Genomic DNA, 72,089 nt, shown 5'->3' with positions numbered 1-72,089 from the left:
GAACTATGGATGGAGGTTCATAACATTTTACAGGAGGTGGGGACCAAAACCATCCCCCCAAAAAAGAAATGCAAGGCAAACTGGTTGTCTGAGAGACTTTACAAATAGCTGAGGAAAGAAGAGAAGTGAAAGGCAAGGGAGAAAGGGAAAGACATACCCAACTGAATGCAGAGTTCCAGAGAAGAGAAAGAGAAGAAGAAGGTCTTCTTCCATGAACAATTCAAAGAAGTAGAGGAAAAGAACAGAACAGGAAAGACTAGAGCTCTCTTCAAGAAAACTAGAGATATCAAGGGAACATTTCATGTAAAGGACAGAAACAGTAAGGACCTAACAGAAGCAGAAGAGATTAAGATGAGGTGGCAAGAACACACTGAAGAACTATACAAAAAGGTCTTAATGACCTGGATAACCACGATGGTGTGATTACTAACCTAGAGCCAGACATCTGGAGTGTGAAGTCAAGCAGATCTTAGAAAGCATTACTACAAACAAAGCTAGTGGAGATGATGGAATTCTAGCTGAGCTATTTAAAATCCTAAAAGATGATGCTGTTTAAAGTGCTACTCTCAATATTTCAGCAAATTTAGAAAACTCAGCAGTGGCCACAGGACTGGAAAAGGTCAATTTTCATTCCAATCCCAAAGAAAGTCAGTGCCAAGGAATGTTCAGACTACAGGACAATTGTGCTCATTTCGCATGCTAGTAAGGCTATGCTCAAAATCCTTCCAGCTAGGCTTCAACAGTACATGAACCAAGAACTTCCAGATGTGCAAGCTGGATTTAGAAAAGGCAGAGGAACCAGAGATCAAATTGCCAACATTCATTGGATCACAGAGAAAGCAAGGAAATTCCAATAAAACATCTACTTCTGCTTCATTGACTATGCTAAAGCCTTTGACTGTGTGGATCACAACAAACTGTGGAAAATTCTTAAAGAGATGGGAACACCAGACTACCTTACGTGTCTCATAAGAAACCTGTATGTGGGTCCAGAAGCAACAGTCAGGACCTTACATGGAACAACTGACTGGTTCAAAATTGGGCAAGGAGTACGACAAGGCTGTATATTGTCACCCTGCTTATTTAACTTGTATGCAGAGTATATCATGTGAAATGCAGGCTGGATGACTCACAAGCTGGAATCAAGATTTCCAGGAGAAATATCAACAACTTGTGGCTTAGATGGTAAAGAATCTGCCAGCAATGCAGGGGACCCAGGTTCAATCCCTGAGTCAGGAAGATCCCCTGGAGAAGAGAAAGGCAACCCACTCTAGTATTCTTGCCTGGAGAAGTCAATGGACAGAGGAGCCTGGTGAACTACAGTCCATGGGGTTGCAAACACTCGGACATGGCTGGGTGACTAGCACTTTTACTTTCACTTTTAGATACGCAGACAATACCAGTTTAGTTGCAAAAAATGAAGAGGAACTAAAGAGCCTCCTGATGAGGGTGAAAGAGGAGAGTGAAAAAGCTGGCTTAAAACTCAACATTCTAAGAACTAAGATCATGGCATCTAGTCTCATCACTTCAAGGCAAATAGAAGGGGAAAAAGTGGAAACAGTGACAGACTTTACTTTCTTGGTCTCTGAAATCACTGTGGATGGTAACTGCAGCCATGAAATTAAAAGATGCCTGCTCCTTGGAAGAAAAGCTATGACAAACCTAGACAGCGTATTAAAAAGCAAAGACATCACTTTGCCGGCAAAGGTCCATATAGTCAAAGCTATGGTTTTTCCAGTAGTCATGTACAGATGTGAGAGTTGGACCATAAAGAAGGCTGAGCACTGAAGAATTGATGCTTTCGAACTGTGGTGCTGGAGAAGACTCTTGAGAGTCCCTTGGACAGCAAGGAGATCAAACCAGTCAATCCTAAAGGAAATCAACCCTGAATATTCGTTGGAAGGACTGTTGCTGAAGCTGAAGCTCCAATACTTTGGCCATCTGATGGGAAGAGCCAACTCACTGGAAAAGTCCCTGATGCTAGGAAAGATTGAAGGCAAAAGCAGAAGGGGGTGGCAGAAGATGAGATGGTTAAATAGCATCACTGACTCAATGGACATGAATCTTGGCACATATCACTGGTTGTGCTTCAAAGAAACTCTTAAAAAAGGGAGCCTGTCATCAGGCTTATTCTCTTCACATTTTTCTCTTTGTCTTTTCCCATTTTTCTTGTCAGAAGAGTAGGTACAATGCCTAGGGCTGGAGGAGCCATTTATAGCCATAAGGATTATCTCCATTTGCTCAGGCAGTGTAACAAAATACCATTAACTGAGTGGCTTACAAAAACCAGATATTTATTTCTCACAGTTTTGGAAGCTACAAGTCTGAGATCAGGATGCCAGTACATTGGATTTTAGTGAGGGCCCTCTTCTGGGTTGCATACTGTTAACCTCTAGCTGTATCCCCACATGGCTAAGAGTAAAGCAGAAGAAGCAAACTCTCTTGTGATATTTATAAGGCCACTAATCCTATTCATGAGTGCTCCACCCTATGACTTCATCTAATCCCAATTACTTCCCAAAGGCCCCACTTCCAAATACCATCACATTGGGAGGTAGAGTTTCAATATATGACTTTTGGGAGGACATAAACATTAGGTCCATAACAAGGGTTAAAACTATAGACCAAAGATGGAGTTACAAAAAACACATTATCTTGGCTCCACAATGCTATCTCTGAGTGGCTACATCAATCCCAGACTGCCTATTTCTGGACTTTTTCTGACATGATATAAATAAACTTGCTTTTGGTTTAGATCACCATTTCCTGTGTAGGATTGTGTTTATCACAGCTGAATGAAAGCCCAGAGCAGGATTTTTTAAATAAAAAATATGCATACTTGATAGAAAATGTATATTATATAATTTTAGTACAAATTTTCATAAATATGTCTGTTTGTGCTTGTTAAATGTGTTTTCAAGTATAATGTGTACCACTGAATTTTTATTTCAACCTGTCACTTACTGCTAGACATATGTTGAAATCTTCTCTTTTGATTATGGATTGTTAAATTCCCCTTGTAATCTTGGCATGTTTTTCTTGTTCCCTGAGGCAGTTTTACTGAGTACAAAAAAAATTTAGACATTTAATTTCTTTCTGGTTAATTGTTCCTTTTATGCTTATGTAGCAAATCTTTTTGAACTAACAATGAATTTTTATTCATTCATCTCCCCCTCATGGTGCTTACATTATAGTTGGCAGGGTTAGGGTGGGGTGGGAGAAGGTGGATGATAAATCAGTAAGTGCAGGGAAAGAGCATGCAGAAGGAGATAAAGAGTGGGGAGGTTGAGGTTTATATTCTGTAGAGGATGGGCAAGAAAAACCTCCCAGGTAAGGGGTTTAAAGAGATCAAAGTGAATTGAGAGAGAAAAGTTTCTGAAGCTGCATGTGGAGTGTTACAGCAATTGCAAAGAGGACAGTGAGCCTGAAGTTGAGCAAATAAAGGCAAGGGTGGAAAGAGGTAAAATCAGAGATGTAGCACATCCTGATTATATAAGTCCTCATAAGCCACTATAAGAACTTTGCCTTTTACTTTCAATGAGGTGGGGATCCATTAGAGGGTTCTGAGCAGAGATATCGATAATATCACTTATGTTTTAAAAGGAATCATTATGGCTATTATGGTTAGAATTGACTGTAGAGAGATGAGGGCAGAAGCAGGAAGGCCCGTTGGGAGGCTGTTATGAAATCCAGGTGAGAAATAATAGTGATTTGCACTAGGGTGGCAGCAGTTGTTAGATTCTGGATATATTTTCAAGATAGAACTCTTGACAATATTTTCTGACGGGTTGGATGTAGTATGTGAGAGAAAAAGTAAGTAAAAAGTGACACAATTAGAGGCTAAGTACTTCTGACATGAGCAAATCAGAATATCAAAGTTTCTAGTTCCTTAGTGGGAAAGGCTGTGGAAATATCAGGCATGGATGGCAGCAGTAACGAGAAAGGAGTTTGGTTGTTAACATGTTAAATCAAACATGCCTATATGGCATCTAAAGTGGAGAATGTCTGTGTACAGTTTTCCATGAGTCTGGATGTAGAGATAAAGCTATAGGTATAAATTTGAGGGTCTTGAGCCTATAAATGGTACTTAAAGCCATGAGACTAGCTGTTAATCACCTAGAGAATGAGTATAGATAGGAAAGAAAAGAGGTCTGGGGACTAAGCCCTGGGGTACTGCAACTTTTACAGCTTGAGGAGTAGCATGCAAAGGAGATTGAGAGTGGAGAAATAAGAAAATCATATCTAGGAAAGCAGTGATAATATGTTTCAATAAGAAGAATCAACTTTAACAAACGATGCTAGGTCAGGTAAGATGAGGAATTAGCATTGGATTGAACATTGTGAAGGTCATTGGTGACTTTGTCAAAGGCAGATTCAGTAGTGATAGGGACAAAATCTTGATTGGAGTGGGTTAGAAAGTGGAAGTACAGAAATTGGAGACAGTCAGGAAAGAGAGCATTTCTTTTTGCCCTTAATGTCTATTTTGTCTAGTATCCATATAGCCATATCAACTTTTTTGTTATTATTTATGTGGCATATCTCCCTTCTTTTCTATTGTGGTAAAATATACATAATATAAAACCTGCCATTTTAACCATACTTACTTTTCCCATTCTTTTAACTTTCTTTTTTTAATATAAATTTATTTATTTTAATTGGAGGTTAGTTACTTTCCAATATTGTATTGGTTTTGCCATACATCAACATGAATCCGCCACAGGTATACACGTGTTCCCCATCCTGAACCCCACTTCCTCCTCCGGGAATTTATGTTTTTATTGTGCCCTTTGTAAACAGGTGAAAAATCATGCTTGGATTTAAAATGTTCTAGTCTTTTGTACTATTTTGATATAGATAAAATATTCACAGATATTTACGTGGTTATGGATGTTTAAAAGCTCAAACAACAACAACAACAAAAAGCTCAAACAGCCCTTAGAAGAAGAGACATAAATAACTTACAAGTCAGAATACGGAAAATAGAATGATAGAAAATTGGGAACAAAAAACTTTGTTCTTAAAAAAAGAGCTAGAAAGCAAGAAAAAGAAACAAAAATAGAAAAAGTAGGACAAATAGAAAGCATGCAATAAGATAGTAGAAATAAATCCCATAATGTTAATAATCATAATAAATGTAATAAATAAATTCACCAGCTAAAATATTAAACATTGTCACTGGAATAAAAAAGTGCAAGTTATCATCTGTTTATAAAGACATCTAAAACATAAGGACAGAAAAGGTGGAAAGTCAAAGGGGTGAGGTTATATTAATATCAGACAATACAGAGTTTAAGGCCAAAAATACTAAAAATAAAGAGAATAACTGCATAGTGATAAAGAGTTCAGTTCACTAAGAAGTTTTAATTCTAAAATCATACGAATTAATATGTAATATCTCATGTTTGCCAAGGGGAAGGGGGGTGGGATAGGATAGTATTGAGAGTTTGGGATTAGCAGATACAAACAATTATACATGGGATGGATAAACAACAAGGTCCTACTGTATAGCACAGGGAACTATATTCAATATCCTGTGATAAACCATAATGGAAGAGAATATGAAAAAGAATATTTACGATTATGAATATATACATAGAACTGAGTCACTTTGTTGGACAGCAGAAATTAATACAGTGTAAATCAACTATACGTCAATAAAAATTTTTAAAAATGAAAAAAATAGTCTTAAAACATACAAGGCAAAAGCTGACAGTACTACTAGGGAAAAAGAAAAGAAATCTACTGTGTATCACACATTGCTGCTCTCAGCTATCACTTGTACTTGGCTAGGATGTTGGGGGACAGCTTAGACTAGCTGTCTCTACTGAGCACCTTCACGTAGCATCCCAGCATGTAGAGACATTTGGTTCTACCGTAGAATTTATGTGAATTCAGGCATGTTAACCTAAGCTCTCTAAGCTATAGTTTTCTCATCAGTAAAACAATAATAAAAATATCTATCCCTTGGGGATATAGTGGGGAATAAACTATATGGTGCATATGTTGGAAAGTGTTTTCTGCCCATCACTTTCCTAGCTGGTTTTGCCTGGACGAAATGCCAAGATTCAGCAGAATCTCCCTTCCAAAGTCCCTTCTCTGTGCTCAGCAGGTATCCAGTGGATTTCCTTCTATAAGAGACTTATGAGTGTCCTGGGCCATGGAAAACAGGGTTGTCACAAGAAGTTTTCATAATATGTGCAACAAGGATGACATATTTATCATAGCAGAATGTGGACACTATGTTCACTTGCGGCCAGTTAGAGTGAATTGCTCTAAATGTTTTCTTTCTTCCTAGTTGCAATTCCAACAGCTATGTCCCATAAGCCCTGGGAAAGATTGAACATGATTATGCCCTAACTGAGATCTGGAATGCTCATGGCTAGGTAGTCTGCCCCTTTGCCATTTCCTAACTTTTTCTAGTTTCATCAGCTGAACAAGAAACTGGACCTAGGATCTCTCTCTGTCCAACCTATCCAAAATATATCAGAGAAAAGCCCTGCTTTGTGGGGTCCAGAAATATCGTCACTTTGGCACCTTGCTGGGGGGACTTGCTCTGGAAAGCTCTCACTGTGTTATCCTGAAGTTGGTAAAAAAATTTTTTTTAAACCTGTCAAAACTTGCTTATTTTTTGTTTATCTTTCTAGCTCCCCTCTATTAGCTACAAGGACCACGACCAGCTTCACAATCACACTCCTTTCCAAGTTGCACTTTTCTTTCCCTTTCACTGACTTTGGGCTTCCTGTTTTCCCTCCTTGACCATCTATAACACAAGAAAGAAGTTAATGGTGGAGTTATAATACATCTAGTAAATCTTAGATTCATTTGCAATAGGGACAAATAGGAAACAGTCGAAATATCCATCAACTGGTGTATGGATAAACAAACTGTGATACATCCATACAATGGCATATTACTCAGCAGCAAAAAGAAACAAAAGTGTTATGTTGAGTGATAGAAGCCAGGCACAAAAGATGGTGCTGTGTGACCCCATATATCTGGACTCCATATGACTCTATGACTCCATATGCTTGTAGATCTTGTCCCATGATCTCCCTCTCCATTGGATTCCCAGCAGATCTATCCCAAGAGTCAGTATTCAGTGGATTTTACATAGACATGCATACAAATAACTGTCTTGCTGGTACAAACAGATCTAAAATAAATATTCCCATAGTATTTCTGATTGTTTCCTTTACTGGGATATAATTTACGTGCAATAAAATGCTGCTATCTTAGGGTATATGGGGTGTTGAGTTTTCACAATATATAGACTCATGTAACCTCAACTCCTACCAAGGTACTTCTATCACTCCAGAAAGCTTCATCATGATCTCTTCCCAGTCAATCCTCTGCACCCAGTAGTAACCATTATTCTGCCTTCTATCACAACAGATTAGTTTTCTTTTTCTAAAACTTCAAGTAAATGGAATCATACAGAATGTACTCTTTTCTTTATGGCTTCTTTTGTGCAGCATATTGCTTTTGAGGTTCCTCCATGCTGTTGCTTTCCAGGTAACAATAGTGGTAAAGAACCTGTCTGCCCATGCAGGAGATGCAAGAGACATGGATTTGATCCCTGGGTCGAGAAGATCCCGTGGAGGAGGGCACTACAAACCACTCCAGTATTCTTGCCTGGAGAATCCCATGGGCAGAGGAGCCTGGTGGCCTACAGTCCATAGAGTTGCGAAGAGTTGGACATGAAGTGACTTAGCACACACACACCACGCTGTTGCAAATATCAGTTTTTTGTTCATTATTGCTGAATAGTATTTCATTGTATGGATGTATCAGAGGTTGCTAACCTATTGTTGAATAGTTTGGAGCTATTACACATAATGTTGCTACGCACATCCTCAAAGGGCATTGAGTTGGTTTCTGAAATGAAAGCCATAATATCCTTCAGGAATGGTCAGTGTTTGGCTATGCCATAAGTCAGTGTTAGAAACTATGTGAGTCATTAATTGGCAGTCTGGGAAGATGGATAATTGGAAACCTGCACTGCACGTGGCACTGGTGTGCTTGCGTTGGATATTAATCAAGATTGCCATGGTCACCACTATGAATTAATAATAGGAGCCTGGCCATGCTAGTGATTAGGGGGCTTTGAAGTGTCCTCTGGCAGTCCCTGTAGTCCAGCCATGGGTGGCTTCTGGTGGTCAGTTAATGACTGGCAGCCAGAGGAATCAGAAGCAGAGTCCTGGGGACCTGAGGTGACCAGAGACCAACTATTTTGAGTTGGTCAGTCATTGGGGGACTTGGTGCACACCTGGTTTCCAGCGTTTAAGAAAGGAGTGGGGAGGGTGAGTCTGAGTTTTTACCTCTGTCAGAAGAGGGAGGGCTAGGCAGGTTGCTGTGGATGTGTACTGAAATATGCAGAAGCTCAGTTTATGCCCACAGATGTTGTCTTCCTTCAGCCTGAGAAATTTGAAGATGATGGAAATAGGGATATTGTTTATTGGGAGCTGATCCACTATAGGGTTCAGAATCACAGACTGACATTGGAGTCAGCTGACTTGGCTTAAGTATTTCTTGGTCCTTCTCTTGCTAGCAGTGTGACCTTGGAGTAACTGACTTAGCCTCACTGTGCTTCAATAGCTTCTGCTGTCAAATGGTCCTAACAATAATCATTGTCATGTAGCTGGCTAGGTTACAGTGAAAATTAAATGAGGTACCTGATATTGATCACCAGGGCCTCAGGGCAGGGCAAATGTGTCATAGGAGGGGCACATTCCAGACTCACTGCCCCTGAGACAGTTCACCATGCCCCTGCTGAGGGTGAGTACCACATGGCTGGTTTCCCCACATCCAGAGCCCTGAATATTTCAGTGGAAAATGTGATGCAGCCAGTGGAGGAAAGGTGGGATGGAAGGGTCAGCCCCATATCCTGGGGGAGAGGGATGCAGCTCCCTGTAGGGTGTCTGCAGGAGAGGTCTGGGTTGGGGTGACTATTGGCCCCAGCCATGGAGACACTATGCTTGATGCCCAGCATAGACCCTCCACTCCCTACTGGCCCTGTGCTTGTGCTCAGCTGATCCCCACTACAGCCTGCTTTCCCTCCAGCACAATATTGTTAATTAATCTATAGACCTAATTCAGATTTCACCATTTTTCCCACTAATGTTCTTTTTTAAGATCTTCTACAACCTTTAACAGTTTGTCTGTCTTTGTCTTTAATGACCTTGATGCTTTTGAAGAGTAAAGTTCAGGTATTTTGTAGAATGTCTCTCAATTTACATTTGTCTGATATTTTTTCATGATTACATTGAGGTTTTACATTTTAGGAAGAATGCCACAGGAATGTCGTTCTCATTAGGAGGTATGTGATGTCGATGTTAACCTTGATCATTTGGTTAAGGTAACATCTGTTGGTTTCTCCATTGTAAAGATTCTATTTTTCATATTGTGCTTAATAAACACCTTGAAGGAGATACTTAGAGACTATGTAAATATTCTGTTTATAGTCAATCTTTTGCCCACTAATTTTAGCATCCATAAGTGGATCTTGCCTATAATTATTACTATGGTGCTAGAGCTAAGTTGCTAAGTTGTCTGACTCCATGTGACCCTATGGGCTGCAGCTTGCCAGGCTCCTTTGTCCATGGGATTCTCCAGGCAAGAATATTGGAGTGGGTTGCTATTTCCTCCTCCAGGGTATCTTCCCATTTCAGGGATCAAACTCATGTCTCTTATGTCTTCTGCACTGGCAGGTGGGTTCTTTACCACTAGTGCCACCTGGGAAGCCCATTACTATGGTGTTTGCCCAACAGTGGTTTCATATTTCACTCATTCCTTCTACATGTATTAATTGAGATTATTGTATTAATATAAGAATATTATATTAATAATATAATGTAATTATTATATTGTATTATTTACTTGTTTATTTATTTACTTTTTAATTTATATCAGTATGGACACATGGATATTTATCTTATTCTCTTGGTTATCCTCCAGTATAGTAGTCCTTCCTTATCTGCAGTTCAGTTGTCCACATTTCAGTTACTCATGGTATAATGTGGTCCCAAAATATTGAATGGAACATTCCAGAAATAAACTCTTTATAAGTGTTAAATTGTGTGCCATTCTGAGTAGTATGATTAAATCTCCCACCATCCCGCTTGGTCCTGCCTGGAGCTATGAATCATCCCTTCGTTCCATGTATCCACTCATTTGTTGCAATATCACAGTGATTGTGTTCAAGTAACCATTATTTTACTTAGTAATGACTGCAAAATGCAACAGTAGTAATGCTAACAGTTTGGCTATTCTCTTACTGTGCCTAATTTATAAATTAAACTATATCATATGTATGTATGTATAGGGAAAAATAGTATGTATAACGTCCCATACTATCTGTGGTTTCAGGCATCTGCTGGGGATCTTGGGACATAATCCCTATTGACAAGGCAGGGACTACTGAAGTAGCATCACTTATTGTATTGCTCAAATTGCTTTAGCTGTGCCCATTGGGAGCTCCTTCAGGTTGGCTCCTGTGTCCTTTTTTATTGTTTAAATAAACTTTAAAAACGTATGATAGCTTTAGATTTTTTTTTAAAGTTTTAAAGATAGTACAGAGAGTTCCCATATACTCTTCATCCAGCTTTCCCTATTGTTAACATCCTGCATTGCTGTGGTATGTTTGTCACAACTAAGCAACCAACACTGGTACATTACTAATAATATTAACTAAACTACACACTGTATTTGCACTTCCCAGCTTTAATGTCCTTTTTCTGCTCCAGTATCTCACCCAGGACACCACAGTACATTTATTCATCATGTCCTTTTGACTTCTCCTAGACTGGCAGTTCCTCAAACTTTCCTTGTTTGTGATAACCTTGACAGTTTTGAGGAGTAATGGTCAGGTGGACTTAGCATTCTTCAGTTGGTTTTATTTGACATTTTCTTCATGACCAGACTAGGGTTTGCAGTTTTAGGAGAAATACCACAGAAGTGAAGTACCATTCTCATCACTTCCTATCAGTGGTACATGCTATCAATGTGACTTATCACCAATAATGTTAATCTTGATCAGTTCCCTAGTATATATTTGTCAGATTTCTCCACTGTAAAGTTTCTCCCCAGCCCCTTTCTATACTCTATTCTTAGGAGAAAGCAAGTTGCTAAGCACATGCAACCTCCAAACCCCAGGGATGAAGAGAAGATTTTTAACCACCACCTTTTGGAAGGGAGAGTATCTACACATATTATTTGAAATTCTCCAAATAATTTGTCTCATCTTTCCCATTTACTAACTTATTTAATCATGAATTCATATCAGTATGGACTTATGGATATTTATATTTATTTTATGGGTTATAATCCAATACTATAATTGTTTATTTTGTTGCTCAAATTTCCAGTTTTTGTCATTAGGAGCTTCTCTGAGTTGGCTCCTGTATCTTTTTGACATGCCCTGAAGTATTTTTTAAATTTTATTTTTAATTGGAAGATAATTGCTTTACAATGTTGTATTAGTTTCTGCCATACAACATCATGAATCAACCATAAGTATACACATGTTCCTTCCCTCTTGAACCTCCCTCCCACCTCCTACTCCATCCCCCCACTCTAGGCTGTCACAGAGCACTGGGTTGAGCTCCCTGTGTTATACAGTAAATTTCCACTAGCTATCTATTTTTCATATGGTGATGTATGTACTCTCTCAATTCATCCCACCCTCTCCTTTCCCCTGCTGTGCCCGCAAGTCGCCCTGTGTCTTTTGAGTATTTTTAATAACTATTTAATATTTTTTGCTGCACTGGTCTTCTTTGGTGCATGCTGGCTTTCTCTAGCTGTGGCAAGTGGTGGCTACACTGTAGTTGTGGTGCGTGGGCTTCTCCTTTCAGTAGCTTATCTTGCTGCAGAACATAGGGTCTAGGGCACGCAGGCTCAGTAGTTGCAGCTGGTGGGCTCTGGAGTGCAGGTTCAGTAGTTGTGGTGCATGGGCTTAGTTGCTCCACGGCATATGGGATCTTCCTAGATCAGGGATCAAACCCTTGTCCTCTGCACGGAGTATGTTCTTACTTTTTGTCACCACAAAATGTTTCAGGTTCATCTTGCAGTTCCCCTCCTCCAATCCTGGACTCAACCACTTCTCCAAAAAGCCCTAATTCCTGTTATTGGAGAATGGTATTGAGAAACCAGTTCTGGGCACTAAGTCTGTTTACTGAGAATCTTGTTTTCCTGTTTCCAATGTTACCTAATGTATTCTTAGAGTCCAGTTAAGAGAAACCACGCAGTAGATTGTAGAGAGCATATTTAATATAAGCTGGACTGTGAAGAAGGCTGAGCACTGAAGAATTGATGCTTTTGAACTGTGGTGTTGGGGAAGACTCTTGAGAGTTCCTTGGACTGCAAGGAGATCCAACCAGTCCATTCTGAAAGAGATCAACCCTGGGATTTCTTTGGAAGGAATGATGTTAAAGCTGAAGCTCCAGTACTTTGGCCATCTCATGCGAAGAGCTGACTCATTGGAAAAGACTCTGATCCTGGGAGGGATTGGGAGCAGGAGGAGAAGGGGACGACCGAGGATGGGATGGCTGGATGGCATCATGGACTCAATGGACGTGAGTCTGAGTGAGCTCCGGGAGATGGTGATGGACAGGGAGGCCTGGCATGCTGTGATTCATGGGGTCGCAAAGAGTCGGACACAACTGAGTGACTGAACTGAACTGAACTAACTATAACAGAGCAACCCCACATCCAAGGAGTGATGGCTGCGAGGGCCAAGAAGGGCCGAGAGGAGCTACTCCACATTCAAGGTCAGGAGGGGCAGCAGTGAGGAGATACCCCTCATCCAAGGTAAGGAGCAGCGGCTGCACTTTGCTGGAGCAGCTGTGAAGAGATATCCCCCATCCAAGGTAAGAGAAACTCAGTAAGAGAGTAGGTGTTGCAAGAGGGCATCAGACGGCAGACACACTGAAGCCATAATCACGGAAAACTAGTCAGTCTAATCACACTAGGACCACACCCTTGTCTAACTCAGTGAAACTAAGCCATGCCCTGTGGGGCCACCCAAGATGGGCAGGTCATGGTGGAGAGGTCTGACAGAATGTGGTCCACTTCAGTATTCTTGCCTTGAGAACCCCATGAACAGTATGAAAAGGCAAAATAATAGGATACTGAAAGAGGAACTCCCCAGGTCGGTAGGTGCCCAATATGCTACTGGAGATCAGTGGAGAAATAACTCCAGAAAGAATGAAGGGATGGAGCCAAAGCAAAAACAATACCCAGCTGTGGATGTGACTGGTGATAGAAGCAAGATCTGATGCGGTAAGGAGCAATATTGCATAGGAACCTGGAATGTCAGGTCCATGAATCAAGGCAAATTGGAAATGGTCAAACAGGAGATGGCAAGGGTGATTCTAGGAATCAGCGAACTAAAATGGACTAGGATGGGTGAATTTAACTCAGATGACCATTATATCTACTACTGCGGGCAGGAATCCCTCAGAAGAAATGGAGTAGCCATCATGGTCAACAAAAGAGTCCGAAATGCAGTATTTGGATGCAGTCTCAAAAGTGACAGAATGATCTCTGTTCATTTCCAAGGCAAACCATTCAATATCAGAGTTATCCAAGTCTATGCCCCAACCAGTAATGCTGAAGAAGCTGAAGTTGAATGGTTCTATGAAGACCTACAAGACTTTTTACAACTAACACCTGAAAAAGATGTCCTTTTCATTCTAGGGGACAGGAATGCAAAAGTAGGAAGTCAAGAAACACCTAGGGTAACAGGGAAATTTGGCCTTGGAATATGGAATGAAGCAGGGCAAAGGCTAATAGAGTTTTGCCAAGAAAATGCACTGGTCATAGCAAACACCCTCTTCCAACAACACAAGAGAAGACTCTACACACGGACATCACCAGATGGTCAACACCAAAATCAGATTGATTATATTCTTTGCAGCCAAAGATGGAGAAGCTCTATACAGTCAGCAAAAACAAGACCAGGAGCTGACTGTGGCTCAGATCATGAGCTCCTTATTGCCAAATTCAGACTTAAGTCGAAGAAAGTAGGGAAAACCACTAGACCATTCAGGTATGACCTAAATCAAATCCCTTATGATTATACAGTGGAAGTGAGAAATAGATTTAAGGGCCTAGATCTGATAGATAGAGTGCCTGATGAACTATGGAATGAGGTTCGTGACATTGTACAGGAGACAGGGATCAAGACCATTCCCATGGAAAAAAAATGCAAAAAGGCAAAATGGCTGTCTGAGGAGGCCTTACAAATACCTGTGAAAAGAAGAGAAGCAAAAAGCAAAGGAGAAAAAGAAAGATATAAGCATCTGAATGCAGAGTTCCAAAGAATAGCAAGAAGAGATAAGAAAGCCTTCTTCAGCAATCAATGCAAGGAAATAGAGGAAAACAACAGAATGGGAAAGACTAGAGATCTCTTCAAGAAAATTAGAGATACCAAGGGAACATTTCATGCAAAGATGGGCTCGATAAAGGACAGGAATGGTATGGACCTAACAGAAGCAGAAGATATTAAGAAGAGGTGGCAAGAATACACGGAAGAACTGTACAATAAAGATCTTCATGACCCAGAAAATCATGATGGTGTGATCACTCACCTAGAGCCAGACATCCTGGAATGTGAAGTCAAGTGGGCCTTAGAAAGCATCACTACAAACAAAGCTAGTGGAGGTGATGGAATTCCAGTGGGGCTGTTTCAAACTTTAAAAGATGATGCTGTGAAAGTGCTGCACTCAATATGCCAGCAAATATGGAAAACTCAGCAGTGGCCACAGGAATGGAAGAGGTCAGTTTTCATTCCAATCCCAAAGAAAGGCAATGCCAAAGAATGCTCAAACTACCACACAATTGCACTCATCTCACATGCTAGTAAAGTAATGCTCAAAATTCTCCAAGCCAGGCTTCAGCAATACGTGAACTGAGAACTTCCACATGTTCAAGCTGGTTTTAGAAAAGGCAGAGGAACCAGAGATCAAATTGCCAACATCCACTGGATCATTGAAAAAGCAAGAGAGTTCCAGAAAAACATCTATTTCTGCTTTATTGACTATGCCAAAGTCTTTGACTGTGTGGGTCACAATAAACTATGGAAAATTCTGAAAGAGATGGGAATACCAGATCACCTGACCTGCCTCTTGAGAAATCTGTATGCAGGTCAGGAAGCAACAGTTAGAACTGGACATGGAACAACAGACTGGTTCCAAATAGGAAAAGGAGTACGTCAAGGCTGTATATTGTCACCCTGCTTATTTAACTTCTATGCAGAGTACATCATGAGAAATGCTGGGCTGGAAGAAGCACAAGCTGGAATCAAGATTGCTGGGAGAAATACCAGTAACCTCAGATATACAGATGACACCACCCTTATGGCAGAAAGTGAAGACGAACTAAAAAGCCTCTTGATGAAATCGAGAGAGGAGAGTGAAAAAGTTGGCTTAAAGCTCAACATTCAGAAAACGAAGATCATGGCATCTGGTCCCATCACTTCATGGGAAATAGATGGGGAAACAGTGGAAGTCAGACTTTATTTTGCGGGGCTCTAAAATCACTGCAGATGGTGATTGCAGCCATGAAATTAAAAGACACTTGCTCCTTGGAAGAAAAGTTATGACTAACCTAGATGGCACATTCAAAAACAGAGGCATTACTTTGCCAACAAAGGTCCATATAGTCAAGGCTATGGTTTTTCCAGTAGTCATGTATGGATGTGAGAGTTGGACTGTGAAGAAAGCTGAGTGCCGAGGAATTGATGCTTTTGACTGTGGTGTTGGAGAAGACTCTTGAGAGTCCTTTGGACTGCAAGGAGATCCAACCAGTCTATCCTAAAGGAGATCAGTCCTGGGTGTTCTTTGAATGGACTGATGCTAAAGCTCAAAGTTCTCCTGTACTTTGGCCACCTCATGCGAAGAGTTGACTCATTGGAAAAGACTCTGATGCTGGGAGGGATTGGGGGCAGGAGGAGAAGGGGACGACAGAGGATGAGATGGCTGGATGGCATCACCAACTTGATGGACGTGAGTTTGAGTGAACTCCGGGAGTTGGTGATGGACAGGGAGGCCTGACGTGCTGCAATTCATGGGGTCACAAAGAGTTGGACACGACTGAGCGACTGAACTGAACTGAACTATAACGGGGAATTGGAGTAATGGGAGATTGGCTAAAAAGAGGTAAAGAGAACTTCAAAGAATAGCAAGTACGGGTAATAGCTTTTGTCCTTAGTGCTGAAATTAAGCACTTGCAAAAGAGGTCTTTTCACATCTCTCCACCCCGGCTTAGAAATCTGATCTCGTTAGAAAGGGCATGACCATGGCCTACTGAATGGCAGAGAAGTTTGCTGAACTGGTTGGCAGGGCTTGATGGAAATCTGCCCTCTGAGATGATGGAGGAAGATGTTTCTGGAATGTGCCACATGCTCATGGCTGCTGGGTGTTGCTGTCCACCTAGGGATGCGTTGCAGAAGCCATGGGTGCTGCAAGAGCCTGGTGAGAGCAGCACACCAGAACTAGGAAGAGAAGTCTGTTCCTCCTTCAGTGTCTTTCTAGTGCCCTCTACTGATGCCTGGAATACTTAGACTCTTTTCTTTTCTTTCCCATCCTCTTCAGTGTTGTACTATTTTTTTGGGTGTGTGTGTGTGTATTTTTAGATTACTTTTTATATAAAGATATTTTATTGTTATACTATTCATTTCAAATATAGGTAGGCTGATTCGGTAGTTTGCATGCCATTTAAGATTCACCCCCACATTGTAGTTAATTTTAATTTTTATTTGTTTGGGATATGTGAAACAGTATGGTTCCATGAGTCAGAGCTACACAAAAAGGTATATTCAGAGAAAGATCATTCACCTCCTTGTTCCTACTATCCATTTCCCATCCTCTATTGGTAAGTGAGTCTTTAGTTTTTAGTTTATCCTCCAGTATTTCTTTTGCAGGAACATGTATGTCTTCTTATAGTCTCTTCTTTTTATGAAGGGTAGCACACTCTAGATACTCTTTAAAGCTTTGCTTTTTTCATTTAACAGTATGAAATCGCTCCATATCCATTCATAATCTTCCTTTTGTTGGAGATCTTCAGGGTAAATTTCTAGATGTGGGATTACTGATTCAAGAGGTAAGAATAAAGGTAGTTTAGTTAGATAATGCCCAATTCCTCACCAGAAGGATTGAACCAGTTTGTATTCCCACCAGAAATATACTAGAGTGCTTGTTTCCTCACAGCCTCACCAACTTCTGTCGTATTTTTAATTGTTACCATTCTTACAAATGTGAAATGGCATCTCAGTGTTATTTTAATGTGCATTTTTCTAATTATAAGCTTGAACTTTGAAAATATGTTTGGTCGCCATCTTATACCTCCTTTTCTTTCTGTGAATTGTCGGTTCAGGTTTTTCTTTCTTTTTTCAGATTTTGGCTGCTCTAGGTCTTCACTGTGGCATGTGGGCTTTCTCTAGCTGTGATATGTGAGTGCTTCTTTAGTTATGGTGTGTAGGCTTCTCTTGTTGTGGAGCATGGGCTCTAAAGTTGTGGGCTCTTAGTAGTTGTGGCATGCAGGCTTAGTTACTTCAAAGCATGTGAGATCTTAGTTCCCCAACCAGGGATCAAACCCGTGTCCCTTGCACTGGAAGACGGATTCTTAACCACTGGATCACCAAGGGAAGTCCCCCATCCCCACCCCCCGCCACCAGTTTTTATAAATCAAGTTTTATTGAAACACAGCCAGACATTTATTTACATTTTGTCTCTGCAGCTTTCACTCTGCAACTGCAGAGTTGATTGTTAAAGAGACCGAAGTAAGAAATATTTACTGCTGGGCTTTTTATAGAAAAAACTTACTGGCTCCTGCTTTATATCTTAAAGTCCTTGTCTGTGATATATGTTGCAAATATTTTCTACCAGTTTGTCTTTTGATTTTATAGTGTATTTTGCCTTACACAAGAACAAATTTTAAATCTAGTCAAATGTATCAATCTTTTCTCTTACTGTCTCTGGATTTTGGGCCATAGTTAGAAATTATTTCCCACGATGACTTGAAATGCATTGGTTCTCCTAGTATTTGTACATTTTTTTTTTTACATTTAGGTTCTTAATTCATTTGGAGTTTATTCTTATATTATATGAGATATGAATCTAATTTTACCTTTTCCCAAATGGCTACCCAGTTTCCCCAAAGCCAATTATAAAAAACTCTGGCCCTTTTTTCTCCACTTTTTTGTGAAAGTGATTTTTTAATTAGTTTGGGAAGGCATGTACACCCGTGGTGGATTCATGTCAATGTATGGCAAAACCAATACAGTATTGTAAAGTAAAATAAAGTAAAAATAAAAAATTTTTAAAAATGAATTAAAAATAAATAAATAAATAAAATATGTGTTAGTCTCAGGTATACAGTTTCAGTTCAGTTCAGTTCAGTCGCTCAGTCATGTCCGACTCCTTGGGACCCCATGAATCGCAGCACGCCAGGCCTCCCTGTCCATCACCAACTCCTGGAGTTCACTCAGACTCACGTGCATCGAGTCAGTGGTATACAGTTTAGTGATTCAGTATTTTTTCAGATTATATTACATTATAGGTTATATAGTAGTTTGTATCTCATACATCTAATTTGTCCATCCTTACTTCCCTTTCCCCTTTGGTAACCCAAATTTGTTATCTATAAGTATGTTCCTGTTTTGTACATGCATTCATTTGTATTAATTTTATAGATTCCACATATAACTGATATCATTTAGTACTTGCCTTTCTCTGACTTATTCCACTAAGCACAGTATTCTCTAGGCCTATCAACATTGCTTCAAATGGCAGCATTTCATTTTTATGGTTATATGTACCACATCTTCTTCATTCAGTCATCTCTTAATTGGCATTTGAGTTGCTTCCATGTCTTGGATATTGTAAATAGTGCTGCTATGAACATTGGGGTATATGTATGATTGTACAGGAAGTGGTGACCAAAACTGTCCCAAGAAAAACAAATGCAACAGGGCAAAATGGTTGTATGGGGAGGCATTACAAATAGTTGAGAAAAGAAGAGAAGTGAAAGGCAAAGGAGAAAAGGAAAGATATACCCATCTGAATGCAGAGCTCCAGAGAATAGCAAGGAGAGATAAGAAAGCCTTCTTAACTGAACAATGCAAAGAAATAGAGGAAAACTGTAGAATGGGAAAGACAAGAGATCTCTTCAAGAAAACTGAAAATATCAAGGGAATATTTCATGAAAGGATGAGCACAATAAAGGACAGAAACAGTATGCACCTAACAGAAGCAGAAGGGATTAAGATGAGGTGGCAAGAATACACAGAAGAATTGTACAAAAAAGATCTTAATGGTCCAGATAACATCCTGAAGTATGAAGTCAAGTGGGCCTTGGGAAGCATTGCCATGAACAAAGCTAGTGGAGCTGATGGAATTCCAGCTGAGCTATCCCAAACTTTAAAAGATGATGCTGTGAAAGTGCTGCACTCAATATGCCAGCACATTTGGAAAACTCAGCAGTGGCCACAGGACTGGAAAAGGTCAGTTGTCATTCCAATCCCAAAGAAAGGAAATGCCAAAGAATGCTCAAACTACTGCACAATTGCACTCATTTCACATGCTAGCAAGGTCATGCTCAAAATCCTTCAAGCTAGGCTTCAAATAGTACGTGAACCAAAAACTTTCAGATATACAAGCTGGATTTAGAAAAGGCAGAGGAACCAGAGAACGAATTGCCAACATCCATTGGATCATAGAAAAAGCAAGGAATTCCAGAAAAACATCTATTCCTGCTTCATTGACTATGCTAAAGCCTTTGACTTTGTGGATCACAACAAACTGGAAAATTCTTCAAGAGATGTGAATACCAGACCACCTTACTTGCCTCCTGAGAAACTTGTATGCAGGTCAAGAAGCAACAGTGATCCCATCACTTCACAGCAAATTTTATTGTTGTTCAGTTGCTCAGTCGTGTCCGACTCTTTGGACTTCAGCACACCAGTCTTCCCTGTCCTTCACCATCTCCCAGAGCTTGCTCAAACTCATGTCCATTGAGTCAGTCATGCCATCCAACCATCTTGTCCTCTGTTGTCCCCTTCTCATCCTGCTTTCAATCTTTCCCAGCATCACAATCTTTTCCAGTGAGTCGGCTTTTCACATCAGGTGGCCAAAGCATTGGAGTTTCAGCTTCAGCGTCAGTCCTTCCAATGAATATTCAGGGTTGATTTCCTTTAGGATTGACTGGTTTCATCTTCTTGCTGTTCAAGAGACTCTCAAGCATCTTCTCCAGCACACAGTTTGAAAGCATCAGTTCTTCACTCGGCCTTCTTTATGGTCCATCTCACATTTGTACACGACTACTGAAAAAACCATAGCTTTGACTAATATGGACCTTCGTCGGCAAAGCAACGTCTCTACTTTTTAATACACTGTCTAGGTTTGTCATAGCTTTTCTTCAAAGGAGTAAGCATCTTTTAATTTCATGGCTGCAGTCACTGTCTGCAGTGATGTTGAAGCCCAAGAAAATAAAGTCTGTCCCTGTTCCCATTTTTCCCCCATCTATTTGCCATGAAGTGATGGGATCGGATGCCATGATCTTTTTGTAGTTCTTTGTTCATGTCTTTTTCTTGTGGTTTGATGATTTCTTTTGTAGTTTGCTTGAATTACCTTCTTTTTGTTTTTTTTTTGTGTATCTACTGTAGGTTTTTGATTTGTGGTTAACATGAGGGTCATATATGTTGACCCATAATTATATTAACTTGCTATTAACTGATAATCATTTAAGTTCAAACACTTTCTAAAAGATCTACATTTTTCACTCCTCTCCCCATTTTGTGATTTTGATGTTCTGTTTTACATCTTCATGCTTATGCTTTTTCTGTTAATTGTAGTTATATTGGTTTTTACAAAAAATTTTGATTGTGTTTTAATCCGTGTATTGGCTTATTTAAGTGATCATTAATCCTTTTATATATTTGCCTTTCCTATTGTGATTTTCCCCTTTCTGGTAGGAGGTGGGAGTGGAGAAGGAGGGGCTAGAGCAAGGGCCAGTTGTGGGCTAGGGCTTTGCCTCTGCTCGGTGGCCAACACTGCACAATTGGGAGTGGGGCTGGGTCCTAAGTTGCGGGAGCATGTCTGGAGGGTTTGAGCTGGCTCCATTTCCTTCAAGTGTGTGCTCTTCCCCCTCTTAGCACTGGCAGCCTTGCCCCAATGGGGAGCAATGCTGGAGCAAGAGGGGCTGGAGCAGGCACTTGATGTAGGCCAGGGCACAGGCTGTGGCAGTCCCAGCACAGTCACAGTTCCAGAGCATTCCTGATCTGCTACCTCTGCAAGTGACAGCAGTGGCTGCCCTCATCAAATTTAGATGCCATTCCAGATATGAGCTGGCTCCATCCCTCACAACTATGTAGTCCTCTCTGCACTGGCAGCCCTCATCTTAGTGCAGAGCTACACCATGGAGCTGACATGCCAACAAAGGTCTGTCTAGTCAAAGCTATGGTTTTTCCAGTAGTCATGTATGGATATGAGAGTTGGACTATAAAGAAAGCTGAGCACCAAAGAATTGATGCTTTTGAACTGTGGTGTTGGAGAATACTCTTGAGAGTCCCTTGGACTTCAAGGAGATCCAACCAGTCCATCCTAAAGGGAATCAGTCCTGAATATTCATTGGAAGGACTGATGTAGAGGCTGAAACTCCAATACTTTGGCCACCTGATGGGAAGAACTGACTCACTGGAAAAGACCCTGATGCCGAAAAAGATTGAAGGTAGGAGGAGAGGGGGATGACAGAGGATGAGATGGTTGGATGGCATCACCAACTCGATGGACATGAGCTTGAGCAAGCTATGGGAGTTGGTGATGGACAGGGAAGCCTGGTGTGCTGCAGTCCATGGGGTCGCAAAGAGTCAGACATGACTGAGTGACTGAACTGAACTGAACACCATGGAGCAAGTGGGGCCAGAGCAGATGCTCAGTTCAGGCTGGGTCATGTGTGGGGTTGGTCACAGGAGACAGGCTAGAGTCTTGGGTAGTTTCAATATGCTTCCTCCCTCTTGTTCCTGAGAGTAAGCAAGCATGTGCACACTCTTCACAAGTGGAGTGTAGGTTTCTTACAGTCCTTCTGTTTCACCCCACTGGTTTTCAAACCAGCTCCAGGGTTCTGTCTTCCCTGTGGTGGACCCCAAGGTTGAGGTGCCTAATATGTGAGGTGGGTTGAACTTCTCACTCCCCTGGGAGGATCTCTGAGTCTGTGCATCCCACTTCCTCTTCTGTGTCCTCTCCCAGAGGTACAGGTCCTAACCTGATTACTCCTCTTCCCTTCCTAGTTGATTCTGTGTGGCTCATTCTTACAGCTTTGGTTGTGAAAGAGTCTTCTTGACAATCTCCAGTTTGTTTTTAGTGAGAATTGCTCCATATGTAGAGATATTTTTGATGTGCTTATGGGGGTATGTGAGCTCTGCATCCTCTTACTCTGCCATCTTGATCTCCTCTTTTCTCCTCACTTCCTCTTTCTGCAATCTCCTCTTCTCCTGAACTTTGAAAAACTTTTAGGATTAAAAAACAGCTCTCAAAAAACCTCTTAAAGCTTCAGGCTTTTTACTCCTCAGTCTTAAAATCCTCCTCTAGTCAACTGACTTTTAAATAAAATGCAGTCATTTCAGCAGAGAAAGGATTATCTTTTAAATGAATGATTCTGGAGCAACTGAATATACATATTTTAAAAACTCCAAAAAACCCCCAACACCAAGATGAACCTCAACCTACACTTCACATCTTATACAAAAATTAATTTAAACAGATGACAGACAGGAAAATAAAAAATTATAAAACTTTTAGAAGAAAATATGAGAGAATCTTTGTGACCTTAGGTTAAGCAAAGAGTTTTAGATATGATTCATAAAAGAAAACATTCCTATATGGGATTTATAAAACAAAAGTTTTAAGTACAGAAATACTTTCCAGAGAAAAGTTGAAGTATCTGCTCCTTGGCTCATTCATGTTCCTCCTCCATCCCACCTGGAAGGCCATTCTAGTGTTTGTCTCTAAGGATGCTCAGAAAGCAGTTAGCATCTAGTGTATCTGGGAGGTCAGAAGTGAACAAAGAAGTAAATCAAGAATCATCAACAACTGTTGTAGGAGCACTGGGCTGGGAGTTATTCATACTTCAGTGCTGGCTGAACTGTCTAGTAGAGGAGAGAAATCTGCAGCCCACACAGTGAGGCAAAGTGAATGACAGAGGTATTGTGGGAAAACTGAAAAAGAAGGAACAAGGGGTTTGAGGAATGCTTCCTCATGGACCAGGCATCTATGACTAGCCTTGAAAGATAAGCAGAATGTTGACAGGTACAAACAGGCAAATGCAAAACAGACAAGAACAGGCAGCTCTCCTGTATCCTTTATAATTCCAAGGTTAAAATAAAAGGAATACCACTCACTATTATAAGTATTCCAGGTTCGATGCATGATACTGGATGCTTGGGGATGGTGCACTGAGACCACCCAAAGGGATGGTATGGGGAGGGAGGAGGGAGGGGAGTTCAGGATGGGGAACGTGTATACCTGTGGCGGATTCATGTTGATGTATGGCAAAACCAATACAATATTGTAAAGTAATTAACCTCCGATTAAAATAAATAAATTTATATTTTAAAAAAAGAAAAAAAAAAAGAGAAGCAGGTCAGTCAGTTGGAAAGGAAGCAGAGGGAATGTCCCAGATGGTGATGCCAAAGCTAAGTCTCGAAGGGTGAGCAGGAATTAGTAAAAGGGAAGGACAAGCCTGAGGAAAGGATTGGATTGTGGAAGCCCATGCTGGATTGTCAGTCCAGGATGTTCTGAGTGTTTGACTCCTGGAGAGCCTTGGAAGAGGATTCATCTGTTGCAGCAACCGGCCCCAACGCGACCGGCTGGTATTCCTGGCCCCGCTGCCGGGCCGTCTGGGTGGGTGCCTGCAACGGGGGAAGACCCCTCGTTCCTCCAAGCCACCGCGGTGGTGCGCTGTGCCCCTTGTGGACCGAGCGTGCGCAGTTGGCCATCCTCAACGCGGGCGGGATGGGTCAGTCAGGCCCCGGGTGATCGCCTCCCTTCTTCCTCGCTTCGTGAGGTTGCAAGTGCCGCGCACGTCGCCCCATGCCCCACGCTCTGCAGGCCTGGTTCCTTGAGCTCACTTGGGCTTCCCTGGTAGCTCAGGTGGTAAACAAAACTACCTGCAGTGCGGGAGACCCCCGTTTGATTCCTTGGTCGGGAAGATCCCCTGGAAAAGGGTATGGCAACCCCCTCTAGTATTCTTGCTTGTTGAATCCACATGGACAGAGGAGCCTGGCTGGCTACAGTCCATAGGGTTGCAAAGAGTCGGACACGACTGAGTGACTAAGCACACAGCAACTCTAGTGTAAATTACAGCATCTATTTGTTTTTATCTTGAAGGGATAATACGGAGTCAAATTTGTTGTTCAGTCTCCCAGTCGTGTCCGACTCTTTGCAACCCCATGGACTCAGCATGCCAGGCCTCTCGTCCCTCACCATCTCCTGAAGTTTGCCCAAGTTCATGTCCATTGCATCAGTGATGCAGAAAGAACGGGAAGCCAGATAAATTGCAGTAATTTGTCAATGGCAACAACACCAGGCAGGACATCTGGTCATCAATGGCTACTCAATGACATCAATGACACTCTTGTGTGTCAGATGTAGACTGGGCACTGGGCTACAAGTATAGTGCACAAAACCAACATTGTCCTTGCCTTCATTTCTAGTTGAGGAAGACAGGCATGACAAAACAGGTGTGAGGGGTTTAAGCAATGCCTCTATTTACTTCTTAATTTCAAGGTTAAAATAAAAGAAATAAACTTGCTATATAATTATGTCCATAAATTCATTCAGAAGAAAGGCTGGTCATCCAAATGGAAAGGAAGCAGAGAGAGCTTCCCAGACATTAATGCCAAAACTGAGTCCTGAAAGGTGAGCAGTGTGATTGCAATCTTACACAATGAGATTTTTTTTTCTATTTTACTTTTGTTCTAATATTTTTTTAATTTATTTTTTAATTTATATTTACTTATTTAAATTTTTATTTTTACTTTATTTTACTTTACAATACTGTATCAGTTTTGCCATACATTGACATGAATCCACCACAGGTGTACATATTTTTTTTAATATTCATTTTGTTAGCAGAGAGTCTGAAGACCCTTCCTCCTGTGTGCCTCAGTTCTTGGTTAGGATGCAAAGAAGTATCTTGTAACTTACCCACTGCGAGAAAGTTTAAGAACAGGGGAAGAAAGGGCAGGTAGCAAAGAGTGGGACATGACTGAGTGACAGCACACATAAAGAAAGAACAGAGAGAACACCTCAACAGGGAGGTGAGCCATGCCGAGGGAGGCGAATGGCCCTCTAGGGCTGGGGTACAGAGTTTTTAAGGCAGGATCATTTGAATAATCCAGGGGGGTCTTTGATTGACAGCCTTGATTGACACCTGCAGGTTGTATATTAATAACAAGATGCTCCACTGTGCATGTCCTTCCCATAATTCAGTCTGTTATAATTAGATGTATATATTCATGGAATATTTATGAGCAGTTAATAAGTCCAATGGCTGCCAATGGTTACTGTAGTACAGGATAGTGTGAGGTGTGGGCAAGTGCTAGAGTAGGGAAAGTCCCACCAGTGGGCAGGTCGAGGGTTTTATGGCCCCTGACTATTTTGGGAGTACCAGCCGGGGTGTATCAAAGGCCTCAGGTGGTAAATTGCTTGGTGGAATTAGGTAGTTATTGGACCTTTAGCTGAAGCGGCTGCCTCTAGTTGCTCTCAGCTAAATTTCTGCCTATTAATTTTATGTCTTTTTAATCATGTATAAGATTGGAAGTTTTACATAATCATGGTAAATCAAATCATTATGGAATGACCCTTTCAACCCCAATTAATACTTTTTGTCTTAGTATTTTTAGTCTGATATTAATACAATTGACCTTGTTTTATTTTGATTAACATGTGCCTGGCAAATTTTCTTCCATCCCTTTATTTCAAATGTTTCTGTATCCTTATGATTTGCTAGGTTTGCCATAAACAGTGTATGGTCGAACTTGTTAGTCTTCATCCAAATGACAATCATTAACTGAAGAGTTTACCCTAGTAACAATTTTTATACTGTTTATGTAATGAAATATAAAATTTAAATATAATTTACTTCCTTCTTACATTTTGTTTTCTATTTTTCTTGCCCTTTCTATCAATCTTTTTCTATTTTCTCGACTTCTAAAAGTTGACTTATGTGTTTTTTGTTTTTCTCATTGTCTACCTCATGATTAAAATAAGAGCAGATAGTATATAGTAATAATATGAAATTATCCCAAATAATTGGAAATGATAAGGGGTCCGTTTTCCCACCACATACAATAATGCAATTATCGATCACTGAAATATGTGAAACAGTGAAGTGCTGGCATCAGAAGATACAAGTATATCTATTGAGTCTGTGGCAGTGCTCTGCAGAATGGCGTACCTGTAGCTATATAGCTTCTCTGTAACCATGTGCTTTTAACTTTTGGCCGTTCAGCATCTATGCAGGGCATCTGGAGCAAGTGCAAACTCAATACGTTCAAGAAGGGGCGGGGTTAAGGTCGGTATCAGAGCCGGAAGTAGCTCTACTAGCCTTTCCCCACCACCTGCAACGTGGCGCTCCTCGGTATAACGCCTGATCAGGTCTAATACATGCGAGGGCTTTGTGATTGGAAGGGGTGATGTGGGATCACTGAAGGGGGTTTGGGGATTAATAATGGCAATCTTTGAAGTATGAAGACGTGTTCAAATTGGAGTTGAGAGCTCAGTTCATTAATTTCTGTCTTTTTTATATTGTCAACTTTGAATTTCATCTAAGACCACAGTTGGGTATGTATTGTTTTTATTTTTGTTAAGTTCTAAGTATTTTCTAATTTCCGTTATTTTTCTTTTTATTTATAATTTTAAAATTCTAAAAATTTTTGTGGACCCACCGCTCTGACGGCGCCCTGCCCGCCCCCACTCCCGTCGAGCCACCTTCCCCGCTGGCCTTCCCAGCCATCCCATCCCGGAGCCGGAGCCGATTGCGGTGCCATGGGGTCCCCCACTGACCCCACCCCCCAGTTATTTTTCTTTTAATCAAGAGTTTAAAAATGCCTTTTCAATTTTCAAAAGTTAAGGCTTTTGCTTCTAACACAACTTATCTGTGCCCCGTGCAATGCTTATTCATTGGAAAGTGTTTAGACTTCCTTTAAAACTAAGTTCAGGGTCATTTTTTATTATTGCATCTCTAGATTGAAACTAATATGTGTTCTCTGGTTGATACTTGTCTTAAAACGTGTGTATTCGTTCTCTGTGCTTGCTGTTTTAATCTTTGAGAGTAGTGATTTGCGTGTGTGTGCATATGCACATGAACATTTAAAAATATTTGTATATTTATATATTTTATTAGGTGTTACTGGATTCAGGTAGGAGTAGTTTTCAGAATAAAGATTGTCAAATTATTTTAGGTGGGTGAATCAGGGCAGACAGGGCATAGCGTGGCATGTGCAAGTGTTGGGGGCAGGGCTTGGCATGGCTCAGCACATAGGAGGTAAGGCAGAACAGAGTATGGTGCAGAAAGCAGGACGAGCCCATGAGGCTGAGTCTGGGAAGGGGGCAAGGCCTAGCTCAGGGCAGGGTTGGGTATGCCCTGGTGTAGTGTATGGGACTCATAGGGCTGGGAGCCTTAATGTGAGACAGAGTATATCCAAGAGGGTGGAATCTGCATGCGGAGCCTGGAGAGACTAGGCAGACTGGGTGGGGCAGAAAGGTAGGCAGAGCTTGTCTGAGGGGCTAGGCCATGAGTGTTTGGGCGGGCTGGGCAGAAGTGGCTGTCTGGGTCCATGGTGTAGGGCAAGCAGGGTAGCAGCTGTGTCCTGGAGGGTGGGCAAGGCAGGCTGAGCCCTGCAAGTGCAAGCAGGTGGTATCTAGCTTTTCTGAGCAGATATGCAGGACCTTAAGCATTCAAGTGGACAAGGTGGAGCCAGATGGACCAGACAAATGTGTCTGGATAAGGTGGGCAAGCAGGGCCAGGTGGTGCCAGTCATTCCCAGGCAGCCAAGACCTAGTGGGTCCTAGCCATAGAGGCGAGAGGGTGAGTTAGGAGTGTTGGGACAAGGTGAACCCATCCCCACCCACTTAATGCTGATCCATAACCCTCCTCCTATTATCACAGGAACTCTATTTGTAATTCCTGGTCTCTGATGAATCCAGGATGCAGGATGGATGGGGGAGTAGAGTTGTGTGAGGGTCTGCCCCTCAGCTCTTACCTGTGATACTCTTGGAGAATTTGCCGTGGTCCCCCTGGCAACTGCCAACTCAGTCATATCTGCCTCAGTTGCAGAAGTCTGAGCTGTCTCAGAAGTACTAGGTGATGGTGATGCCATTGGCAGTAAAGGAGGTACTTCAGACAACAGCCATACACCAACTGTTGTCTGAAAATGACCTGCCTCGGTACTAAAACTTATACCAGGACTTTTACATAGGCGACTTGACAAGCAAAGCCTGAGTGTATGACAGGACCCCTTAGTGGAAGGAGGGAAACAATGAAAGCAGGGAGGATCAGCAAGGAGGAAAAAGGAGGAAGGGAGTGTCCAGAGACCATTTAAGGAACAAGCTGGGGAGACGTTTCAGCATTTTCCTGGCGATGAGTGACACTCAGGAGTTTCTGTTCCTAGATTCTGCACTGCTGAAGCAGGCAGTGGATATGAAGAAAATGAAGAATTTGAAGAAAAAAGTGGAGTGGAAGGTGATAGAAATTATGGAAAGGGGGGCATGGAGACGGAGGTTGGGGGCGGAATGCAGGACAGACAGGATTAGGGAGCTGACATTGCTTCCCCTTCCCCTACCTTGACCACTCTGGTCCCACAGGAGGAGAACCAGAAGCAGAAGCTCATGGAAAAGTCAAAAGATCCAGAGCAGCCAGATGTCAAGGACTGAGCCTTGCTGCAGCAGTGCCTGGGACCTGGCTGTGTGCATCCCACTCAGCCAGGCTCCAAATACTGCTCGGACGAACGTGGCATGAAGCTGGCAGCTGATTGAGTACACCTGGAGGTTAAGCAACAGGGCGTGGAATAGGGCATGATCTATGCCATCTGTAAGTCCATCCACCCTCCTACCTATGTATCCTAGCACAATTTGTCCACTTACTTGCCTATCCATCCACCCTTACATACACCCACCCATCCACATTCCACCCACCAACCCACACAATTACCCTTACAGTCACCCATCCAACTAGCTGCCCATCCACCCAACCATCCACCACCCAATCATCCATTCAACAACATTCACTCCTCTGCCATTCATTATCTTAAACATTCACTATTAAGCCACTCATCTGTTTCTTCTTTTGATGTTCCAAAATACCCATTCCATTTCTTGCTGACTCTCCTTCCAGCCACATCCATGAGATCCTGCCCTAGCGCTTTCAGCAGTGGCAGAAGATCCACTGCATTGCTGAGGAGAATGGCAAGAAAATGCTTGAGTGCATCCACCATGAACAGCAGGACACTCATGCCCCTTGAAGGACATGGAATGCTGTTTCCATGAACTTGAGGCCATCATTCTGCATGGCAAGTAGCAGGCTGTGTACCAAGATAAAGAGGTGAGTGGGAATGGATGTTATTGTTCAGTCTCTAAGTCGGGTCCAACTCTTTGCAGCTCATGAACTATAGCATGCCAGGCTTCCTTGTCCTTCACTGTCTCCCTGAGTTTGCTCAAATTCATGTCCATTGAGTTGGTTATACCATCCAACCATCTCATCCTCTGTTGAGCCCTCAATCTTTCCCAGCATTGGGGACTTTTCCAAAGAGTTGGCCCTTTGCATCAGATGGAGAAAGTATTGGAACTTCAGCTTCAGCATCAGCCCTTCCAATGAATATTCAGGGTTGATTTCCTTTAGGATTGATTGATTTCATCTCCTTGCTGTCCAAGGGACTCTCAAGAGTTTTCAGTACCACAGTTCTAAAGCATCAATTCTTCAGTGATCAGTCCTCTTTATGGTCCAACTTTCACATCCATACATGATTACTGGAAAAACCATAGCTTTGACTAGATGGACCTTTGTCAGGAAAGTGATTTCTCTGCTTTTTAGTATGTTGTCTAGATTTGTCATAGCTTTTCTTCCAAGGAGCAAGCGTCTTTTAATTTCATGGCTGCAATCACCATCTACAGTGATCTTGGAGCCCAAGAAAGAAAAGTCTCTCACTGTTTTAATTGTTTCCCCATCTATTTGCCATGAAGTGATGGGACTGGATGCCATAATCTTCATTTTTCGAATCTTGAGTTTTAAGCTAGCTTTTCCAGTCTCCCACTCTCCTCTTTCACCTTCAAGAGGCTCTATAGTTTCTCTTCACTTTCTGCCATTAGGCTGGTATTATCTGCATATCTGAGGTTATTGATATTTCTCCTGGAAATCTTGATTCCAGCTTGTGCTTCATCCAGCCTGTCATTTTGTATGATGTACTCTTCATATAAGAATAAGCAGCATGACAGGATGCAGCTTTGACGTATTCCTTTCCCAATTTGGAACCAGTCTGTTGTTCTATCTCTAGTTCTAACTGTTGCTTCTTGACCTGCATACAGGTTTCTCTGGAGGCAAGTAAGGTGGTCTGGTATTCACATCTCTTGAAGAATTTTCCACAGTTTGTTGTGATCCACAAAGTCAAAGGCTTTAGCATAGTCAATGAAGCAGAAATAGATGTTTTTCTGGAATTCCTTGCTTTTTCTATGATCCAATGGATGTTGGCAATTCGTTCTCTGGTTCCTCTGCCTTTTCTAAATCCAGCTTGTATATCTGAAAGTTTTTGGTTCACGTACTATTTGAAGCCTAGCTTGAAGGATTTTGAGCATGACCTTGCTAGCATGTGAAATGAGTGCAATTGTGCAGTAGTTTGAGCATTCTTTGGCATTTCCTTTCTTTGGGATTGGAATGACAACTGACCTTTTCCAGTCCTGTGGCCACTGCTGAGTTTTCCAAATTTGCTGGCATATTGAGTGCAGCACTTTCACAGCATCATCTTTTAAAGTTTGAAGTAACTCAGCTGGAATTCCATCAGGTCCACTAGCTTTGTTCATGGCAATGCTTCCCAAGGCCCACTTGACTTCATACCCTGGATTTCTGGCTGTAGGTGAGCTATCACACCATCATGGTTATCCAGGTCATTAAGACCTTTTTTGTACAGTTTTGTGTATTCTTGCCACCTCTTTTTAATATCTTCTACTTCTGTTAGGTCCATACCATTTCTGTCCTTTATTGAGCCCATCTTTCCATGAAATATTCCCTTGGTATCCCTAATTTTCTTTAAGAGATCTCCAGTCTTTCCCATTCGATTGTTTTCCTCTATTTCTTTGCATTGTTCACTTAAGAAGGTTTTTAAAAAAATTTTTTCCTTGCTATTCTCATTTGGATGGGTATATCTTTCCCTTTCTCCTTTGCCTTTCCCTCCTCTTGTTTTCTCAGCTATTTGTAAAGCCTCCTCAGACAAGTAGTTTGCCTTTTTGCATTTATTTTTCTTGGGAATGGTTTTTGTTACTGCCTCCTGTACAGTGTTACAAACCTCTGTTCATAGTTCTCTAGGCACTCTGTCTATCAGATCTAACCCCTTGAATCCATTTGTCACTTCCACTGTGTAGTTATAAGGGATTTGACCTGAATTGCCTAGTGGTTTTCCCTACTTTCTTCAATTTCAGTCTGAATTTGGCAATAAGGAGTTCATGATCTGAGCCACAGTCAGGTCCTGGTCTTGTTTTTGCTGACTGTATAGAGCTTCTCCATCTTTGGCTGCAAAAAATATAAGCAACCTGATTTCGGTATTGACCATCTGGTGATGTCCGTGTGTTGAGTCTCCTCTTGTGTTGTTGGAAGAGGGTGTTTACTATGAACTGTGTGTTCTCTTGGCAAAACTCAGTTAGCCTTTGCCCTGCTTCATTTTGTACTCCAAAGCCAAACTTGCCCATTACTCCAGGTATCTCTTGACTTCCTACTTTTGCATTCCAATCCCCTAGGATGAAAAGGACATCTCTTTGTGGTGTTAGTTCTAGAAGGGCTTGTAGGTGTTCATAGAACTGTTTGACTTCAGCTTCTTTGGTGTTAGTGATTGGAGCATAGAATTGGATTACTGTAAAGTTGAATGTTTTGCCTTGGAAATGAACAGAGATCATTCTGTTGCTTTTGAGACTGCACCCAAGTATTGCATTTCAGAGTCTTTTGTTGACTATGGGAGCTACTGCATTTCTTCTAAGGGATTCTTGCCCACAGTAGTAGATATAATGGTTTGCCCATTCCTGTCCATTTTAGTTCACTGATTCCTAAAATGTCAATGTTCACTCTTGTTATCTCCTGTTTGACCACATTCAATTTACTTTGATTCATGGACCTAATATTCCAGATTCCTATGCAATATTGTTCTTTACAGCATCAGAATTTACTTTTACCACCAGACACAGCCACAACTTGGTGTCATTTTCACTTTGGCTCAGCCTCTTCTTTCTTTCTGGAGCCATTTCTCCTCTCTTCCTCAGTAGCATATTGGACACCTACCAACCTGGAGGGCTCATCTTCCAGTGTCATATCTTTTTGCCTTCTCATGCTGTTCATGGGGTTCTCAAGGCAAGAATACTGAAGTGGTTTGCCATTCCTTTCTCCAGTTGACCATGCTTTGTCAGAACTCTCCACCATGACCTGTCTGTCTTAGGTGACCCTACATGGCATGGCTCATAGTTTCACTGAGTTACACAAAGTTGTGATCCATGTGATCAGTTTGATTAGTTTTCTGTGATTGTGGTTTTCATTGCAGAGGCCATGGGATTGTAGTTCTTGCTTCTTCTGTCTGCTCACTGCTGTATGAGGATAAAGAGGCTTGTGGAAGCTTCCTGATGGGAGGGACTCTGTGGAGAGAACTGGGTCTTGCTGTGGTGGGCAGGGCCTGCTCGGTAAATCTTTAATCCAGTTTTCTGCAGATGCTGGGGCTGTGCTCCCTCCCTGATTATTTACTTGGCCTGATGTGGCCCAGTCCTGGAGTCTGCAGTCTCTATGGTAGGGCTACAGGATCTATGGTAAGGGTAAAGGCGACCTCTTCCAAGAGAACTTATGCCAACACACTGTGCCTCCCAAGACTGCTGCTGTCAGTGCCCCTAACCCCACAGCAGGCCACTGTCAACCCACTCCTTAGCAGTAGATCTCCAAACACTTATAGGCAAATCTGGCTCAATCTCTTGTGGGGTCACTGCTCCTTTCCCCTGGGTCCTGGTACACACAAGATTTTGTTTATGCTCTCTAAGAGTCTCTGTTTCCCCCAGTCCTGTGGAAGTTCTATAATCAAATCCTGATGACCTTCAAAATCAGATTCCCTGGGGATTCCCAGTCCCTTTGCTGGATTGCCAGGTTGGGAAGTCTGATGTAGGGCCTAGAACCTTTGGAACAGCTCAAGAACTTCTTTGGTATAATTGTTCTCCAGTTTTGGGGTTGCCCATGCAGCAGCTCTATGGTAGGGCTACAGGCTCTATGGTAGGGCTAATAGTGGATTCCAACATCCTCCTGTCAATGATTGTTCAGCAACTAGTTGTGATTTTGGTGTTCTCTCAGGAGACGATGAGCCCATGTCCTTTTACTCTGCTGTCATGAGTCCAAGCTGTGGGAATGGGTGGGGTGTAAAAGAAAGGTGCCTGGTACTGTGGCCTGTGATCCCCACTCTGCACTGTTTCACCGGACCCTCTACTGTCCTATGCAGAACAACAAACATGGTGGAAACAGCGTCGACCTGCAGATCTTCTGTGTCTCCTGTGGGAAACCCATCAATGTGCATACTGCCCTGTGCCACATGGAGTGCTGCTTCGCCAAGGTTAGAGCTTTGACTGGGGGCAGATGGGGCAAGAGTGTGTTTGGTTGGGTGGGGTCCATGGGGGGGGGCAGGTTTGGTGCTGGGGTATTAGTTGTAGAAGAGAATACAACACTTATTCATGGCTCTACCCATTTATTCTTATTTTACATTGCCAGTATAAGGGCCAAGATTTGGGCATCAATCACTGGTGGCGTGAGGGACATTGACAATGCTTATAGGCACATAGGGGTCAGCAAGGGACAAAAGTGTTGTTTGGGGCTTTGTCATGTGAGTGTATGCAGTTTATATGCATAGTTCCTTCCATTTGTACCCATTTTTTCCCCCAGTATGAACATAAATCATCCATCGGATCCATGTACCTGACTTGCATTGAGGGGTGAGTGTGGGTGCTACTCAGGGTCAAAGGCATCATGTGGACAGGATCAGGAGCATGGTGGGCAAGATGAAGATCAGGATGTGGGTGGGCTCAGAGGCAGAGTTGGGTGAATTAGGGGCAGGATTTCGGTGGGGAGCCACTAGGGAAGCCTACTTGGATGAGCTGGACATCGACAAAGTGTGGGCATCAACCACCCTGATCCTTAGCACCTCACTTTCAATCTCTCCCCAGAGCCACAAGGCTCTTCTGTGATGTTTACAACCCACAGAGAGAGAGATACTGCAAGCAACTCCAGGTGTTAGGCCCCGAGCACTCCAGGTGTTTTATCAACCTCCATTCATCTACTTCTCCCTGTCAGACCTCCCCTCCATCCCTCCTCTCCTTCCTGTTTGATCTCTTTCTACTCGTCCATCCTTCCTACCTGATCACACCCTTTCCTACATCCCAGCTTAACTTCTTCCTCCATCCTCCATGCTTGATCATACCCCCTTTGATCCCTTCTTCTTTACCTAGTAATCACTGAATTCCTCTCTTCCTTTCTGCTAGTTCACTTCCCATCCCTCTCCTTCTGCCTGACTGCCCTCCAACCCCCCTCTTTCTCTCATTTTACCTGCCTGATCCCCCTCCATAGCCACCCCCTCCATACCTCATCATCATTCTTTCTGCCCACAGGTTCCAGATGATGAGGTGTGCGGTTGTCCACTAGTGCACAATGTCTTTGAGGTCACTGATGATTTCTGTCATCTCCCCAAAGGCCTTTGCAAACTCCACTATTGCTGGGAGAAGCTGAGGTATGCTGAAGTGAACCTAGAGTGTGTTCATGCAGTAGGTTACAAGACTGAGTGTGGCTGAGGGGCAGCATGGGATCCTAGAAGCCCCTTCTCACAATTAGCCCCCACAGTTGCATGAGCTGGAATAGCTGGTTGAGCAGGAACACAAGGTGCACACAGCCATGATGAATCAAACAGGGCTGCTGGCCCTGATGCTTCACCAGACAATCCAGCATGATCCATTCACCACTGACCTACGCTCCAGAGTAGGCAGCTGAGTTCTGCTCAACTGAGGTCCTGTGCCTGACACCTGGAACAAGGGGCCATTCTACGAATTTCTCACACAACTGTTCCTCTAACCACGTCTTTCTCAGGGCATCTCAAAGTTTCTCTGTGCTTCTCTGTTCCCCATTTAGTATCCTATCTCTACGCCTCCTTAAGGTGGACTGGTCTTTAAAATTTCCCCATTTCTGTCCTTTCTCTTATCCCCCTGTCTCTCTCTTTCCTGAACCTGGGCAGGGCCAGACCATCTGCCCTGCCCTCATTTCCCACTATCCAGAGTTTTGTTTAGAAACTTTAGAATAACAAGAGATTTTAATATCTCCTGGTAGTTCGTAAGCCAGTCTCTGTGTCCACAAACCCAATTCCAAACCTCCGATGGTGGTGGGTGACAATGCAGCTTTACTTGGGGGTCGGGCTACAGTACCCATTTGGAGTTGGCCGTGAAATAATGCACAGTGTGCTCGGTGGGTCCTCCTCTCTCAAGGGAGATATGACCTTATGAAAGGGGTGCCAGCGACCCTGAGTCCCTCATCCAAGGCCATCAGATATATCGTTGTCACTTCCTTAGTACACTTTGACCAACTTCTGTATAATTATTGGTATTCTCCGGGCCAGAGGTGCTGCAAAATGTTGCAATGGGGGAAATAGGTGATGTTTCCACTTTGGGACACTGAGGAGAGTTCAAGATGTCATGGCAATTATGCCCTTGCCCCTGCCCATCTTATTCCACCCCTTACCATACCATGAGGTCCCAGCCCTTTCTGTCAGCCTTGGCTCCTGTCAGTGCAGTCCTGGTCTACGTCTCCCCGCACCCCTCACCCCCCCAGACCTCCCATCCTGTCTTGTTTCCCTCCTTCCACTACCCTGCTCTGGGGATACCCTTACCTGGCTCTGCCCACTGAACACCTGTAGGGTTGCCAGAAGAGGATTGAGACCTCTGCCACACCTGCCTTTGCCAGCCCTGGCCAGCCTAGTGGAGGTATGTCCAGTAAGGCTGTCTGTGGGCAATGGTATGCCTCAAATGAGAGAATTGAACTACTCTTCCTGTTCTTTTTATATTCACTAGTCCCTTAGAGTTTTGTTTTGTTTTAGTATTTTCCACTATTTTTTACCCAGGGACTCACACATTTCACCTAAATGTTTCAGGATGTGCTCTAGACTTACACCTCGTATTTCACCATAACTAGTATATTAGTTACCTAATGCATTACTTATCTGGTGCCATATCTAGTATTGTTTTTTTTTTCTTTTTTTAACTTGATCATATTTTCCAGGAGCTAATCCCTATAAATAATTATGATTAGCTTTTCGTTTTATTTATACTCCCTAAGTTTATATTTATGTGAACTTTCATTTTATTAATTGCCACCTTGATTTCTTTGTTTTCTATTTCATTTTCTTTGTGTTTGTTTCATTTTGTTCTTTTTCTGACTTCTTGAATTGAATTCCTAACTTAAAGATTATGTTTTGGTTTTCCAGTCTTTTATAATAGTAAAGGAATTGAAACTATACACTTTTTTCTGATGCAGCTGTATCTCATAAATTCTAGTCTCAAAAGTGCAAGTTCAGAATTGATTTCTCACTCTGATTCTAGCTATTGGGGAATGTTTCTTAGTTTCTAACTGGTTACAGTAGTTTTGGCTATCTTTTCTTTCTACTTTTATAATTATGGTTTTACTGTGATCAGAGAATGTAGCTTGTTGAATCTGAACTCAAAATATTACTCAAGATTTTCTTTGCGGCCCAGATTACTCAAGTGAGTTTTGTAAAACTTTAATGGATGTAAGAAAATATATTTTCTGTTAGGTACAGATTACTCATTAGGACTTTTCAATCTAGTTTGATGATTACCACTTCTTTGCTCTGACTTTTTGTCTTTTTGTCTGCTCCAGCTGTTATGTTATCAAAAGATAGAATAAATGTTATAACACTTTAAAACAAATTTGTCCTTGTAGTTCTCTTTTTGCCTGGTAGAGGTGGGAAATCCTAAAGTACGTATCTTAAACTATTTTGCACAATGCCACTATGTGTTTGTTTGTTTTGCTTGTTGAGCCCTTTTGACTTTGAATTTACTTTCCCAAGTACATCATCACCGCTTCTTTTATTTTGCAGCCACTAACCTTATGTGTGGGTTTCCCAGGTGACTCAGTGGTAAAGAATCCACCTGCAATGCAAGAGAGATGGGTTCGATCCCTGGGTAGGGAAGATCCCCTGGAGTAGGAAATGGCACTCCACTCCAGTATTCTTGCCTGAAAAATTCCACGGACAGAGGAGCCAGGTGGGCTACCATCCATGGACCCTCAAAGAGTCAGACACGACTGAGCAACTGAGGATGCACAACCTTGTGTATCCTTGCCTAAACCTTATTTTGTATTTTTCTCTTTGTTTAAGATATACTTCTTTCAACTATATATAAGTATATGTTTTTTTGCTCTCATCTCACACTGTCTTGAGAGTCAGTCCATTTAAATTTGTATAAATATGATAATCTTCTCTTTTGTATTCTATTCTCCTTATTATCGATTTTACTGTTTCCTAAATGCAACATTTTTTCTTTTCTTCTTCCTAATAACTTAATGATGTTTCTGTTCATTTTTGTCCCTCCCCCTTACCTCACTAATACTTTTTATGTTTACTAATTGTGCAATTATGTATATTGTTATTTCTAATAGGTGTTATTTATGTTTTCTCTATTATTTGATCAGAATATAATTAACCTTACTTTGTAGAGAAGGATACTCTGTCTTCCATATTTGCATCAGGAAGATGAACAGTATTAATTTTGGGGTTTTTCTAGAAACATTTAAACTCCTATTTGGAAGACTGTATTTTTCTTCAGTTCAGTTCAGTTCAGTCGCTCAGTCATGTAGGACTCTTTGCAACCCCATGAATCGCAGCACTCCAGGCCTCCCTGTCCATCACCAACTCCCGGGGTTCACTCAAACTCAAGTCCATCAATTCTGTGATGCCATCCAGCCATCTCATCCTCTGTCGTCCCCTTTTCCTCCTTCCCCCAATCCCTCCCAGCATCAGAGTCTTTTCCCATGAGTCAACTCTTTGCATGAGGTGGCCAAAGTACTGGAGTTTCAGCTTTAGTATGGTTAAGTCAATTCTGCTTTAAGAAAACTTACTTAGTATTTGTACTCAAAGTTCCCAGTCATTTTATTTATCATAATTTGACTCTAGCTATATGAATGTGAACTTGAGGGTGTGTGTTTTACCACAACAGTTATTGCTAACCATTGTTTCACTCTCTTATCTTGAGATTTATCTTCTGATTCAGTAATCATTTATTTAGAAGACTTCCTTTAGTGTTTTCATCAAATAGAATAAATTGGTGGAATAGTCTTCAAATTATTTAATGTCTGAACCTGTTGTTCTTTTGCTCTAAGGAATGTTGTCTTGGGAGGAGGTATAGGATCTCTGCATTAGAGTCCTTCTTTCTAATTACACTTTTTATTTTGTATTGGAATGTAGCAGATTAACAATCGGAGAAGGCAACAGCAACCCACTCCAGTACTCTTGCCTGGAAAATCCCATGGACAGAGGAGCCTGGTAGGCTGCAGTCCATGGGGCTGCTAAGAGTCGGACACCACTGAGTGACTTCACTTTCACTTTTCACTTTCACACATTGGAGAAGGAAATGGCAACCCACTCCAGTGTTCTTGCCTGAAGAATCCCAGGGATGGGGAAGCCTGGTGGGCTGCCATCTATGGGGTCGCACAGAGTCAGACACGACTTAAGTGACTTAGAAGCAGCAGTAGCAGCAGCAGCAGCAGATTAACAATGTTGTGATAGTTTCATGGAAAACAAATGGACTCAGCCATACAAATACATGTATCCAAGAGTCCTTCTTTGTTGATGGCCTACGAGAAGTGGCTTCTAAGATGGCTCCCAATGACCCCAGACTCCTGGTATCCAAGGCTTTGTGTAATTCCTTCCATTTGTGTAACTCACTTCTAAGCAGTAACATACCTTTAACATTGAGGAGATGCCACCTTCGTGATTAGCTGACAAGAGATTGTAGGTTCTGTCTTGCTAACAGGCTCTCTTCCTTGTGGACTTAGTGAACCAACTTGCCGTGATGGGGAGGCCTATATAGCAGGGAACTCAGGATTGCCTTTGACAAATAGTATGAAACTGAGGCTGTCAGTCCAACAGCCCAAATGAACTGGATCCTGCAAACAACCACATAAATGAGCTTGGAAGAACATCCTTCCCCAGGGGAGCCTTCGGATGAGGCCCCAAGCCTAGCTGAGACCTTGATTGCAGCCACATGAGAGACCCTGAAACAGAGGGTCAAGCTACGCTGTGCCTAGGATTTTGACCCACATAAACACTGAGATAATCAGTGCATGTTGTTTTAGACAACTAAGTTTATGGGAATGTGGAGACAGGCAGATAGGGACTGTGGGGTCAGTAATTTTGTGAAAGATACTAGGTTGGTTTCTGAAATGAAAACCGTAGGATCCATCAGGCAAGTTCAGTGTTTGGCTGCTCCAGGAGTCAGTTTTAGAAACCCCATGGGTCATCAATTGGCAGTCTGGGAAGACGGATAATTGGAAACCTGCCTGGGATGTGGCACTGCTGTACTTGTGTTGGTTATTATTCAATGTTGTCATAGTCATCACTGTGGATTAATAATATGACAAGCCTGGCCATGCTAATGACTAGGGGACTTTGAAATGTCCTCTGGTAGTCCCTGTAGTCTAGCCATGGGTGGCTTCTGCTGGTCAGTGAATAGTTTGCAACCTTGGGCATAGTCCCAGGGACCTGTGGGAAGCAGAGACCAACTTTTGTTGAGTTGGTCAGTCACTGGGGGACTTGGTGCACACCTAGTTTCCAGTGTCTAAGAAAAGAGTGGGGAGGGTGAGTTTGAATTTTCACCTCTGTCAGAAGAGGGAAGGCAAGGCAGGTTGTTTTGGATGTGCACTGAAATATGGAGAAGCTCAGTTTATGCCCACAAAATTTTGTCTTCCTTCAGCCTGAGCATTTTGAAGATGATGGAAAATAGGAATCTTGTTTACTGGGAGCTGACCCAGTATGGGGTTCAGAATCACAGACTGACTTTGGAGTCAACTGACTTGGCTTAAGTATTTCCTTGTTCTTCTACTGGCTAGCAGTGTAACCTTGGAGTACCTGACTTAGCCTCACTGTGCTTCGATAGCTTCTGCTGTCAAATGGTCCAAATGATAATCATTGTAGCTGGGATGGAAGGGTGAGACTGTGTGACGGGGGGAGGTCCAGGGTATTTGCAGGCAGCAATATCCAGGTAGGGGTGACCACCAGCCCCAGCTGGGGAGACATTGCCCCCTGATGTCCAGCACTCCCTACTGGCTCTGTGCATGCATTCAGCTGATTGCCACCAGAGTTTCATTTTTCCTGATCCTTGGGGATTTGTTGATTTCCCCTCTATCTTGATCTAGGCAGAAAAGTCCCTTTTTTTGGAACTTAGAGGATGGCAGGTTAGTACAGTCTCTAGAGTGAGCTCAGTCTCTAGGGCCCTTCTAGTTCTTCTTCCTCTAAAAGATGAATAAAGTGGCCTGAGAAGGTACATGACTTGCCCAGGCTCCTGGGGTTGTGAGTGACAGCAGTGGACTGGAGCCAGCCAAGACCAGCGTTCCCACTAAAAGTTCCCTGCAAATTCTGTAAACAGAGGAAGATGAGGGAGCCAGATGTTGCCCCACATTTCCCTCTTTCTGACTGTCCTGAATCTGCTGTCAACTCTGGAGACCATCTGGTTGTCACAGCAGCTCAGTATGACAGTATGCATTAGAAAAGTGCATTGTTTTATTTTTGTTTATTATACAGATAGGGAGTAGTTATCTGTATTTTATATTTATATATATAAATACATATTTTTATAATTAAATATGTATAAAATATATATTTATATATAAACATATTAAATAGTTTTATATTTGTAATAGGAAGTTATTGACTGTAAGTAGAAAGAATAAAATTGAAATGTCCTCTAACTCTATTATTTCTTATAATCAGTTCTATTGATTGATTATAACTCTATTATCTCCTAACTATCAATTCTATTAACATGTTGATGTTTTTTCTTTCAGACATTTTTTTCTGGGTATGTGCTTTAGTGTTTATGTTCATGAGTTTTCAATATATTAATACATGCACACTTAGTTTAAATGAAAACTAGAATTGTTTGGTTACCTTCTCTTTTTGCCTTGCACTCTAACTTAAATATTTTTTCATGCCAGAAAATATTTTGTACACAATTTTAACAGTTTTGTAATATTGAGTCTTAGGATATAACATAATTTTTGTAAATAATATGATCATTGAAAAAGCAAGAGAGTTCCAGAAAAACATCTACTTCTGCTTTATTGATTATGCCAAAGCCTTTGACTGTGTGGATCACAACAAACTGTGGAAAATTCTGAAAGAGATGGGAATAGCAGACCACCTGATCTGCTTTCTGAGAAATCTGTATGCAGGTCGAGAAGCAACAGTTAGAACTGGACATGGAACAACAGACTGGTTCCAAATCAGGAAAGGAGTACATCAAGGCTATAGATGTCACCCTGCTTATTTAACATATATGCAGAGTACATCATGTGAAATGCCAGGCTGGGTGAAGCACAAGCTGGAATCAAGATTTCTAGGAGAAATATCAATAACCTCAGATATACAGATGACACCACCCTTATGGCAGAAAGCGAAGAACTAAAGAGCCTCTTAATGAAAGTGAAAGAGGAGAGTGAAAAAGTTGGCTTAAAACTCAACATTCAGAAAACTAAGACCATGGCTATCCCATCACTTCATGGCAAATAAATGGGGAAATAATGGAAACAGTGAGAGACTTTATTTTGGGGGGCTCCAAAATCACTACGGATGGTGACTGCAGCCACGAAATTCAAATTCACTTGCTCCTTGGAAGAAAAGATACGACCAACTTAGACAGAATATTAAAAAAGCAGAGGCGCTACTTTGCCAACAGAGGTCCGTCTAGTCAAAGCTATGGTTTTTCCAGTAGTCATGTATGGATGTGAGAGTTGGACCATAAAGAATGCTGAATGCTGAAGAAATGATGCTTTTGAACTGTGGTGTTGGAGAAGATTTTTGGGAGTCCCTTGGACTACAAGAAGATCCAACCAGTCAATCCTAAAGGAAATCAGTCCTGAATATTCATTGGAAGGACTGATGCTGAAGCTGAAACTCCAATACTTTGGCCACCTGATGCGAAGAACTGATGCATTGGAAAAGACCCTGATGCTGGGAAAGATTGAAGGCAGGAGGAGAACGGGATCACAGAGGATGAGGTGGTTGGATGGCACTGCTGACTCGATGAACATGAGTTTGAGTAAGCTCCGGGAGTTGGTGATGGACAGGGAAGCCTGGCATGCTGCAGTCCATGGGGTCGCAAAGAGTTGGACATCACTGAGCGACTGAACTGAATAATGTTAGCAAACATGTATGAGAGAGTTTTGGTTTTGACAACACCACTGTGGTGAAATATCTGCATTTAAATCTTTGTGCATATACATGACTGTTTTCTAGAAATTGAAATCTTGCATCAGGATGTAAGGACAGATATTAAACAACTTAAGGAGGGAATAGTTGTACACCTCACTTGGTCCCAGTGAGAAACCTGCCTTTTCTAAGTGACACGAAGTCATATCAGTTACAGATGCATAGCTCTGGCCACAGAAGTGCGATGCTCCTTGGGTCTCCCACAGGGTGGGACCCGCAGCTGAAGTGTGGGTCTTTCCAGGCTGGTGGATCTGATCTCTACAACATTCTTGACTTCACAGACCTAAGTCCCTTCCCAATAAAAGCAGGAAGTAACCAAATTTTTAATGAGTTATCATTAATTCATGTATTTGGGTTTTTTGCACTCATTGCTTTCCCAGTGTCTTCTGGGAGCATTTAAGAATCCCTGTAGCAAAATGTCAAGATATGCTCTATAAATTTAGGTCAGAGAAGATATAGAGAGAATGAACAAAGTCAGCACCAGGATCTATTTTGACTGTAGGCATTTGTGCCTGATAGTCCTGCAGAGTAATTAAAACTGAGCTAAAAGTTTCTTTCTTACCTTCCTATCAGATGTAGCTGGAAAAGATATGCAGTCATTTGCAAGATTTACATTGGTCACAGGTCAAAAATATGTCGATTCTTCCAGGATAAATGTTTCCTGATAATCGAATTTCAAAAACAAGTTTGATCTCCTTATGGAGTGTAGATGAGTTAACCTTATACTTTATCATCTAATCAGGACACTTTAGAATGGGAAAGAGGCATCATTAATAATTATGCTGGGGGACTTCCTTCCTGGTGGTCCAGTGGTTAGGACTCTGTGGTCTCACTGCTGAGGATCTGGGTTCAGTCCCTGGGCAGGGAACTAAGGCCTTGCAAGCTGTGTAATGCAGCCATTAATAATAGTAATATGGTTATACTGAACAACAGGTGTAAACTGGACAAGGGGTCAGCCTGATGAAAAAGACAGAGTGCTGTCTTTAGTAATCTTGTCATAAGTGTATTATGATATGGTTTGCTACAGTCATCCTCTAGGACAGTGGTTCTCACAGTATGTTCCTTGGACTAGCAGCAGCAGCAGCATTTCAGAGATTGGCAGAAATGCAAATTCTCAGGTCTTACACCTGACTTTTGAGTATGAAGTTCAGCAATATGTTTGCTGATAAGCCCTCTAGGTGTTCTGATACATGTTCAAGTTTGAGAACTGCTGGTTTAGAACCATCTAAAAGAAGCTGAGGGCATAGGGCCAAAGCAGAACTCAGAGGATATGGTTCTTCATGTGCACACCTCACCGACAATTTCATTTCATATAGGTGCAAACCATCGTACATTTGAATTTTTCCCTGGGACTTTTGACAGACACTGCTTGGGACTTAGGTAGGCCAAAGTGAAAAGACTATATCAAAACACCACACTGTATACCTTCAGTTCAGTTCAGTTCTGTCACTCAGTTGTGTCCGACTCTTTGCAACCCCATGAATTGCACCACGTCAGGCCTCCCTGTCCATCACCAGCTCCCAGAGTTCACTCAAACTCAAATCCATCAAGTCGGTGATGCCATCCAGCCATCTCATCCGCTGTCATCCCCTTCTCCTCCTGCCCCCAATCCCTCCCAGCATCAGAGTCTTTTCCAATGAGTCAACTCTTCGCATGAGGTGGCCAAAGTACTGGAGTTTCAGTTTTAGCATCATTCCTTCCAAAAAACACACAGGACTGATCTCCTTTAGAATGGACTAGTTGGATCTCCTTGCAGTCCAAGGGACTTTCAAGAGTCTTCTCCAACACCACAGTTCAAAAGCATCAATTCTCCGGCGCTCAGCTTTCTTCACAGTCCAACTCTCACATCCATACATGACTACTGGAAAAACCACAGCCTTGACTAGACGGACCTTTGTGGACAAAGTAATGTCTCTGCTTTTCAGTATGCCATCTAGATTGGTCATAACTTTTCTTCCAAGGAGTAAGCGTCTTAATTTCATGGCTGCAATCACCATCTTCAGTGATTTTGGAGCCCCCCCAAATAAAGTCTGACACTGTTTCCACTGTTTCCCCATCTATTTCCCATGAAGTGACAGGATGGGATGCCATGATCTTAGTTTTCTGAATGCTGAGCTTTAAGCCACCTCTTTCACTCTCCTCTTTCACTTTCATCAAGAGGCTTTTTAGTTCCTCTTCACTTTCTGCCATAAGGGTGGTGTCATCTGCATATCTGAGGTTATTGATATTTCTCCTGGCAATCTTGATTCCAGCCTGTGCTTCTTCCAGCCCAGCATTTCTCATGATGTACTCTGCATATAAGTTAAATAAGCAGGGTGACAATATACAGCCTTGATGTATTCCTTTTCCTATTTGGAACTAGCCTGTTGTTCCATGTCCAGTTCTAACTGTTGTTTCCTGACCTGCATATAGGTTTCTCAAGAGGCAGGTCAGGTGGTCTGGTATTCCCATCTCTCTCAGAATTTTCCACAGTTTATTGTGATCCACACAGTCAAAGGCTTTGGAATAGTCAATAAAGCAGAAGTAGATGTTTTTCTGGAACTCTCTTGCTTTTTTGATGATCCAGCAGATGTTTGCAATTTGATCTCTGGTTCCTCTGCCTTTTCTAAAACCAGCTTGAACATCAGGAAGTTCACAGTTCACGTATTGCTGAAGTCTGGCTTGGAGAATTTTGAGCATTACTTTACTAGCATGTGAGATGAGTGCAGTTGTGCGGCAGTTTGAGCATTCTTTGGCATTTCCTTTCTTTGGGATTGGAATGAAAACTGACCTTTTCCAGTCCTGTGGCCATTGCTGAGTTTTCCAAATGTGCTGGCATATTGAGTGCAGCACTTTCACAGCATCATCTTTCAGGATTTGAAACAGCTTAACTGGAATTCCATCACCCATACCTTAAGTATACATAATTTTTAATTTGTCAGCCATTCCTCCATAAAACTGGAAAAAAATTTTAATGTTAAAAATTGGTCATAGAATATGCCATTTTCAGTCTGGACTTAAAATTCTGTGCAAGGACTCTGTGGTCAATTCTTCTTTTAATTTTTTTAAAAAATCTCCATTTAAAATATGTTATCCTAAAATATAAAATACAATTGCAATAGTGAGTAGAATTCTTCCAGGATATAAAACTTAGTTTATATATTTTCCCTCCATGGTGAGCCATTAGATCAAGGGAAAAAAATGCTTACTTTTTCTATGATGGAGTCCAGCATTTGACCTCAGATTTTTAATTCATTTTGCTTCCCTAAATGTCACAAATACCCTTCTTCGAAATAGAGGTATGTGACATCAGGTTTTGTTTTTGTTTTTTTACCTTCTACGCCTTTGCACTTTTCATCACATTACTTGTTATCCAGCTTAAGCTTCTCCAGCACTGGCAGGTGAACTTACCCTGCCATGAGAATTTACCTTGCCTACCTACCTGTTTTTGTTTTCCACATGTTAGTGTTGCTACTGGGCGAGAGGTGTGTGTAATATATTTCTCCCTACTCAGTTCCTAGCATAACATCTGGTACTCAACTGCCTAAGAAAGGTGTTTCTGGCAGTTCTCAAATTAGCTGGAGGACTTGAGGGCTTAGTTTAGGTCTAATTTTTATCAATATTTTTTATTGAAGTATAGTTGATTTATTAATACAATATTGTGTTAATTTCTGCTGTATGGTAAAGTGATTCAGTTAAACAGATACATACATTTTAAAGAATTCTTTTCCATTATGGTTTATCACAGGATATTGAATATTGTTCCCCGTACTATGCAGCACGACTTTGTTGGTTGTCCATTTGATATAAAAATAAGTTTGCATCTGCTAATCCTAAATTCCAATCCATCCCTCCCCCTTCTCCTCTCTCTTGCCTAAGAGAAGTCTGTCGTCTTATGTCTCTGTGTGGGTCTGTTTCTATTTTGTTGGTAAGTTGATTTGTGTCATGTTCTAGATCCCACATATAAGTGACATCATTTGGTATTTGTCCTTCTGTGTCTATTTCATTTAGCATAATAATCTACAGTTTCCTCCATGTTGCTACAAATGGCATTATTTCATTCTTTTTTGATGGCTGAGTACTATTCCATTTGGTATATATTTATATATCTCACATCTTCTCTCTTCATTCATCTGTCTACATAGTCCTCATTTTTAGTAAATAATACAGTGAACATGGTGAATTGCAGAAACTTCAATTAAATTTTCTCCTACAAAATGTTATATTATGTATTTGGCAATATGCATACTGTTTTATACTAGGATTTATTAAGGACTTCACTGGCGGCACAGTGGATAAGAATCCACTTGCCAGTGCAGGGAACACAGGTTTGATCCCTGATCCAGAAAGATTCCTGGTGTAGGAGTAGGGGAATGTTGGATCTGAGCTATAGAGATCTGTGGTATGTATAGTGCCACAATGGTGCCCTCAGTTTGTGGCTTGGGAGCAAGACAGCGAAATTATCTCCTAAGTGACACAACTGTGGGAAAGGGTAAAAATTCAGGGTGGAAGAGTCCTCTTCTGAGATATACCACTGGAGGAATGGGTAAGTCAGGGAGATTCATAAGCTACCAATGGTAAAAGAGCATTAGAGAAGAATGGGTGGTGTCAGACTGGTCATGAGGGAGTTCAGGATGTTTCAACACTCAGTACATACAGAGGGCTTCTCTCCAGTATGAACATTCAGGTGTACAATGAAGTGAGACTTCTGAGTAAAGATTTTCCCACAGTCACTGCATTCATATGGTTTTTCACCAGTATGAATTCTCTAATGTGTAATCAAGACTGACTTGTAAGTGAAGTCCTTTCCACATTCAGTATAAACATAATCTCTTTGTCCAGTCCAAGTCTTCTGGTGTACAAGGAGATCTGATCTTTAGGGAAGACCTTCCCTTGTGGCTCATTGGTAAAGAATCTGCCTGCAACGTGGGAGACCTGGGTTTGATCCCTGGGTTGGGAAGATCCCCTGGAGAAGAAAGGCTACCCTTTCTTCTGGCCTAGAGAATCCCACGGACCGTATAGTCCATGGGGTCACAGAGTCGGACACGACTGTGTGACTTTCACTTTCCCACATCTTGTGTAGGTATGGGTTTTTTCCCTGTGTGAGTTTTGCTATGCTCATGCATTTGTGATTTGGAAGGGAAAGATGTCCCATAGTCACTGCATTCATATGGTTTCTCTCCACTATGAATTCTTTGATGTGCAATCAAGTGGGTCTTCTGGATAAAAGCCTGCCTACATTCAGTGCATATGCAGTGTTTCTCTCCTGTATGAATTCTGATGCAACCTCACTATTGACTGATGAGTGAAAGTTTCATCACATTCATTGCATTCATAGGGTTTTCCCACAGAATGACTAATCTGATGGACAAAGAGGTGTGGCTTCTGAGTGAAGACCTTTCCACATTCACTGCATACATAGGCTATCTTCCCAGTAAGAAATTTTCAATGAGGAATGTGTTCTTGTTTCTGGCTGAGGGCTTTCCCACACTGACTAGGTTCACAGAATTTCTCATTTAGATGAGAATTAACATAGTATAAGTAAAATTTGACTATAACCAATAATCTTCTCAAGGTTTTACTCATGGTACTTCTATTAGGACTTGTAAGTTTAACCTATACTTCAAACCATTACCAAATGAATCACATTTAAGGCATTGTTCTTATGAACTAACTGTGGGCTCATGTAAGTTATTTTTCCAGTGTACTTATGTTCACAATCTCTATTATTCAATATGTTCTTATTTATCAAAGCAACATGACACAGAGATCTATTTTGGTTTTCTTTATGTTTACTTGGTCATCATATGACCAGTTTTTTTTAATTAAAAATGATTAATCATTTTAATTAAAATGAAACAAGGAATAATTCCTCTCAAATATCATTGTGAAATGAAGCTTTTACAATAATTATAAACTGTAAGATTTCAATCCCATGCTTCTCTCCTAAAAGGAGAAAAAGAAGGCAAAATTCAAAAGTAAAACAGTTGTCAAATATAGAGGAGCTACATGCAACTTATCCAGGTTGTACACAGGGAATCCAGATAATGATAATGACAGAAAACACTCCTATGGTTCTTATTATATGCTATGTACTTATAGCTTTTAAGATATGCCAGGCACTGTTCTAAGTGACACTAAACTATGTACATACATATAAACTCATTTAATTCTCACAGAAAACATATAAGATAGATACTATTATGCATATTTTTAAAAGAGGAAACTAAAGCCCAGAACAGGTAAATAATTTTTCCAAGGTGACACAGGTCATATGCAGGAGAGATTAAAACAAGGCAGCATGTCTCCACTTACATAGACTATCTGGTACCCATTTAGTTCTTCCAGCAGCTCAGCTTTACCCTAAATAATGTACCAATTCACCTGGAAGGGGAAGTCTGGTGATTTGTAGAAGATGAAATACAATAGGTTTTTAACATTAAATAGAATGAATAAGTTATGCTATTAACCATATACCAAATTTTAAAATACTGAGACTGATTGGATCATGAAATCCAGTCTGTGTTCCTCTTTTGGTTAGGCCAAAATAGTGAAATCTAGAACTTGGTCTTATCCCTGCTAAACATCACTATTCTTTCACTCCTATGCTGTACTCTTTATATCCACAAGCCTCACTTCATTTACTCTATAGATAGTAAGCATCCCAATTCATAGGCATGGACTGAGAACTTTTTCCAACTTTGTACTTCATTTAGTATATATGTAGAAAACTCACCAGAGCCAAAAATATTTAGTTGTAGCTACCACTATTCAATGTAAAAAGTTAATACCTGTGCTGAAAATAATTATCTTTAACATTCTGAGCCCATAGAATTACTTATGAGCACATAAATAGAGTCATAAGTCTGGAAACATAGCTATGACAGTGAGTTTGCATTCTGCTAGTCATGAACATGTCTTCAAAATATCCAGTTTATTTCCCAATCCAATAATTATTCACATACACTTCTTCCATTAATTTGGCTCTTTGTGCTCTTTGTGCCAGTTCAAAATATATATGTGATTCATAGATCAGTTAAGAGCACAGTGCTCTGAAAATAGTCCACAGTCTCACCACAACTTTAGGGAGACATAATTTTCTCTGAATTTTAAAAGTGGACACTATGTGGCCCACCTTGATGCATTTTGAGTACGAGTTGTCTGCTTCACTAGAGTGACTAATGAACAAGGCTGAATTCTTTTTTGTTTTCAAGCCATTTCCCTCCTTCCTACTAACAATCTGTTTCTTTGAACTCTTTTTGACACACTTAAAAAAATAAACCCACTGAAACATCTCCACAAAACTATTAATGGCAGTACTTGAACTGGTTTCTCCATTTTTCCACTAGAAAATTTAAGAATAAAATATATTACTGTTCTTATTCTTAAAGATTTTTCATAGATACGGGATGGAAAATAATCATATACCACCAATCTAAAAACATTTGTAGAGAAATATTTCTGGAAGGAAGTTAATAAATGATTAACATTGGTGGTCCCTGGGGAAGAGAACTGGGGGCCAGAGGTGAGAGTGAGATATTTTACTGTGTACTCTTTCACAGTTTTTGATTTTCAAAGTTTGTGAATGTATTTCCTCTCAAAAAATTTTTAAATTAAAAATTAAAGGGGGAAAGTTTTTATTTGTTCTGAGTTTCTTGGGATGGTGGGGGTGAGAAAAGGAAAAGAATATTAGATATTGGAATGAATAAAGGCCCAATTTCATGGTACAGGTGAAGCCTGTGTCTAAATAGAGCTCTAAATAATCAAGAGCCTAGACACAGAGAGAAATTTCCTATGTAGGAAACAATAAGAAAGCTGGAGTTAAACATGAGTTGTGGAAGATATACAGATATGAATTTGAGTTGGAAATAAGGGGCCTGCTGTCATTAAGAGGAAAGTTTAATTATCATGTATTACATAATAGGGACTAACTGCAATTTTATTTCATAAGGCTAGTACAAGATAAATGTCATGGTTTAGGTGATGAAATCTGTCAGTAGCACCTAAAATGAACTTGTTAAAAAATGGAATCAGTTAATCCCATTAAGAACAGAATAATCCAAACATGATAAAATACGAATTTGCTTTTAGGTGACATATATGGAACTTGAAAAAAAAGGGGGCATTTAAATAATATTTTAAAGAGGAAAAAATAGGATTGCAGAGTGAAAAATATTGAAGAGGAGAATAATATCTGATTTGGGCAGTGATGATTCCAGTTAATAATATATTGAGAATGAAGGAACAGCACAGCTTTGAGAAATGTCACTCTACATAGGTAAAACATGGTACTAGGGTACAGTTATAATGTAAGGACTAAAGGTATCACTATATGCATCAGTAAAATAGGGGGAAAGAAGTGTTCAGAATGGATGGAACATCCCCTTAAGGAAGGGAAGAGCAGAGGACAGTAGACAGGGCCTTTCAGTTAGAGGGAATGAAAGGAAAAAGGTTTGTAAAAAGAAAACAAGGTACTCATCAACAAGGAAAACACAAAATAGCTACAGTTACAAATGGATAGAACAATAAGAACAAGCACTTCAAAGAATGGAATCCCATATGGATAACAAATACAATTAACATGCAAAGTAGCTGATTATAAGAGAAATGGAAACACAAACACCACAAAGTTAGCAGCTGAGGATGAGACAGGGTGATGAGCAACAGTATAGGATCTGATGTCAGTGTTGTCATTTGTGAAACGAAATGAATCTGGTTCTGGATGACAGTTGAGAAGCTGGAGAGGAAATGGAAAGGGATTGGCAGGAGCAAGAGCAGGACTTGGTGGTTTTGAAAGGAGGCAGATCCATGAAATCTGAGTACATAAGGACAAAAAGTATGCTGGGAGTGTGGCAGGACAGAAGAAGCACAAAATAGCAGGGAAGGAAAAAGTAACTAAGAAATCAAGGTGTTTGAGAAGGAAGCGTGGCAAATAATCTAAAGTACAGGAATAGGGGGAGAAGGGCAGATAGCTCTCCTGCCAAAAAGCCAAGCAAAGAAGACAGTGGATATTGGCAAGGGTCATACTAGGAGATCGTGTTTAAATATTAAAGGGGTTTCTGTCAACTTTGTCTAAGCAACTGTAAAAGTTTAGAGAATTTTTTTTACAGAAGCAATTTGCAGTTTTTAATGAGTCTGTAAATAAAAAAGCTCCCATTTCAAAATAAAAACAAATTCCAGATCATGTAGATGTTTACAGTGACTACGTTTATCTAAATATATACATGTTCAGTTGTAAGATGTTAACTAAACTTCTGTGACAAATATGCTTTTTATTAATACCAAGAACATTATATAATTAATACAGAGTCCTAAGGATAATCTAGTCATCACTAAGTTTTATTTAAGTCTTCACTTAAGATGCTGTTATTTCTAGCACAAGTAAGCAGGCACAATCTTTCATATGCTCAAACACTGGAATTTTTGATTGTCACCATATCAGCTGGCTTGCAAACAAGAAGCCAACCATTTTAAGAATGTTTTAAGTGAACAACTTGCAAACCCCAGGGATGGATAAACCCTCAGGATGCATTTACAACCATCACAACTGTGGCTGAAGACTGCATGCCCTTCTTCTGATAAGAGATCTCAAAGCAGTATGGTTCAAAATAAAAGATTTTAATGAAAAATTCTCATATGCACAATTTCTCCACCAATTTGTATGTGTCAACCGTTTAGTGAACTTTTCCACATGAAAAAAAGGAATAGAAAACTGGACACCATGTTTCACTATCTCAGTTAATAGTCACAATTAGAGTGGCTACAGTTCAGGACATAACATCATCAATGCTGACCAGAGCCAGTTTATAGTGAAATTAAGTCCCTTACACCAAGTAAATGGTTGTCAACAAGCACAGGCTAGTGTACATATGAACTCAAATTTCTAGATTTGGGAAGAAACAAATGCTGATCCAGTTACCTGCTCTGCTTCTTCTGTTCCTTGAATCATGCTTGGAAACCTGTCACTTTACTTTTGGTTTTGTCAGTTTGCTTGCCTGTGGGGGTTTGGGCCTGCTGACCCTGCCCGCTTGAAGAGGCTGCCTGCTGTGCGGCTTTCTGCTTTAACACTGTCCAATCAAATGCATAGTCATGTTGGTGATTCAGGGTCCTGAAAAGAAGGCGGAATAGCAGCCTCAAGTACATGTAGTCCGGGGCTTCTTCAAAGCACAGCCCACAACAATACTTTAAGTACATGGCAAATTCTACAGGAAATCCCTTACATAAAACATCAACAGGTGTGGCCATCTTCTTTTCGCAAATCTTTTCATATTTTTGTTTCGTTGTTGCAGCCTTTACTTCTTGCCATGGCAGGCTGGCTCTATTAAAATACATCAAAACATATCCTAATGATTCCATGTCATCTCGCGGACTCTGTTCAATACCAAGATGTGTATTGATGCTAGCATAAGAACAGTGCCAGTGAGATTTTTACCTATTCTGTATGGTATGTGCTGTCTTGTACTGTTATCTAAGTACTTTTTGGCCAAACCAAAATCAATAAGGAATAACTTCTTCCACGGCTGCCCAGTACCCATCAGGAAGTTACCTGGTTTAATGTCTCTGTGTATCAGATTCTTTGTATGCACATATTTGACTCTACTGACCATCTGGTCAGCTAACATAAGTACAGTTTTCATTCTGAGGCTTCTTGAACAGAAATTGAAAAGATCTTCGAGGCTGGCTCCAAGAAGATCCATGATTAGCACATTATAGTCGGTTCCCTGATCATACCACCGTATCTGGGGGATGCCAACCCCACCTTGAAGAATGTTATAGAGTTCGCTCTTGTACAGTAACTGGGATTGCGTCACCCTCTGAGATTCTAACTTCACTGCCACTTCCTCGCGGTTGGTAATGTTGATTGCCAAATAAATGTCCCCGACAGAGCCAGACCCAATCTTCCGTACCAGTTTATATCTCCCTCCGATGATGAAATCGGCCTTGGAGCCGCTGCAGCTTGCCATCCTGAGAGACAAAGATGGCGCTGGGGCTAAGTCCCGACACCTCTAAGGGGAGGATGGAGGCCTCTAGGTCTCGTCCACGGAGCAAGGCTGCGAAGGGCAGAAGGAAACAGAAAATGCTGGCTGTTTCTCAGCGTTACAGGGCTCAGAATCAGCCAAGGGGAACATAGCCACGGCTACAGTCAGGTTTCTTTTCACTAGGCCGCAAATTGTTGAGGGGGTTCTCACCGTTAGCAGGCTGAGTGACTTGTTTCTGGCGGTCGCCTTGGCCTCGCTTTCACGGCGACTTCGGGGGCTGGTAAAGGGGAGCCGTGAAGTTAGGCTGGCGATACCACTGTCACAACTGCCACCGGCACCCGTCAGGAGGGACCCTGGTCACTCTGCCAACACCGCCGTCTTGTTACTCCAGCTCCAGCCAACACAAAATGCTCCCAGTTCCCAGAAGCTGCTTCATGGCACAGAACACTCTGGGAAAGAAATCATGGGCGCTCGTAGAACCTTTAAGACAGGTTATCTTCACAGCCTTTAAAGGCATCAGCCTCTCCTAGAAAAACAGATCTGCTCAGGTCATACTCACTCACCTAACCAGCTGTGATGTGGGGTTTCCTCCTCCAATGTCCATGGGCCCTCTTCTTGCTCCAGCTTGAAGATGACCGCTGGTTTGGGAACTTGGTTCCCTGTGAACAGGACACGTTATAGAATTGGGTCCAGTTAACTGGGTTTCAGGGCCTTTCAATGACACTTCTATTTGCTCTTCAGGAAAGTAATCCCATTTCCCTGGGAATAGAGTCATAATCACAGAAGGGTAAAAGGACTGAAGTATCTCAGGCAAATCAAAGATGACACCGTTACACACTTCAGATGCCCCAGAGCATTCAGCAGCTGAGAATGGAAGCAGCCTCTCTGAGGCCCCTGGCAGGTGCACAGGGCAGCTGTGCTCACTTCCCCACTGCACACAGGTGGCTGTAGGTCTCCAGTGTCACATCCTGGTACAGGCACCTCTGTACAGGGTCCACGTGCTGCTACTCCTCTCTGCTTAAGTCCACGGTGATGTCCTTGAATGACCCCTATAACATCACAGTCCTATTCAAGGTGACAAGGTCAGCACTGGGGGATTGAGCAAAGAGGACTAGGAAGTTAGTTGTTTTTAATAATTTTCAACATGATATGGTAGGCTTATCAAATACCTAGTTATACCTAATATTTTTCAGGATACAAATATCTGATAAATATTAATTTCTCTTATTCATCATGTGTTAAATTCAATCAGTAAATCATTATTCAGAAATTAAGATTAAATTAGCTTTTCTAAATCTTCTAGTTCTTTTAGGAAATACCTAGAATTTATTTCTTAAACAGGTAGGTACCAGACATGCTGGATTCTTTGGTCAGCACTGTGTCCTGCTTTGCTTCAGTTGTGTCTGTTTGTGACCCCATGGACCGTAGCCTACCAGGCTCCTCTGTCCGTTAGAGTCTTCAGGTAAGAATACTGGAGTGGGTTGCCATTTCCTTCTCCAGGGGATCTTCCTGACCAGGGATCAGACCTGCATCTCCTGTATTGGCAGGCAGATTCTTATCACTAGCACCACCTAGGAAGCCCATCTGAGACCTCAGCAAAAACAGTTAACATTCCTATTTCTTCCACTAGTTTCTCTGAGGCAATCTAGACTTTTTCTATCAAGCACCTACAAATCTTTGCAGCCTCTACCTGCTGCCCAATTCCAAAGCCCCTTCCATGTTTTTAGGTGTTTCTTATAGCACTCTGCTTCTCAGTACAGAAAGCTGCAGTTTCCTAGGGCTGTTGTAACAAAGTACCACCAATAGGGTGGCTCCTAATAAGAGGAATTTCTTGTCTTGAAGTTCTAGAACCCAGGAGTCCAAAATCAAGATGTCAGCCAGGCCATGCTCTTTTTGAAGGTGGTAGGGAGGGGAGTGTTCCATATCTGCTCACCTGTGGTGGCCTCAGGTATGTCTTGTCCTATAGAAGCATCACTCCAGTTACATGGTCATCTTTTCCTTGTGTGCCACCGCATGGTCTCTCTTGTGTGTTTTTGTGTCTCTGTGTCTAAACTTCCCTTTTTTATAAGAATGCCAGTCATATTGGTTTAGGGCCCACCTAATGACCTTGTTTTAGCTTGATTACTTCTGGAAAGACCCTATTTCTAATTAAGGTCACATTCAGCTGATGGGGTTTATGTATGGATAAGTGTGAAAAGAAGGCTAAAGTGGCCCTGTTAAGCCAATTCAATGTACACTTGATCCTTGAACAACATGGTTTTGAGTTGTGTTGGTCCACTTATATATGTCTTAAAAAAATCTATTGAAAAATTCTGAGGATTTACAATTTATTTGAAAAATTTGCAGATGAACCTAGAAATATTTAAAAACTTAAGAAAGTGTAAGGTATGTCCTGAATTCATAAAATATGTGTAGATAATGGTCTCTTTTGCCATTTACTACCATAAAATATACACAAATCTGTTATAAAAAGTTAAAATTTATCAAAACTTAAGCACATGCTTACTATACACGGCACTGTTCACAGTCAAGAGAAACGTAAGCACAAGGAAAAAGTCAGTAATATATTATAACTGCATAAACTTAACTGTAGTCCATACCACACTACTGTCGTCATTTCACAGCTACCTCCTTTTGTAATTGCGATGAGCTCAAGAGATGCAGGTATCCACTTGAAACACCATGTGATATTAATCATCTCTGTGTGAGCAGTTTGTCTTTCCTAAATTGTGTATTGGAGTAATAAGCCAGTTCCTGTGGCTCTCATGTATTTTTCATCATGCTTAGTGCAATATTGTAAACTTGAATAACACCATGAACCAAACCAAACCACTAGTGATGCTGGAAGTGCTCCCAAGAAGCAAAGAAAAGCTGTGGTGTTACAATAAAACATTGAATTCCTTGATATTTGCTATAGGTTGAGGTCTGCAGCTGTGGTTTCCCACCATTTCAAGACAAATGAATCCATCATAAGGACTATTGCTTTAAAAAAAGAAGAAGATTGGTGAAGCTGTCACTGCAGCTACACCAACAGGTGTGGAAACCTGGCACTTTTTGTGAAATACCATATCTCATTCTGAAAATGCAGCTTTAAGGTAGATGCAGGATTGTTCTGAGAAAGGCATACTAAAAAACTCTCATATGATTAAAGCAAAAGCAAAGTCTTTATACAACAACCTAAAGCAAACGGAAAGTGAAGTATCTAAAGCTGGAGAATGTAAGGTCAGCAAAGAATGGTCTGATAATTTTAAGAAAGAGGTTTGGCTTTTAAAATGTCTATTATACAAAGTGAAGTAGTCAGAAAGAAAAACACCAATACAGTATATTAACACATATACATGAAATTTAGAAAGATGGTAACGATGACCCTATATGCAAGACAGCAAAAGAGACACAGATATAAAGAATAGACTTTTGGACTCTGTGGGAGAAGGCGAGGGTGGGAGGATTTGAAAGGATATCATTGAAACATGTGTATTACCATATGTGAAATATATCACCAGTCCAAGTTCAGTGCATGAAACAGGGCACTCAAAACCCGGGCACTGGGACAACCCAGAGATTTGAGATGGGGAGGGAGGTGGGAGGTGGGTTTGGGATGGGGGACACATGTACACCCATGGCTGATTCATGTCAATGTATGGCAAAACCTACCACAATATTGTAAAGTAATTAGCCTCCAATTAAAATAAATAAATAATTTTTTTAAAAAAAAGTGATAGAGCAAAGTGATAGAGTGATAAACAAAAAATTGTCAAGATAAGAGGAGAAGCAGCTTGTACCCACCAGGGGGCAGCAGATGAGTTCCAGATACCATGTAGAAAATATCACTGAGGAGAGGGGTATCTGCCTAAACAGGTTTTGAATATAGACAAAAGTGCCCTATTCTGCTGGAAAAATGCCAGAAAGGACATTTATCAGTAAGGAAGAAAAGCAAGCACCAGGATTTAAGACAGGGACGGATAGGCTAACTCTCCAGTTTTCTTCAAACGCAGTTGAGTTTATATCTATATAGCATCTATAAAGATGCTAACTCCTGAGCCCTGAGTGTGTTAGTTGCTATCTATATAGCATCTATAAAGATGCTAACTCCTGAGCCCTGAGTGTGTTAGTTGCTCAGTTGCGTTTGACTCTTTGTGACACTATGGATTGTAGCTCTCCAGGTTCCTCTGTCCTTGGGATTCACCATGCAAGAATACTGGGGTGGGTTGCCACCTCCTTCTCCAGGGGATATTCGGGACCCAGGGATCAAACATGGGTCTCCTGCATTGCAGACAGAGTCTTTGCCATCTGAGCCACAAGGCAAGCCTTGAAGGGAAAAGATAAACCAGCTGCTGGTCTTTTGACTGTACAACAAGAAGGCCTGAAGAACCAGAATTCTTTTCCTGGATTGGTTCCACTGATGCTTTGTCCCTGAGGTCAGAAAGTACTTTGCCAGTAAAGGACTGCCTTTTAAAGTTGTTTTGACCTTGGACAATATCCCCTGGCCACTTGGAACCCAAGTGTTCAACTGGGAAGGAGTTAAAGTGATTCAAGTGCCCCCAAACAATATATCTCTAGGTCAGCCTCTAGATCAGGTTGTCTTAAGGTCCTTTAAGGTTCATTACACACAGTCCTCTATGGAAAGGATTGTCAACACTATGGAAGAGAACTCCAACAGAGAGGACATCGTTAAAGTCTGAAAGTATTACACTATTGAAGATGACGTTATTATAGAAAAAGCCATGAAAATCATCAAGCCTGAAACAATAAACTTCTGCGGGAGCAAACTCTCCAGATGTTGTGTATGACTTCACAGGATTTATGACAGAGCCCATCAAGGAAAGAGATTGTGGATGCCACACATACAAAAAAAAAAAAAAAGGCAGGTGATAAAGGTTTCAAGATACAGATCTTGGAGAAATTCAAGTGCTACTAGACACCACACCAGAGGAATTCACAGAAGACTACTTGATGGAGATGAGAGCGTCCCAACCAGTGCCTGACAAAGAGGAGGAAGAAGAAGCAGAGTCAGAAAACAGACTGACATTAGACAATCTGGCAGAAGTGTTCTGACTCCTCTAGACTACTTTTGACTTCTTTTATAACAGGGAATCTTCTATGATGCAGGCACTGAAACTAAAGCAAATGGTGGAAGAAGGGTTGGTACAGTATACAAACATTTTTGGAAAAATGAAAAAGCAAAAAAGTCAGATAGAGATCATGATGTGTTTCCATAAAGTTACACCATGTGTGCCTACCTCTCCTGCCTTCCCTTCCACTTCCTTCACCTCTGCTGCCCTGGAGACAGAGACCAACTCCTCCTTTTCCTCCTCCTCCCCGACGTACTCAACACAAAGACGAGCATGAAAATCTTCATGATGATCCACATCCACTTTAGCAGAGAATCATCACTGAGCGACTTCACTTTCACTTTTCACTTTCATGCACTGGAGAAGGAAATGGCAACTCACTCCAGTGTTCTTGCCTGGAGAATCCCAGGGACAGGGAGCCTGGTGGGCTGCCGTCTGTGGGGTTGCACAGAGTCAGGCACGACTGAAGTGACTTAGCAGCAGCAGCAGCAGCAGCATCATGACTTATGGTTATGAAACATCTGATGTGTATGTGTTTTGAGTATCTTCATGTGAAAATCTAATGACTGTATGACAAGACACATTTGGAGATGTTTCTGTGCGATTCTCATCTCCTAAGTATGCATCATATAGAATATTGTGGGCAAGACATAGTGCAGTGGACAGCCTATCCTTACATGTGCATAAGATGAGTGATATTTAATGTAACATAATTAGTGTGTTAGCTTTCTTACTGTTTCACAACTTTGCTCTCAAAGAATTACATTATTGTATAGTATGCCTCCCTCACTCTCTTGTAAATGGAGAAACTGCATATGAGCTTGTCATCAGAGGTGTTTTTTAAAGTAAAAATGCTCCCAATACTGTATTAAGAATATGACTGTAATACTGTATGCCACAAAATTTTTATAACAATTCATTCATTAGTGTGTAGGCTAAGCTACCATGAAGCAATCATATGGATTACACGAGGCTACCATAAAGCAATCTTATTGCTGCTTCTTCATTATCAAGGCATGAATCATAACTGTAAAAAATATGAACTTTTTTACATTATCTTTTCATTTTTGATATCTAGTGTTAATAAAATATAAAACATCTACAGTGTTTTGGATCATATAAAGCAATATAGATGTAGGTACTGACAGATAATTCCTCTTGTAAACAGATGACATAAATTACAGTATCAATAAATACAGGACAGTACTGTGAATGTATTTTCTCTTCCTTATGGATTTTTTTTGGATACTGCCTTGTTTCTTTATTCCAGGTTTCTGGAGGGACAGTGATGGCATTCCCTTCCTTGACAGAAGGCAACACCTGATCTTACAAATAAAGACTGTGCTAACTAACACTGCAAATCTAGAGGGACAGAACATCCAGGCACCCACTGTGGCTTCTGGAGGCTTCTCTGTAGCTACCCCAAGACAAGGCTGGAGGAGAGGCACAAGGTGGGAACAGCCTCTTTCCTGAGCTGTGCGAGTGGCGGCTCCAGTCCCCTTCTGCTCTTTACTGCTTTCCCAAGATGCCAAAACCACTCTCCTGCTGGCGGCCAGGGCACATGGAGGATACCCCCTCACACCAGACAGTCTCACAGGGGTGGGTTCTCTAGTAGGAGCACTTGATCGCCTTCCCCACCCCCAGTGATGGGAGACCAAGATTTTGTACTACCTTATTCAACAACCTGTTCTACACATCCACCATTTTATCTGGCTGACTCAGTGGATTAATAGTGTATCAATACTTGGAATTGTCTCAGTGTGATGTGGATCCTGGTTTCCAAGCATCTAAAAAACACTGCAGACACTTGGGTTGTTCGCCACACATCTGTGTCCTTGTGCATAATTTGTGACCTTCAATTTGAACTCAGAAATTGTGAAAATCAAGCTCCAAAGCAACCAAGCTATTAATAGCTCTTGTTGAGTGTGAAGCGGCTGGCAAGCCCAGACCTTCGTATTTGGCCTGCTGCTTGTTTGGAAAATGACTTCTCTTTCTAGTGAGAATGGGAAGTCAGGTGGCCCAAGGAGAAGCCGAATGAGTCACGTGTTCAGAAAGGTATGGTCACCCTTCTTTATTTGGGGGACTGTTACCTCCTGAACTCATCACAAAATATAACTGACTGTTGCTGGCTGTGGCCATCTCAGGGAAGATAAAACTCTTGCTGCATGAAATGAACTTAGGGAGTCTGACACCAAAATCTCTTTTAAAAAGTGTAGGGCAGCAAAACCTCCTGCACCACAGCTGTAAGCTGCCTGTGCCTGAGCTTGCACAGTCGCATCTAACTCTTTGTGATTCCATGGACTGTAGCCCACCAGGCTCCTCTGTCCATGGGATTCTCCAGGCGAGAATACTGGAGTGAGTTGCCATTCCCTTCTCCAGGGGATCTTTCCAACACAGGGATCGAACCCACATCTCCTATGTCTCTTGCATTGCAGGTGGATTCTTTACCTGAGCCTCCTGGTAAGCACCAACTCCTCTCCCCCAGGTAAATAAACAGCACCAAACCACAAAAGCTACCCAAGGGGCTGGTAGCTTGGGGTCAGAGAGTCAGACTCACAGTAGGGCAGAAGGAGCAGGTGTGAATGTGCTGGAAGGGTTGATTCTCCCACTTTGCCCCCTCAGGGCCTCCAGTTATAACACTGCCCTGGGTGGGTGTATCTATCCTCCCTGATACATAAGAGGTAGCGGCCGAACCCAACTCTCAGCTTCTTCTTGTGTTTCTCGTAGGGGAGGAAGGTGATGGCTTCAATCCCTCTGCCCCAGGTAAGAGGCAAAATTCTCTGAAACTCAGGCAGATGGGACATGTGGGAGGCGGAGCATCATCCTTTGTGGAGGATGAGTGCGTGAACTCTTACAGAAAGTCAGTTCTCTGAGCACATGGTCCTGAAGCTTCTATCACCAACAGCTCACTGATTCTTGTCCCCTCTCCCTGATGAGGGGAGGGGGCCATGGAGGCCCATGAGCCCTTTCTGGCTTCCAGCCACCAGAAGTGTTCCCCGGAGAGGACGGGGACAGGTGTGGGCCCCACCCTTCTCAGGTTCTCTTCTCCAACCCCTGTCAGTGCAGCTGGATGAAAGCCTTCAGCTTTTAGGGAATGAAGCCCTTGTAGGGGATCTTGTTCTTATCCAGGTTGCAGGCCACAAGGCACTGTGGGCTCACATAGTCGAAGGGCTGAATGGTGCTCTTGGCCAGCAGCTTCTCATGTAGCAACTCATAAGCTGTCTTCTTTAAGGCACTCGTGGTGTCCACATGGGCCCCTGCCTCTATCAGGGTGTTCATGATCCCCAGGCAGTTGTTCTGCTTTGTGATGCACACTGGGGTGTTTGTTGTCAAATTCCTGACTGTCTGGGTCAACCCCACAGTCGAGAGCACCTTGACCACCTGGAGGGAGGGGAATCTGCCTACCTAGAAGTGGCCCAAGTTCGTGGTCAGTGGCCACTGTCATGTGCAGGAGTGAAGCCATTCTTGCTGCGAGGGGAGCAGTTGAGCAGACCGTCAGGTGCTTCATGTCCTCCTGGTTGGGCCTGCACTCCACTTTCTCCAGCAGGTAGAGCAGGTGGAGAGTAATGGCCAGGGCTTTGGTGAACTGGGCTAAGTCCCTGGGCTCCTTGGGCCCACTCCACTTCCTAGACCCCTTTGCACAGCACCCACATTAGATCTGCAAAGCTGACTGGCAAGCCCAGACTGCCCTTGGCCAAGCGATTCTGTAGCACTAAGGAAAAGAGTTTATCAAAGAATAGGAAGCTTCTGTAGGTCAGAGGCTTCAAGTTGTTCTGCTGCATGTCCAGGGCATTCTTCCACTAGTGGATATAGTGCTAGAAGCTGTCCAGGTTGGCCCAGTAACACATATAGTAGGAAGTGTCCGGATGGGAGGGACCCAGGACCACTCTCAGATCAACAGTGCCTGCGTGCCTATCTCATACTGTTGAGTGATGAGCGCCTCTAATTCCTCAGCAGTGTTCACCTTCCTGGAAGAGTCAGAGGCGAGGACCAGCTGGGGACTCGGGTTTAGGCAGATACGTGCCCCCTGGTGATGTAGCTGCATGGCCCATACCAAGAGTTTCAGGACTTTGAGCAGATCCTGCTTCTTAGCCATGTAGGTGGCTCCCAGCAACTCCAAGGCTGTCAGACGGCTTCCCGACTGGTGCTCAGGGGTTCCTCTGCGGAGGAGCTGCAGCAGCAGGCACCCTGGGGCTGCACACATGCCTAGCTGGTGGAGGGGCCTTTTGGGATCAATCCTGGCTGTGAGTCTTCACCAGCAGGCTGCTCCTGGCTGAGGTCCTCCACAATGCTGGTGTGGTCTGTTACGTGGGCCACCAGCAGCAGGGTCATGCCATAGCTGTCCCATTCCCTGTGGGCCTAGCACCTGAACAGCAGCTTCTGGACACCTGGGCTGCTGGCCTTAGTGCAGTCACACAGGGCCATGTTATGCTCGATGCTGCACAGGTGCACCTGGGTGCCCTGCAGTAATAGGTAGCGGGCGATCTGGCGGTGGCCTGTGTAACAGGAGATCATGAGGCACGTGTGCCCACACTGATTGGCCACCTCCAGGTCCACCTGGTGTTCACTCGCTGAGTAGCACACCACCTCCAGGTGTCTACAGAAGCAGAGCACAGGGGCTTCGAGTAGCTGCACGTAGTGCAGCTCACCATGGCCCCACAGTGCAGCAGGCTCTGCACCAGGTCCAGGTGGTCAGTGGCCGAGGTGGCTCAGGGCTGCTATGCTCCCTCGATGGTCTCATCATTGTGAAGTGTACCAAGTCGCCCGCTTCCATGCTGATGCCGCGCTTGTCCACTGGGTACTTGGCCACATCTAGGTGGCTGTAATGGGAGGTAATGACAAGTGGCATCCCCACCTTAACCCCCCACCCCTGTCCTCTGCTCGCCAACTAGCCCATGAGCTCGTCTAGCTCCTCCCGGCTCCAGCCACTAAGCAGCATCTGAAGCACCTGAGACTTGTCACTGCGGACTGTGCTGTATATGGCAGTGTGGTGGTCCACCATCTGGGACTCCACCAAGACATGAGCTGGCTGCCGGAAGGGTTGGGGGGACAGGGGACCGAAGACTAGAGCCCGAAGGGGCAGGCTGCAAATTTCACCATCTCTTCTGCTGCCATCCTAGGTGTGTCTCCTTATGAATTTTCTTAATAACATTTTTTTCTCTGGCTTACTTTAAGAATACAGTATTTAGGGCCTTCCTGGGTGGCTCTCTTCTTTTCACAGCTATTTGTAAGGCCTCCCCAGACAGCCATTGTGCTTTTTTGCATTTCTTTTCCATAGGGATGGTCTTGATCCCTGTCTCCTATACGATGTCACGAACCTCTGTCCATAGTTTATCAGGCACTCTGTCTATCAGATCTAGTCCCTTAAATCTATTTCTCACTTCTACTGTATAATCATAAGGGATTTGACTTAGGTCATACCTAAATGGTCTAGTGGTTTTCCCCACTTTCTTCAATTTAAGTCTGAATTTGGCAATAAGGAGTTCATGATCTGAGCCACAGTCAGCTCTCGGTCTTGTTTTTGCTGACTGTATAGAGCTTCTCCATCTTTGGCTGCAAAGAATATAATCAATCTGATTTCGATGTTGACCATCAGGTGATGTCCATGTGTAGAGTCTTCTCTTGTGTTGTTGGAAGAGAGTGTTTGTTATGACCAGTGGGTTCTCTTGGCAAAACTCTATTAGTCTTTGCCCTGCTTCATTCCGCATTCCAAGGCCGAATTTGCCTTTTACTCCAGGTGTTTCTTGACTTCCTACTTTTGCATTCCAGTCCCCAATAATGAAAAGGGCATTTTTGGGGGGCGTTAGTTCTACAAGGTCTTGTAGGTCTTCATAGAACCGTTCATCTTCAGCTTCTTCAGTGTTACTGGTTGGGGCATAGACTTGGATTACAGTGATATTGAATGGTTTGCCTTAGAAACAAACAGATATCATCCTGTCCTTTTTGAGATTGCATCCAAGTACTGCATTTCAGACTCTTTTGTTGACCATGATGGCTACTCCATTTCTTCTGAGGGATTCCTGCCCACAGTAGTAGATATAATGGTCATCTGAGTTAAATTCACCCATTCCAGTCCATTTTAGTTCACTGATTCCTAGCATGTTGATGTTCACTCTTGCCATCTCTTGTTTGACCACTTCCAATTTGCCTTGATTCATGGACCTGACATTCCAGATTCCCATGCAATATTGCTCCTTTTGCATTGGACCTTGTTTCTATCACCAGTCAGATCCACAGCTGGGTATTGTCTCTGCTTTGGCTCCATCCCTTCATTCTTTCTGGAGTTATTTTTCCACTGATCTCCAGTAGCAATATTGGGCACCTGGGGAATTCCTCTTTCAGTATCCTATTATTTTGCCTTTTCATACTGTTCATGGGGTTCTCAAGGCAAGAATACTGAAGTGGTTTGCCATTCCCTTCTCCAGTGGACCACATTCTGTCAGACCTCTCCACCATGACCCGCCCAACTTGGGTTGTCCCACGGGCATGGCTTAGTTTCATTGAGTTAGACAAGACTGTGGTCCTAGTGTGATTAGATTGACTAGTTTTCTGTGAATATGGTTTCAGTGTGTCTGCCCTCTGATGCCCTATTGCAACACCTACCATCTTACTTGGGTTCTCTTACCTTGGGCGTGGGGTATCTCCTCACGGCTGCTCCAGCAAATCACAGCCGCTGCTCCTTACCTTGGATGAAGGGTATCTCCTCACTGCTGCCCTTCCTGACCTTCAATGTGGGATAGCTCCTCTAGGCCCTCCTGCGCCAGCGCAGCCAAAACTTCTTGGACGTTTGTTGCTCTTCCCGGCCGCCACCCCTGGCCTCGGGTGTGGGGTTGCTCCTCCCAGCTGCCGCCCCTGGCCTCGGGCACGGGGTGGCTCCTCCAGACCATCGCCCCTGACCTTGGACGTGGGTTGGCTCCTCTGGGCCGCGCTTAGTCAGCCACTTGCGCTTAGTGTGCTGGCCGTCGCAGCCTAGATAGCATATTCAAAAGCAGAGATATTACTTTGCAAAGAAATGTCCATCTAGTCAAGGCTATGGTTTTTCCGGTGGTCATGTATGGATGTGAGAGTTGGACTGTGAAGAAAGCTGAGCACAGAAGAATTGATGCTTTTGAACTGTGGTGTTGGAGAAGACTCTTGAGAGTCCCTGGGACTGCAAGGAGATCCAACCAGTCCATTCTGAAGGAGATCAGCCCTGGGTGTTCTTTGGAAGGACTGATGCCGAAGCTGAAACTTCAATACTTTGGCCACCTCATGCGAAGAGTTGACTCATTGGAAAAGACCCTGATGCTGGGAGGGATTGGGGGCAGGAGGAGAAGGGGACGAAAGAGGATGAGATGGCTGGATGGCATCACCAACTCGATGGACATGAGTTTGAGTGAACTCCGGGAGTTGGTGATGGACAGGGAGGCCTGGCGTGCTGTGATTCATGGTGTTGCAAAGAGTTGGACACGACTGAGTGACTGAACTGAACTGAACTGACTGGTGACTCAATGGTAAAGAATCTGCCTGGCAATTCAGGGGTGACTGGTTCCATCCCTGATCTGAGAATATCCCACGTGTTTTGGAGCAAATAAACCCACGTGTGCCACAACTATTGAGGCAGTGTTCTAGAGCCTCAGAGCTTCAATGACTGAGCCCACACACCCTAGAAGCTGTGATCCACAACAGAAGCCACCACAATGAGAAGGGTGTGGCTTGCCACTAGAGAGTAGACCCCGCACATGGCAACTAGAGAATACCCCCATGCAGCAACAAAGACTTAGCACAGCACCCCCAACACAAAACAAATACAATTATTTTTTTTTAAAGAATATAGTATATAAGGCATGAGTGGGTGTGCGTTGTCAGTTGTGTCTGACTCTTTGTGGTCCCATGGAGTGTAGCCTGCCAGGCTCCTCTGTCCATGGGATTTCCCAGGCAAGAATACTGGAGTGGGTTGCCATTTCCTCCTCCAGGGGATCTTCCCCACCCAAGGATCAAACCCACGTATCTTGTTCGTCTCCTACCCTGGCAGTCGGATTCTTTACCACTATTGCCCAGGTAACGGATATAACATACAAAATATGTGTTAATCAACTGTTTATGTTAACCGTAAGGCTGCCAGTCAACAATAGACTATCAGTAGTTAAGTTTTGGAAGAGTCTAAAGTTATACTTGGATTCTTGACTCAGAGGGGTGTTGGTGCCCCTAACCCCTACATTGTTCAAGGGTCAACAGAACTGTCATTGTTGCTTCCACGACCTAATACTTCCCTGGGACAGTGTTTTGCGTGCTTGTTCTAGGAATGCTGGATAAAGACCAAAGGGAATTCTCCGACTGAGGGACTGCTGCGTGCAGAGAGACAACAGCAGAGTGTGCAATTCACTCCCTAACCCATCTCCCTATCCTCTCCCAGGTGTCTGAAGGGAAACAGCAGAGACTCCCTGTGGACAAAGAGAAGTCACGGCCTTGACTAAGACTAAAATGCGGCAGGTAGATTATGACAGTAAAGCATCAGTATAATGGCCCAGTATGGCCAGTGGAAAAAACTAGCAAGGGGTGTAGGCTCACTGTGGATTTCCGCCAATGGAATGTGTGTCGCTCCAGTGGCCCTGGCCATTCGAGACTCTGTGGCTGTAAATGAACACACAGCACAGACTGATGGCACTGGGAGTGCTGTGTCACTGCCTAGGCCTTCTTTTCTGTCCCACTGGACTTGAAGACACTCCTCCATGGGTCTCTTGTGCTCCTACACATCTTGCTGAGTGTGACAGGAAAGCAAGGCCCCAAGTGCTCTTTCCCTGGCATTTCTCAGGTTTGTGCTTACAGCAAATGACTCCAAGGCTGGTTTCCAGGCTGCTCTTAGGCAGCAGGTTGCCCATGCTCAGGGTCCTTTCCTGTAAGGCAACTCAGTGCACATGCAGGCATTTGTCAAGGATGATCTGCGACACCTCTGTGGGAACTCAGGCTTAGGAAACTCACAGCCTTTTAAAACTCACAGCCATTTTTTTAAAACATGGAATCTTCTCTGTTGCTATAAGAGAAAGAGACCTTTTCCTCCTTCCCTTTTCTTAGAATATTTCCTGGAGAAAACTGGTATTTGTAAACCCTTCCTCTGCCCCTTGGATACATATGTAAATCTTATAAGGGTAAATAAGCCTTCTGTCAGCAAAACAACCCAGAGTAATTTTCTTTGGGACTAGGAGCCATCTCCTTGAAATATAAACACCAAAGAAGATGGTGATCTGTCTCTCTGTCACCCTGGGAGCTTAGCCTCAGGGCCTGGCTCTAAGCTGGAACTCAGTTCAGTTCAGTTCAGTCCCTCAGTCCTGTCCAGCTGCTTGTAACCCCATGGGTTGCAGCATGCCAGGCTTCCCTGTCCATCTCCCACTCCCGGGGCTTGCTCAAGCTCATGTCCATTGAGTCAGTGATGCCATCCAACCATCTCATCCTCTGCTGTCCCCTTCTCCTACAGCCTTCAATCTTTCCAAGCATCAGGGTCTTTTCTAATGAGTCAGTTATTCACATCAGGTGGCCAAAGTATTGGAGCTTCAGCTGCAGCTTCAGTCCTTCCAATGAATATTCAGGATTCATTTCCTTTAGGATTGACTGGTTGGATCTCCTGGCAGTTCAAGGGACTCTCAAGAGTCTTCTCCAACACCAAAGTTCAAAAGCATTAGTTCTCTGCCCTTCAGCTCTCTTTATGGTCCAACTCTCACATCCATACATGACTCCTGGAAAAACCATAGCTTTGACTAGATGGACCCTTGTGGGCAAAGTAATGTCTCTGATATTTAATATGTTCTCTTGGATTGTCATAGCTTTTCTTCCAAGGAGCAAGCATCTTTGAATTTTGTGGCTGCAGTCACCATCTTCAGTGATTTTGGATCCTAAGAAAATAAAATCATTCACTGTTCTCATTGTTTCTCCATCTATTTGCCATGAACTGATAGGACCAGATGCCATAATCTTCATTTTTCGAATGTTGAGTTTTAAGCCAGCTTTTTCACTCTCCTTTTCCACTTTCATCAAGAGTCTCTTTAGTTTTTCTTTGATTTCTGCCTTAAAGGTGGTGTAATTTCTGCATTTGGAGTTACTGATATTTCTCCCGACAATCTGAATTCCAGTTTGTGCTTCATCCAGGCAGGCATTTCCCATGATGTATTCTGCATAGAAGTTAAATAAGCAGGGTGACAATACACAGCCTTCATGTATCCTTTCTCAATTTTGAACCAGTCTGTTGTTTCATGTCCAGTTCTAACTGTTGTTTCTTGAGCTGCATACAGATTTCTCAGTAGGCAGGTAAAGTGGTCTGGTATTCTCATTTCTTTTTTTTTAATTTTTAATTTTTACTTTATTTTACTTTACAATACTGTTTTGCATGCCTGGACATGGAAACAACCTAGATGTCCATCAGCAGATGAATGGATAAGAAAGCTGTGGTACATATACACAATGGAGTATTACTCAGCCATTAAAAAGAATACATTTGAATCAGTTCTGATGAGATGGATGAAACTGGAGCCGATTACAGAGTGAAGTAAGCCAGAAAGAAAAACGCCAATACAGTATACTAACACATATATATGGAATTTAGAAAGATGGCAATGACGACCCTGTATGCAAGACAGGAAAAAAGACACAGATGTGTATAACGGACTTTTGGACTCAGAGGGAGAGGGAGAGGGTGGGATGATTTGAGAGAATGGCATTGTAACATGTATACTATCATGTAAGAATCGAATCGCCAGTCTATGTTCGATGCAGGATACAGGATGCTTGGGGCTGGTGCACAGTGATGACCCAGAGAGATGTTATGGGGAGGGAGGTGGGAGGGGGGTTCATGTTTGGGAACGCATGTACACCCATGGTGGAGTCATGTCAATGTATGACAAAACCAATACAGTATTGTAAAGTAAAATAAAGTAAAAATAAAAATTAAAAAAAAAAGAAGGAATGCAATGAACATCACAGGGTAACACAGTGTTAATAAAAGTCTACTAAATATAAAAAAAAAAGTTTGAAATAGCTCAGCTGGAATTCCATCACCTCCACTAGTTTTGTTCATAACGATGCTTCCAAAGACCCACTTGACTTCACTTTCCAGGATATCTGACTCTAGGTTAGTGTACACACCATCGTGGTTGTCTGGGTCATTAACATCTGTTTTGTATAGTTCTTCTGTGTACTCTTGCCACCCCTTCTTAATATCTTCTGCTTCTGTTAGGTTCATACCATTTCTGTCTTTTATTGTGCACAATTTTGCATGAAATGTTCCCTTAATATCTCTAATTTTCTTGAAGACATCTGTAGTCTTTCCCTTTCTATTGTTTCCCTCTATTTCTTTGCATTGATCACTTAGGAAGGCTTTCTTCTCTTTCCTTGATACCTGCTTGTCATAAGAGAGAGGAGAAGTCTGACTGCCTTTTTTTTTTTTTTGACTGCCTTTGGATCAAGGCAATTAACTGGCACAGATGCCACTCCCATTACCAGCTGAGCTTAGGATGAACTATGATAGAACGTAGAAAAAATGGTGCTCTCAGGTCCTCTTGCAGGACCACAGGTTGTCGTTCTTCTTAAGAACACGCAGGTACTGGACTGTATCTGCTCAGTTAAGCAAAAGGTTGATTTCTTGCTACCTTTGCAGTCTGATTAGCAGATTGCCCATGATGTCAATCACAGTCTGGTTTAATACTCAGTAATGCAATCATTCTGTTTCTATTCTCCATTTGTGGAGAAGATGTCCTGGGTTTTCAGGAGACTGTATTTTTAATTTTCCCAGTTTGCTGATGAGGATGGGATGGCCTGAAATTTCCTGAACTGAGCAGACCAGTGAAGGTGAATTATCAAATGCCTCCCTCTTAGCACTTTGCTCTTTTCAAATACTACCTGGATGGATCTCACTCTCCAAATTCTAGATTTTCTTTTTTGAGTAAGCATGCATAATACAGGACCTAAAAATCCATCAGGATCACCATCAGCTTTAATGGTGGGAAAGATGGGAAGCCCAAATGTTGCCTGCAGATCTTCTCTCTTGAATGGCCAATACAGCTCAATATGACATTTGGAAGGAAATCCATTTGAAAGGAAAATGCAGGCTTATATCGGCCTGAGGATGCTTCCATTAATTTGGATGAATTAACATATATGGTGGTTTTCAGAAGAACCTCTTGCCCAGGTTTCCCTGGTGGCTCAGACGGTAAAGAATCTGCTAGCAACGCAAGAGACCTGGGTTTGATCCCTGGGTCAGGAAGATCCCCGGGAAGGGAATGGCAACCCACTCCAGTATTCTTGCCTGGAGAATCCCACAGACAGAGGAGCCTGGCAGGCTAGGGTCCATGGTGTTGCAAAGAGGTGGACATGACTGATTGACTAACACTTGCACTTTCATCCCCAGCAAAGGAATTACTTGTGTTTACAGGATGAATATCATCCTAGGAAGAAGGTTAAGCATCATTTGGGATGATGCAGGAAAATGGAAGAGGAAATGGGAGAATTAAAGTCACTTTCTCTTTCTCCAAACCCTCCTCCTCCTTTCTCTGCTGTCTCCCCCTATTTTGGTCCCTTTCCATGGCATCTCTTCATCTTCATGCCTCAATCTGACTTCTAGTGAGGGCAAAACGATGATCTTCAAGATGAGCAGTTAAGTAGATTTCCCTGCAAAGAAGGACAAGGAGACAGTAATGAATTATCTGCCCTATGTGAGGTGTGTGTATCTCATGCCCTAGCTCTGATTCCATTTCAGGCTTAGCCTAGATCTCAGCCTTCAGGGGTATTTCCTTGTCTACAAACTATATAGCTAGGAAAGCAGAGATGATAAAGCAATACTATTAAGGAGTAACTGGGAACTTTAATAAAAGACTGTGTCCCCATTCCACCCCCCATGGTGGCTATAGGATGGAGAGTGGTTGCAGCAGTCACTTGGAATAAACAAACAAAAATGGTGTTAGGCTGAAAATTACAATATAGGAAAGGAAACCCAAGAGTCGTCTAATTCTACATTTTTCTTGACCCAATGACAAGACAGTTAGCCTTCCCTAACCACTTTGCCAATAAAGCTGATGCCATTAAGTGGCTACCCAGACATGAAACAGTACACATCTACATGCTGTTCAACTTCCCTACCTTATTCACTGAGGGATTCTTTTCCTGATCCCAGGAAAGACCCACAGAAGTTTGCACAAGTACCCGGCAGTGTGTTTTCAGTTTACAGCCCCAAACATGGGGATGTGCCCTGGTAGCTGCACAGAATTCTGCAAGCAGCAGGCCTTGGTTGTTTGATGGAGCAGGCATGTCAGGACCAGAAAGCAACCCAACATATCA

At 42.3% G+C, this 72,089-nt stretch overlaps 2 pseudogenes; both read right to left on the bottom strand.

The window, feature by feature from the left end:
- Nucleotides 1–52,680: 52,680 nt before the first annotated feature.
- Nucleotides 52,681–53,766, bottom strand: LOC138931048 (casein kinase I pseudogene; annotated as a pseudogene).
- Nucleotides 53,767–61,844: 8,078 nt separating this feature from the next.
- LOC138930729 (protein fem-1 homolog A-like) lies at nucleotides 61,845–65,674 on the bottom strand (annotated as a pseudogene).
- Between the last annotated feature and the right edge of the window lie 6,415 nt (nucleotides 65,675–72,089).

This window comes from Ovis canadensis, chromosome X (assembly GCF_042477335.2).
Source record: "Ovis canadensis isolate MfBH-ARS-UI-01 breed Bighorn chromosome X, ARS-UI_OviCan_v2, whole genome shotgun sequence".
In the NCBI taxonomy this organism is placed as follows: domain Eukaryota; kingdom Metazoa; phylum Chordata; class Mammalia; order Artiodactyla; family Bovidae; genus Ovis; species Ovis canadensis.
This window is presented reverse-complemented; position numbering and strand designations above follow the sequence as displayed.